The sequence below is a fragment of the Miscanthus floridulus genome, chromosome 11, assembly GCF_019320115.1.
Source record: "Miscanthus floridulus cultivar M001 chromosome 11, ASM1932011v1, whole genome shotgun sequence".
Lineage (NCBI taxonomy): Eukaryota > Viridiplantae > Streptophyta > Magnoliopsida > Poales > Poaceae > Miscanthus > Miscanthus floridulus.
Window position 1 is genome coordinate 34,341,293 of NC_089590.1, and position 72,089 is coordinate 34,413,381.

Here is a 72,089-nt window from a genome sequence, read left to right on the forward strand (position 1 = left end):
AAACCAAGAACATGTTTTCAAGTTGTTCACATGAAAATATCAACACATGGCAAGCCAGAAGGATCTGCTTAGGATGAGCCTAGAGATCCGCTTGGCTTCAACGTAGGGTTAACCGATCCTACAAATTCCTCCCAAGGCGTGCTAGTCAATTTGACCTATAATTGACAAGGAGAGAAAGTTTATTAGTAATTTAAGGTGGAACATGCCAGTCTTTGCCTAGATAGTTCCAAGTGTGCCGCTTCCGGAGTAGCCAAACGAGAAAATCGACTAAATAGCCGATATGCATAGAAATCGGCTGTTACGGACAGTAAAGCTTATGGATCAGGATTGATTTTATGTTGATAAATACAATGCCCATGGATGTAAGTGAAATCATCAGCTAGGTAGATATTACCAGTGATAATCATTGAGTCAATGAATATAATCGAGAAAGGATATAGCATGCAAACAAATCGACTGTCTAATACAAATGGACCTACAAACGCTTTGAATCTAATCTGTTACCATCAACAGTGAGGTTCGACCGGATAGATGGCAGCTATGATGATAATAACAAACTAAAACCTTAGAATCTATAAAACCATCTATACTTTGACAGACTTTCCGAAAGACATGCTATACGTGAAGGCTTAGGCGAATCGGCTAAAATAGCCGATTCGGGTGAAAAGGGACTACAACGTGTAAACAATCGACTATTTCACGCGGACAAACCTATGGACTCATCAGACTTAACCTGCTATCTCTAATAGTGGGGTTCGACCAGAACAATGGTAGCCATGATAAAGACAACAAATCAAACCCTTAAAGTACACAAATCTATTCACATTTAACAGAATCATGAGAACACACAACATGCATTAAAGCGTAGGCGATCGACTATTTAGCCAATGCAAGCATAGCAAACAGTTAAGGTCACGCCTAATCGAGAACAAATCTACTAACTAGCATCCTCCAATCTATAGTGCCATTAGTGGGGATCGACTGGATCGTTACAGCCATTATAGCGAACTATAGACCAGATTTAACTAACCAACAAACCTCTTCAAGATCATACATTACTTAACCACATACTTTGCACAATCAAGATCGAAGTAAAAATAGCCGATGAAACATAACCCGTCGCTCAAAGTAAGGAACATCGTGTTGTGACAAAGCAAACGATGGACTAAAAGGATATTAGGCCGATCTAAATCGATCTCGACCAGGCAGATTGATGTTGCTGCAAACTAATGACAATAAGAACATCAGCAAGATCGGTAATTTAATGAATCTACCTGAAGGACGCCACCCTTAGGTAGAGCCAATAACTTGACCTCAATCTAATTTGAGCAGTGGAGGTCGACCGGATTGATGCAGCCATACTTGAACTAGATAAAACTTGATAACTAGCTTATACTAGAGTTCGCAATGGAGGTCGAACTTAACTGATGCAGTCGTACAAATAGAAGTATAAGCCATGACATTACTTACAGGCAAGCCAGAGTCGGCTAGACCGATGCAGCCCTGCTTGTTGAAGAACTCACCGAGATCTACACTACTCCTACTCCTAAGGGTTGGCATAGAGCCAAAAAAAGTAAATTATATTTGATTGATTGTATGTCCTTTTACAATAGCTGGGGTCCATTATTTATACCCGGAACCTAAGCATGAATCCTACTTAATTATGATTCATTACAATCTTTGGCATCAGAGAAAACATTCCCAATTTAAGATACCTTGGACCCTAATCTTTCCCTTTTTGTAGAGTCCGACATGTTTTTCCTGATGCTAACCATAGCTTTTTGTTGTTATCCGCTGGCATCATCTAAAGAGAGCGGATTCCAGTGTTGCATTTGAATCAACTGATATCGACCTTTATGCAATCGATTCCTTGATGACACGATCTTGGGAGTTTCGAGTTCTCGCATTCTTCTTGTAAACACACGCCCCCCAATTTTGGGATAAAAGTAATTTTATTCCAAAATTACCATGACTGTGCCTTCCATAGGTCCGTAGCCACATGCAGAGAATCTTGATCTGGGGTCTACTATCTGTCATCATTTTTGCTAGCTCATGAGCCCATGCTTCAAAGCTTTACGAGAGCATCATTGCTTCGCGGGCGCTTGGATTCATCTTTCTAGACCGACTATAAATGTCTATTCGACTTCAGCGTGAGCAACTCAACAACTCAGTTATGTTTCTCTTTTGCTTGCTTCCTCAAGAGCCCTTGGCTCCGTTAGACCCTCCATGGTCTAATTCCTTGATCTTGAGTGGTTAGAAGAATTCTTGTGTATAGGGTGATTGCGTCGCTCATTTTAGCCCCTTGTCGAGCAAGAGGATCAGCTACTGCGGTTAGAAGAATTCTGGTGACATCACCTAAGTTTTCTCACGATGATCGTAGAGCTATTCTAGTGTTTGCAAGGGCTAAAATATGTGGACATATTCCCCTTGTTCGCTTCATCAAATGCCCATCGGGGAAACCATAGACTTCTTTCCCATGGTTTCCTAGCCACCAAAAAATGGGCATCTTTTAGTGGGTGGCTTTCTTTCCCATTGTTTCCTAGTCACCGAGAAATCGGTTGAGTATATGGGCATCTTTTAAGCAGGCGGCCTTTCCTCTTCCCTTGATGCAATTTTATCAGCGGGCCGATATGACTTGGTCCATGATGACCTTCAACCTTGTGGGGATCCGGACTCCCTTCAATCCAAACAAGACTTGGTGGGTTGATCGCCAGTTAATGTAAACCCTTCGTATCAATCCAACGATATTTTGTAATTATGGGAAGAAATAAGTCCGAATCTGTTGTCTCTTCATGATCCGTCCCCTGAATTTCCAGAGTGTCAATCCATTTCCATATCTGAGTTTAATTCCATGACCCCAACGAAGCCTATCTTCTCACCTCCCGGGCTATATATATAGGCCATGGCTGTGGATCGGAAAACAACCTACTTCTTCCCAAACCTTTTGTATCTTTGGTGTGATTCTGCTTTTCCATAGGTTTGAAGGTATGGAGAACAGCAAGAGGTCTGCTAAGGAGGCCTTCAATAGGTCTGTGTCACCACGCCGACATCTTCATCATCAGGAGGGTGCAACCTAGGATGCTCCCATCGTCCCAGAGAATAGGGCCGACTATGCTCAACTTTTGGGGTCGTCCTCATAAAAAATTCACCGCTAGCTCCCCTGCTACCCGAGGAAGCAGATCGACAACGATGATCTAATTGCTTCCATTGATTGGGCTGGCTAGAAGCTTGTTGACTGCCTCTCCATTGCAGAATTGGCTCTAGCCATGGTTTAGCCCCGATCACCCTCCGAGGCCGACCAGGTGGAGGAGAGATTGGTCAAGGGCGAGGCCAAAATCATGAGTGAGATGCCTACCACATTTTTTTGTCTTTTCTTAGCTTTTGTCTTTAAGATCTTGATCATCCCTTCCTCGAATCTTTACTTAGATCTATCAGCCCAGCTAGAAAGCCTCCGATTAGCTGCGGAGCATGTGGTAGGATTTGTCAACGCCAGGGGTGCCGTGCCGGTGGTTTGCTTGTACAACATTCTGAACCGTGTTAGAGAGGTCGCTCTTCATGGCGTTCATCATGGTGCTACCATGGCATTGGTTGTTGCGCAAGCTCGCTCTAGCCACGAGCTTTGGCTTCTTCCCTATGGTTTTCCAGCCACCGAACATCCTGGGGATCATGAGCGCCTAGTCGAGGATTTCTTCGACGCCGCCAACTCTGTAGCCCTTACTTCCTAGGCCAATGACATAGTGAACAAAGTGTTTTATGGCCATTAGCTTGTAATAGGTGATGCTAGCAAACAATCTCTTCGTTCTAAGTGGTTTCTCTTTTGCCCTGTACTTCATGTTCTATGCATCAATTTATTCATGTTCATTTTGCTCTTATAGGCGATACATATCATACCGGCTTTTCCCCCTTCGGGTTTATTTTTGAACTAGAGGCAACACCCTTTTGGTATCGGCTATTATAGCCAATGATCGAACAAATTGGCTATCAAGTATTAATCCGAACGCTAGGATAATATTTCTTTAAATTTTTTCCATTGATTGCTCTATCAAACTCCTCTTCTCCTCCTAGTGTTTTCAAAATATAAGCATTGCCAGGCGTACAATGTTTAATCTAATAAGGTCCTTCCCAATTAGGTGACAATTTGCCAAACTTGCTATCCTTTGACCCGATCGGCAATTTTACTTTCTAGACTAAGTCTCCTTTAGAAAATCATTTGCTCCTGACATTTTTATTGTAATACTTTACAATCTGTAGTTTATTGGCTTCGATATTCTCAGGAGCACACAGCTGATGGCAACTCAAGTCCTCTAAGTCATCTATCATAAGATTCTTGTAAACTTTGGTTGACAAATCATTTTGCAATGTGACACGCCTTGATCCTATTTGAATTTCCCAAGGAAGGACTATATTATGACCATACACAAGTTCATAAGGTGATGTTTTAATTGATCCATGACAGGCCAACCTATATGCCCATAATGCCTCATTAAGCATTGAATGCCACTTCCTTGGCTGCTCCTCAATCTTTTTCTTGATCAGCTTAATCATAATCTGATTGGACGCCTCTGCGTGGCCATTATCCTGAGCATAGTAAGGAGAAGGATTTAGTAGCTTAATTCCCATACTAGCAGCAAAATCTCTAAACTCTTCTGATGTAAACATTGTCTCTTGATCGGTGGTGACAGTTTGAGGAATCCCAAAATGATACACAATATGCTCCTTGACAAAATCAACCATGTTCTTTGAGGCTACCATCTTCAAAGGAATTGCCTCAACCCATTTAGTGAAGTAATCTGTCGCTACCAATATGAACTTATGTCCTTTACTTGAAGGCAGAAAAATCTAACCAATTAGATCAATTCCCCAAACCTTGAAATGGCTACGGTTTGATTATTGGATTCATAGCCGATGCGGGTGATTTCTGAACATTACCAAAACTTTGACAGTCTTGGTACCCCTTATAATATTCAAAACAGTCTTCCAATATTGTTGGCCAGAAATATCTAGTTCTATGAATAATCCATTTCATCTTATAAGCTGACTGATGAGCTCCACATATACCTTCATGTACTTCACCCATCAACAGCTTAGCTTCTTCTTGATTTAAGCATTTAAGCAACACCCCATCGACTGTTTTGTAATATAGCTGATCATATAGTAAAACATACTTAGTCCATTTGTACCTTAGCCTCTTAGTAACCTTCTATGATGGATTCCTAAGGTAATCGGCTATTTCAACTCTCCAATCATTATTTGAGGCTTCGCTACTTAAGACCTCTTGAAACACTCGATAACCTAACACACTTTTAGCTAAACGATTAGCTTCTTGATTTTATGCTCTTGGAATATGTTGAAGAGAGACATGAGGAAATTCCTTGAGCAACCCTTGGCACTCATCATAATATCCCCTCAGAGTATCTTCTTTACATTCATATAGGCTGATCAACTGATTAATAATTAACTGTAAATCTCCAAATACTTCAATTGCCTTGGCTTTTACTTCACAAAGAAGTTGAAGCCCCTTAATAATAGCTTCATATTCTACTTGGTTGTTGGTAATCATTGGTTCAGCTAGAAAAGCAAACTCAAAACTTGCCTCCTGAGGTGAAATAATAACAACACCAATGCCACCACCTTGCTTGCATGATGACCCATCAAAGAACAACGTCCAGGGTACCGGCTCCACATAGCCAACACTTGGCTTATGATGCTAGGTGACAAAATTGACTATTACTTGCCCTTTGACTGCTTTAGCCGATTCGTACCTCAAGTCAAATTCTAACAATGCATGAATCCACTTTCCCATTCTTCCATTTATTATTGGCATTGATAGCATGTGCTTGATCACATCAGTCTTGGAGACAACTGTACACTCAGCCGATAATAAGTAATGTTGTAACTTAGTGCAAGAGAAATATAAACATAAGCATAACTTTTTGACAGGAGAATATCTCGTCTCTAGGTCTAAAAGCCTCCTACTAAGATAGAAAACAACTCGCTCTTTCCCTTTGAACTCTTGCATCTGGGCCGATCCAATCGTTTGGTCATCGGCCGATACATACAACTTAAAAGGCTTACCTTGCTGAGGAGGATCAGCATGGGTGAACATTTCATGTATTCTTTTATCTCCTCAAACGCTTTTTGTTGTGCGTCACCCCATTTAAATTCTTGATCATTTTTCAACTTCAATAAGGGAGAAAACGGTAGAACTCTCTCTAACAAATTCAAAACAAACCTCCTGATAAAATTAATCTTACTAAGCAAAGATTGTAACTCTGTTTTAGTAGTCAGGGGCACTGCCTCATCAATTGCTTTCATGTTTTTTGACCAATTTTGATCCTCTCATGGACCATGAAACCTAAGAATTGTCCAGCTGATACTCCAAAGGCACACTTATTAGGATTCATCTTTAGACCATGTTTTCTTGTGCACTCCAAAGTATCCCACAAATCAGTTAGATGTTCTTTGTACCCTTTGGATTTTACCATACATCATCAATGTAAATTTCAACAATTCTGCCAATCAACTTATAAAAAATATAATTCATTGCTCTCTGATAAGTTACACTGGCATTTTTCAAACCAAAAGTCATCACAACCCATTCAAATAAACTGATTGTGCTAGGGCATCTAAAAGCTATTTTTGCTCTGTCTTCCTTAGCCATAAAAATTTGGTTATATCCTGCATTGCCGTCCATGAAACTAAAAACCTTGTGCCCGGCTGCCGCATCTACCAACATATCGGCTATCGGCATCAGATAACCATCCATGGGTGTAGCTTTGTTTAGATCTCTGAAATAGATGCAAACTCTTAACTTCCCATTTTTCTTATACACAGGAACAACATTCGATATCCATTCTGCATATCGGCATGGTCGAATAAATTTTGCTTCTAGCAACCTCTTGGTCTCCTTTTTGATATCATCAAGAACATTTGATATCATCAAGAACGTTTGGGTTTAAATGGTCGAATCCAGGTTTGATTAGCAACCGATGTTCAATAATCGATCGATCTAGACCAGGCATCTCATTGTATTCCCAAGCAAAACAATCTTTAAATTCCTTTAATAAACCCACTAACTCTTGCTTATACTCAGGATCCAACTTGGTACTTATATACGTTGGCCTAGGTCTATCTCCAGAACCAATATCTATCTCTTATAATTGATCGACTGACGTAAAGCCATGTCCTAGTTTACCATCTGTACCATCTATTGGATTATCCATTAAAACAAATTTTCAAAGCTAAGATCGGCTGCTGGCTTTCATTACTGATCTTAATGAAGCCTCCTTCCCACAGCTTGCCCAAAAAACACTCGAAGTCTTCTAGCTCCCAATATACTAGATCGGCTGTTGCGATACTCATAGATTCATCAGCGCGAACCAGCTCGACATCTTCTCCATGCCATTGAATCAAACATTGATGCATGGTTGATGGCACATAATAGTTTGCATGAATCTAATCATGACCAAGGAGTAAACTATATGACCCTTTTCCATCAATGACAAAGAATGTGGTGAGCAAAGTTTTACTTCTAATTGTCAATTCGACGTTCATTGCCCCCCTAGTCTTAGATGCATTATCTCCAAAATCCTTAAGCATCATATTAGTTTCAATCAAATCTCCTGGCTCCTTGCCAAGCTTGTGAAAAGTGGCATAAGGCATAAGATTGATAGAAGCACCTCCATCCACCAACATCTTGTTCATCGGCTTCCATCAACAAAACCTTGTACATATAAAGCCTTTAAGTGCCGATGCTTGACTGGCTTATCGAATATAGCCTGCTGTATAACTATCAACTTGGCAACTATTTCCTCATACTCTGATTCATCAAAATCTGAATAAACTTCTTGGTCTGCTGACGGAAATAGAAAAGCCATCTAAATATTAGTCGATGGTTGCCCCCTATTGGCTGTTTGCTTAGCACGCCACACTTGAGGTCTACTAGATGCCTGAGCCTGTTCTAGTTCTCTGTTCCTTAGGCGTTGCACTCTTATTTTCTAGCTTCTTGTTAGACCTCCTAGACACCATTGGCCTTTCTGCCAAACATATTCTTCCTCATTATTCTCTTTTTTCATAATCAGCCCAGTTTTGATCAACAATCCGCTTCCCAAGCCAATCATGAACACTTTTATTTTTTAAGCGTCGATCCATGTTATTATGATGATACTCATCTTGAGCACGGATATACTGGTGGTTGGCTTGAGATTGCCTGAACTCCCTATATTGCTCGCTGCATTCTGGACAGTTATTTCTGGTAGGCAATTTCAAACTTTCGTTCCAACAATGTCTGAAGAAAGGACAATTCTAATGTGATTTAGCTTTCTTTCTTTCATACCTCTCTTTTTCTGTTGATGTTGTTATTCTTGCTCTTCTAACCAACATTGATAATCCTTTTTCTTCTACTGCTGCCATTTATTCAACAAAATTCGAGATATAACACACGGCATTGTTGCCGCATCCTTTGATGTCTCTCTCGACTCATATCGACTGTTGGTCACGATGCTTTCTAATCTCCCTATATCAGCTCTTTTGTTGGTCACGATGCTTTCTAATCTCCCTATATTCATCAGCCGTTATTTGCATCTCAGGATCGACTGTTCCAGTTTCTCTTGATCTAGTTGACGTTAGGACTTTAGTCTTTCCTCTAAGCAATCTAGCATCAACCATGTTCTGATCTCTTGGGAAAGGATTATCATCAACTTTCATCTTTCGAGGTGTATCAAATTTGAGCCTTCCTTGCTGAATAGCCCTCTGTATATGCTGCCAGAAAACTCTACACTCATTAGTAGAATGAGAAGTGGCGTTGTAAAATTTATAGAACTTCTTATTCTTTAACTGATCGGGAGGCAACATAACATGATTATCGGGCTACTTAATTTATCTCTTCTCAAGCTAGAAATCAAAGAGCTTATCTGATTTTGTGATGTCGAAGTCATAGGTCTCTTCGACTCCTCTTCCCCAAGGATTTGACACCATTATGATCTTCTTACCCCAATTCCATTCATCCACGGCAACCTCTTCTTCTTCATCGTCCTCATAGTCATCATGGACTGAATATGGATTATAGGCTTTAGCCATTGTGGTACTCTTCTAGAATCGAGTATCTCTGCGCATATTCTAAAATTGGCTATTGAGCGTTGCCACTCATTGAGCCAACTGACCTAAATTATCAAATTCTTGCACCAGCAGCTTCTCTTTCGACGTTGGCAACATTCCTTGAATAGCCAAAGCAGCCAGCTAATCATTAGTTAAGTTCAGTGAGAAGCACAAATTTCTGGTCTCTTAGAACCTTTGAAGAAACTCGGTGCTCGATTCATTAGTTCTCTGCCTTATAGTCGTTAAATCGGTAATTTTCTTTTCTCCTGTCCTAGTATAAAAATATGTATGAAACTTTTTCTCTAGGTTAGCGCAATTGGCAATGGAGTTAACTGGCAGTGATGAAAACTAATTGAAGGCTGGCCCTAACAGAGACAAGGAGAAGAAATGAACTCGATGGGCGTCTTCAATGGATGCTTCGCCTAACTGTGTAAGATACCGACTGAGATGTTCTATTGTGCTTGTGCTATCTTGGCCAGAGAACTTAGCAAACTCTAGGAGCCTATAATTTGCAGGAAGAGTGACCAAATCATACCACTCTGGATATGGGCATTTGTATGAAAAGGTCTGCCCTTTTGGCTTCAAACCAAACTGATTCTTCATCATCTCGGTCACTCTAAGCAACAACTCAGTATTTGAATTTGGATTTCATTGCACTTGCTGACCTATCTGTGGATTAAAATTTTGGGTACCTTGATACCCTGGATTTGGAATCATGTGAAGGGTATTGTAATCTGTGCCATAATGATATCCTTGTGAAACCTCCATCTGCTAGGTCCTTTGCTGGTTTGCTTCTTGAAGTCTCTGGTTATAGACATTAGGATCTATATCTCTACGAATTCTTTGAACTGATGGTACTATCTTTTGGGCCAATGATGGTATTTGGCCTGATGTGCCAAAATTAACCATCTAGTTCTGACCTTGCCCTGTCGGCTATTGTACATGCTACACTGATGATCTAGGATTATACTGCATCTGATTAGTAGTAGCACCTTGAACTTGCTCAGATGAGCTCTGAACTACCTGGACATCATCATTACTAGCTGGTGCTGCTTCTTGATGGCTAGTATCGGCTTGATTAGTCTCTTGAGTCCACGGATGTGGAATGTTGTAATAAGCTAGCCCAACCTAATCAACTGGAAACCCATGAAACACCTCTTTCATGGTGTTGTAGAATGTGTTCAATAAAACTTCATTATGATTCGACATGGCATCATGAACAGATTTGTTTACAGCCTCTATGAAGAAATGCCTATCTTTAGCTTCATCTACATCCATCTGCCCATGCAACAGAACTCTTGGTAGTGGATATTTTTGAACAATTTTATTGTCCCGTGTCTTGGTGTAGGACAACAAACACTTGTTCTAAAATTCTTCTATAGCTTTGCTGATGACATCTTTATCTCCTTTAGGTAGGTCTTTATAGGGCACCATATGGATGTCATTGTTGTTGTGAGTTACCATGACGATTGTGGTGGTCCCACCAGGTGTGCCAAAACATGTGTCGACACAAAAATGTCAACACATGGCAAGCCGAAAGGATCTGCTTAGGATGAGCCTAGAGATCCGCTTGGCTTCAACGTAGGGTTAACCGATCCTGCGAATTCCTCCCAAGGTGTGCCAGTCAATTTGACCTGCAATTGACAAGGAGAAAAAGTTTATTAGTAATTTAAGGTGGAACATGCTGGTCTTTACCCAGACAGTTCCAAGTGTGCCGCTTCGAGAGCAGCCAAACAAGAAAATCGACTAAATAGCAAATATGAACAGAAATCGGCTGTTACAGATAGTAAAGCTTATGGATCATGATTGATTTTAAGTTGATAAATACAATGCATGTGGATGTAAGTGAAATCATCAACTAGGTAGATATTACCATTGTGAATCATTGAGCCGATGAATCTAATAGAGAAAGGATATAGCATGCAAACAAATCGACTGTCCAATACAAATGGACCTACAAATGCTCTGAATCTAATTTGTTACCATCAACAGTGAGGTTCAACCGGATCGATGGCGGCTATGATGATAATAACAAACTAAAACCTTAGAATCCATAAAACCATCTATACTTCGACAGGCTTTCTGAAAGACATGCTATACGTGAAGGCTCGGGCGAATCGGCTAAAATAGCTGATTCGGGTGAAAAGGGACTACAGCGTGTAAACAATCAACTATTTCACACAGACAAACCTATGGACTCATCAAACTTAACCTGCTATCTCTAATAGTGGGGTTCAACCCAGATGAATGATAGCCATGATAAAGACAACAAACCAAACCGTTAAAATACACAGATCTATTCACATTTAATAGAATCAAGAGAACACACTGCAGGCATTAAAGCATAGGCGATCGGCTATTTAGCTGATGCAGACATAGAAAATAGTTAAGGTCATGCCTAATCAAGAATAAATCTACTAACTAGCATCCTCCAATCTACATCGCCATTCATGGGGATCGACCGGATCGTTACAACCATAATAGCAAACCATAGACCAGATTTAACTAACCAGCAAACCTCTTCAAGATCATACATGCCTTAACCGTGTACTATGCACAATTAAGATCAAAGTAAAAATAGTCGATGAAACATTACCCATTGCTCAAAGTAAGAAACATCATGTTGTGATAAAGCAAATGATGGACTAAATGGATATGAGGCCGATCTAAATCGATCTTGACCAGATAGATTGATGTTGCTACAAACTAATGACAATAAGAACATCAACAAGATCGGTAACTTAATGAATATACTCAAAGGATGCCACCCTTAGGTAGAGCCGATAACTTGACCTTAATCTAATTTGAGCAGTGGAGGTTGACCGGATCGATGCAGCCGTACTTGAACTAGATAAAAGTCGATAACTAGCTAATACTAGAGTTCGCAGTGGAGGTCAAACTTAACCGATGCAGCCATACAAATAGAAGTATAAGCCATGACGGTACTTACAGACAAGCTAGAGGTTGGCTAGACCATTGCAGCCCTGCTTGTTGAAGAACTCACCGAGATCTGCACTACTCCTATTCCTAAGGGTTGGCACGGAGCCAAAAAAAAGTAAATTGTATTTGATTGATTGGATGTCCTTTTATAATAGATGGGGTCCTGTATTTATACCCGGAACCTAAGCATGAATCCTACTTAAGTTCGATTCATTACAATCTTTGGCATAAGATAAAACATTCCTAATTTAAGATAACTTGGACCCTAATCTTTCCCTTTTTATAGAGTCCGACATGTTTTTCCTGACGCTAACCATAGCTTTTTGTTGTTATCCGCTGGCGTCATCTGAAGAGAGCCGATTCTAGTGTTGCATTTGAATCAGTTGATATCGACATTTATGCAATCGATTCCTTGATGACACGATCTTGGGAGCTTTGAGTTCTCACATTCTTCTTCCCAAATTTTGGTGTAAACACAAGTTAGTATGCACCTTCGGGTATTCTTGGTTGCTAACCTTTTCAGGAAAAGATCAAGAAGAAGAGGTGACATACAATGCTTGAGAACATAAGCAGCTGCATCAACTATACATCATGATGCTCTTTGGTGATGGAATGTACTCAGAAAGAAATCCCGACCTTACACACTTGACTTTTACACAAAAGTCCAAATGTGGGGGTGGATCGTGAGAACATCGCTACACGTTCCACTCATACTAAGGGCTACCTAGGTTAAAAATGATGATGCTAGCTCTACCTTGCTAAAAAAGAGAGAGTAGAGAAAAAAATCTATTATAAAAAAATATATGAATGAAAAAGGGGGAAAGAAAAAAATGTAGAGAAAGAGAGAGAGAGAGAGAAGTATTCTCCTCTTTTAGACCTTTGCTATCACTAAGGCCCATGGTCCATACACACTAGTTGTGTATGTGGCCTAGCCTTGGTGATAACCTGAGATGGACCATATATAAGCCATCGCTGCAGCAACTTCAAATCTTCATCCACATATGCAGCCAGTAAAGTACACTCAGGTATGCAAAGGTAAAATGTTCACCAAACTCTTCCACTCGAATTTATCTCCATGAGGAAATAACGTGCTCATACTAGTTCATGCTTCTCCTATTTATAAACGTATGCTCTGGTTTGGATGTATTCATATACGGTATATCCATAGGCTCTTTTAAATTAAGCATGGTGCTTAGGTTAAAATAGTCTTCTGTAATCAAAATTTGACATGGTGTTGAAATTTGATTAATGAACTTTGAGTATTACTTTCATAAACAATAGAAATAATCTACTATGGAGATAAATCAAGGCTATGTTTATTTTTGTAAACTTTACCTTAGCCTTGTTTATGCTAAATGATAAAAAAGGTTGGGTGAACACATAAAATAAAATAAAATAAAATAAAATTTAGTAGTAATAATAATAATAAATAACAAAAATAAAAGTAGTAATAATTATAATAAAATTTAGGCTCTCCAATGTTTTAGCTAGAAGAGCCCCTGTTTGCTTCCTTTTTGTTTTTCTTTATTAAATAAAATAGGTACAAGAATAAGTGTGGGGGAGATCTTTCATACATAACAAACACATATTCGAGATCTCCCACCACCACGTGGCATAACCATAAGATGATTAGTCAAGCAAGAAGGATTGGATAGATGGCTCCAAAAAAGATTGGCTGAACCTCTTGTTTAGCCAAAGTCCCCATAGCTCCTTCATCTCCAACGATGGTTTGTGCAACTCAACCCTCATCTGTCCTAAATTTTGAAATTTAAAATTGAACAAGTTTAAAAAAAATATAAAACAAACGATGTTCCATCTCCATGCTATCCTTTGATAAAATTTGCATACATTTTATTCCTTGCTAATATTCCTATAACTTGTGAACAAACTTTGATAGGGACCCCATGTTTTCTAAGTGATTGGAATATGTGATATAGTAGGATGAAAATGAACCTTGATCTCTCATGCAAAGAACTTGGGATTTATTTTGCAAAATCAACATCCAAATAGCATGCTCCTCAATGGTATGCAAATTCCTACCAAAGCCATATGTAGTGATTAGAACTTAAAACCTCCATATTTATGCTACTTACTCCTGCATTGAGTTTTGTCAAGTCTTGTTGACCCTTGTTGAGAAAGTTATCATGCCCCCAAGATCAAGATCACGTACACCCACCTACACATGTTGCTCCTACACTAGGAGTATGCAAAAACATGCTTCCATCCACCAAAAACTCTGCTCCTACACTGGTAGTAGACAAAAAAAATGTTTGATAGGAAACTTACTCCAAGTTCTACAAAATAGTTATCTCTCTCAATATGTGGTTTAAGAGACATGGGCTATGCAAAAGTAAAAAAAGAAAAATATGGACACATGAAGGTCCAAGAAGAAAAAGAAAATATGTGGACACATGATGGTCCAATTATATATATGAAAACAAATGACCAGCACATGAAGGCTCATGCAAAATGATAGACATGTTCTCATAATATAAGTTTATGAGAGAGATCACTCATATCAAGGAGTATAGTATAGGTTTAAAATTGTTTTATCCACACACTTGCACTTCTTGATCTAAGGGTATGACATCTTTTCTCCTTGGATCCGAGATTTGACTTAACAATATATGCAGAGTAAGTGTGCCTTCATATCTTTCCCTACCCAAAGATCCATATAAGCTTTTTAGAAGTAGGAAAGAAAGAAGGCAACACTACAATATGCCTTGGTGAGGAACCAAACACAACTTGAGCGATCCGAGAGAATCATTCGAGGAGCAAATCTATGTTTACATTTTTAAAATAAAATGAAAACCCAAGTTTCTAAATAGACTGATGCAAGGGGATTTGGATCCATGCTGTTCCATTATTCAATCACCCAAGATAATGTGGTAGACACTCCAAAGTTCACAAGTGCAGGTGAAGCTTGGAATAACTTGTATGCAGATGTCATATCAAGGAGATAACCCATCTTAGTCCTTAACTTTACTCGAGGATGAGCAAAGGGCTAAGTGTGGGAGAGTTTGTTGGTGGTCCTTAACTCCTATTTCTAACCGCCAACTCTCACATACAATCTACACAAATGGTCACCAAACTTAGAATTAGGGCTTACAACTCACAAGTTTCACTAGTTTCGGTGAATTATCTTTTGCAAGATGACTTATATGAAAAGCATGGAAATATGACCAAGAATACGCAATCACGCAAAGCACATTTCCATCCTACACACAGCAAAAGAGAAGAGAGGCCCACAACTTGGAAAAAACAGGGCCCAAATGAGAGGAGACAAGGATACACCCAAACCAAATCACCTTATGTTCGTAGAACACCACCATGGGCCAAGTCAAGAAGCCCAAACGAGCTCGCTCACAAAAAATGGGCGTGTTTGGGCTCTATGGTGGTGCGGCTACACCCCAACCGGCCCCTTTTGGCCCCATTTTTCACAGGTCGCTTCCCACTGACATTGCAATGACGGTTACGTAGGTGCCTGACCAGGTTCAACGTATCTTGAGGTCAGTTTGCACCTTCCATGAGGGGATGAGCATTTTCCAAAGACCCCCCTCTTCTCCACCTATAAAAGGAGGCTCCCACCTCCTCATTTGAACGACACACAAGAGAGCATAAGCAAGAGAAAGGGCAAGAGTATCACCACTCCATGGGCTTAGGCCCTAGCTAGCTCTAGAAAAGTAGTAGGGAGAGATGTGAGGGAGAGTTCAGGGAAGAGTCAGGCTTGTCGGTGTCTCCCCGCCTTGTACCTCTATGAACATGAGCTTTGTACCTCGATAGGTATCTTGGTAAGTGTTCGTGATTCTTTGGTTATAAAAGTCTTTTGAATAGTTAAGCTATTCTCTTACTTATTTGTGGGTTCATTGTCCACCCCCATGGCGGATACTCTAGTAGAGGGCTCCTGATAATGATAGAACAACCCTGATCGACACTAGAGTAGTAGTCGATAGCGTAGACATGGTGTCTAGGCTAGAGGCTACCTTCATTTGCGTTGTACCCTTCGGTTGAGGGGTAGGTGGCAGGTGATGACAGCCTTGTCTGTCCCTTGTAATCCCCCCATGTTTGGGTACAACATAAAGCTACAGGCCGGCCTTGCCTGGCAGACCTGGTGTGATCCGGTGCCCAAAGTGAGCAAGTATAAGTAGAGTTTATCTATCCTTAGACCCTAAGCCATAGGAATCCTTCTCTACCCTCATCAACTATCCTTGTGTTGTCCTTAGATGAATTAGCTAGAAGAAATACCTTTGTTCCCTGTGGAAAATACAATACCCTGAATAATTCTAGGTGAAATCTACAATGGTAATTCCGTACGCTTACTTATTAATTTATGAAAACATTAAGAAATACCAATGGCCAAGACACTCCATGACTACTCCACCCCCGCTGTTGCCAATGTGCTCATTGGGCCCACTATCAACACGGGTACTAGAAACTTTGAGCTGCACACTGGCCTCATTATGATGGTATAGGCAAACCAATTCAATGGTTTGCCAAGCAAGGACGCAAGTGCACACTTGCAATACTTCCTTGAGCTATGTGACACCATCGTCATTAAAGACGTTGCACCAGCTAGCATCAGGCTTCGTCTATTTCCCTTCTCCCTCACAAGGAAGGCAAAATAATGGTTTTATAAGGAGAAGGAAGCTGTCAACACATGAGACAAATGTTCTATGGCGTTTCTCATGAAGTTTTTCCCCATGGGCAAAACCAATACCCTGAAGGGGAGAATTTCAAAATTCTAGAAAACTTCAATGGAATCCATCCCTGAGGCATGGGAGAGGCTGTAGGATTACATCCAAGCCTGCTCACACCACGGAATGGAGAACTGGCTCGTGCTCCAAAACTTCTACGAAGGGCTTACACCCATGTCGAAGGGGCACGTAGATGCCACTACGGGAGGAGCGTTTCTCTCCCTCGCCATCAACAATGCCACAACCCTTATCAAAAAGATGGTGGCCAATCAAAGCTAGGGGGAGGAATGAAAAGAACAAAAAGGCATGCATACCATGAAGGAGGCGGATATGCTTGCTGCAAAAGACTGGATGAGAGGGCCCATGAAAAAGCAATGGAGTCCACCGTTCAAGCCACAGACTCACAAATGACTTGCGAAGTCTATGGTGAGGTCAAACATTCAGGGAACAACTGCCCCAACCCATGAAGACACCGCCTACATCAACAACGGGTTCTGACAAGGTAACAATAATGGTTGGAACAATCAGTCCCGCTTGCAAGGAGGTAATTCAAACTTTACCTCAAATTACAATTTGAATCAACCATCCTTGAAAGACCTAGGATAGGTCCAGCTAAAATAAACAAAAATATCACTAAAAAGCTAACTTGTAATGACAAAATGCTAGAAAATATTAACTTTAAAATAGAAGGTTTATCTTCCTCTATTAAAAACCAATTGAGATTTAACAAAATGATAGAAACAAAGTAGCTCAAATTGTTGCCGCCATTCCTGTTAATAATGAAGGGAAGATCCTGGGGCAACCTGAGAATTCCTTTGAAAAAGTCAATGTGGTGACCACGAGGGGTGGTAAGTCCACTCGTGATCCACCAAATCCTAAGAATAAAGCAAGAAAAGCACAAGGGAAATAGGAGGATGAACCTTCGCCATCAACAAAAACACAAAAAGATCAAGAAAGAGATGAAGAAACGGCACCACAAGACTTTGTCGATACAAGCTATTTGCCATTTCCCACAAGAAAGAGGAAGCAGGCCATGGATGAGCAATTTGCTCATTTTGTGGAGATGATAGAGAAGATACATGTGAGCGTCCCATTAATGGATGTCTTACATGTACCTTCCTACGCAAACTACATCAAGGACATCATCAACAACAAATGACCCTTGCCATCCATGGAGGTCGTCAAGCTAACGGAAGAGTGTAGCATAGCTATACTCAACCGTCTACCTGAGGAAAAGAAAGACCCTGGGTGCCCCATGATCACGTGCTCCATTAGCTCCCAATAGTTTGATCATGCCTTATGCGACCTAGGGGCTAGCGTCAGTGTGATGCCCAAGGTCATGTTCGACAAGCTGAACTTCACCCACCTCGCACCTACTCCAATGATGCTCCAGTTGGTCGACTCCATGGTCCGCTATCTAGCTAGAATTGCTGAAGATATCCCAATGAAAATCTAGGGATACTTCATCCTTGTTGATTTTGTGGTGCTAGACATGGAAACTACAAAAGAATCACCCCTCATTCTTGGGCGACCTTTCCTTAACACTGTAGGAGCTCAAATTGATGTTGGAGCTAGAGAAATCCGCTTCAACATCAATGGCAAGGAAGAAAAGTTTGACTTTCAGCCTTGGTAGGAGCAATGCTCCTTGACCAGAATCAAGTACGGGCTCAATTCACAAGGCATAAAGGAGGTTGAAATACAACCTCAACTGGTGGATAGCCTAGCCAAGAAAAACAAAGAAAATAAAAAGAGGCCAAAGCCAAAGAAGAACAACCTAAAACAAAAACAAAAACACCAAAGGTTGTTCCCACACCACCAAAGAAGGAAAAGGTGTGGAAACAAAAAGAAGGAGCTCCAAAATCCACTGCCACATCACCAAAATCTAACAAAATGGTGTGGAGACCAAAGAAGGTGCAATCATCCGTGCCTACTTCTCCAGGCACGAACGTACTTTCATCAAGCAAGAAATGAAAATGGGAAGAGTCCTACTCATTGGACTGTAAAACAGTGAGCCTTTGTCGAAGATAAATCGATAGTTATCCTTTGTATTTACAATTTGATAAATAGTTACCTAACTTAGAATTATTAGTTAATAAAACTATAGTCTGTCCTTTGAATTATGATAAAATAAAAGCAATTAGTTTACCTTTCATATATCTACACTTGAATAAATTTTGGTTTTTCTTCAATGTTCTATACAAGCATGTTAGGTTTGAAGTATGATTTCTAGCGATCATACTTTCAGAGGCTTTTCAAATTAAGCATGGTGTTTTGGTTGAATTGCCTACCTTGATCAAAGTAAACATGATGTCTAATTTTGATCATTGAACCAAAACTGTTGAGTAGAAACATGGGTGGTATAAACCTATAAAAAATATATAATAAAAATAATATACCTTCTTCGTAGTCAACACCAAGCCATCTCGGACCATAGGCCTGGAGCCAGCTTGGGGGAAGACCCCCACAGAGGTACCTTGTATCTTTTTCATATTTTTAAATTTTTTCCATTTATTTTTTGCATTTATTATTTATTAGCATATAAAAATCTAAAAAATTAAAAATACCAAAAAAATAAAATATGATAAAAATACCAAATATATGAATTCCACTCTCATATGTGTTTTAAGAATGTTTAAGTTTCTCCTAAGTTGAAATGATGAATAGTTGCTCTGTCTATAATTCATCTATGCCTAGGCTATAACTTAGTATTCTCTAAGATTCACTACTAGGGATGTGTACATCAATGATGCTCTTCTTTCGTCACTAAAGACTCCAAAATCGTCACATATATTATTTTATGACGAATTTGTGACGATATGGTATTCGTCATTGAATGCGCATCATATTTTACCTACCGTGACAAAACGTCTATTTTCGTCATAGATGTGCATTTGTTCTATGACGAAATGGCCGTCGTCATAGAAGTGTATTCTTTCTATGACGATCTATTTTCGTCATTGATATAGCCCCTTTTTTGTCATGACTTGCCGTCTGTTAGGCGGCCAAACGACGTCTGCCACGCTAGCAGCTGACGTGCCTTGTCCACGTGGCACATCCACATTGTAGGTGACGTGTCTAACCACGTGGCAGCTGACATGGCCAGTGATGTGGATGGTCCACGTGTCCACTTTTTATTGGGCCACAAGGCTTGTGTGATAGGTTCTCATTTTCATCACTGAAGTAAATAGAAATTCATCACAGAATTAATTACCAAATCGTCACAGAAAGGTCAGATAATTCATCACAAGTGCACATACTGATTTCATTACAGAATGCAAATAATACTGGAATGACCAAAAGCTTCCATAAATTAACAGATCCAGTATTCCAATGACCAACAACTTAATCAACAATTCTAAACTCGGTTCATATAACTCACTAGACATCACATTTGAACTACTAGTTTCATCTCAGTTCACATTAACATCATAGGAAATAATAAAAAGTTGCCAACCACCAGCAACATAAGTTACTACATAAACAAAATCACCAGCAGACCCCTTGCTTAATGAACCAGTAGCTATGAGCAGCGCTCATGTCGAAGAAGCATTGTTGATGGCCAAGATACGCTTGAGCAGCGCATTGTTCTCCTCCACTGCCTTGTTGTTTATCTCTGTCAGCTTCTTGTACTCCTCCATCTCCTTTTGTGTCATCGCTAGCTTTTCCTCAGCTTCTTCACTTCTCTTCCTGAGTTCATCGATTTCACCTTGTACAATAGCCGTAGCTTGAGCTGCTAGTTGCTCCTGAAGCTCGCTTTCATTTGATGATGATGATTTGGAGGATGGCACTGGTTTGATGTCAACACTCTTCAGGAAAAGGTTTGAGCTATTCTGGGAGAGCACTTGGGACACAACCTGCACACTGGACACTGCTGTCTCACCTAGGCAGGACAGGAACAAGCTATGTAGCTCGATTACCTGAGTTGAGGCTCAAGATGCGCTGAAGGATCAGATCATTAGCTTTTTGTTTCTTCTTGAACTCCTCCATCGCTTGCTAGGTCCTGAGCACAACTGGCCATTGATTCTTCTGTGTAAGACATAAAAAAATAAGATATTATAAAAAAGTACTTGTGCTGAATGCTTTTTTGAACCAAAAAAGGCAAAGCATCTAAATAAATTCCTTTCGGTCCAAAGCCCAAGATGTTACAGATGGTGCCTGAGTATCCCTATGTGTATTTAGTTAATATAAAAACAGAACATATGGATCTGATATAAATTCAACATGTTAAACAAGCTGAGCTATCATTACAAGAAGAAAGCATTTTCCAAACAATATCCAAAACTATAGTCCAAATTGCTTGAATGTTCAGATTTACATTTCGAATAACTAAGTCAAGTTTAAATATCTATTTACAAGGTTAAATCATGTTGTCTTGATGGAGAACTACAAAATAAACCTAGCTCTTGAATCATATTAGATCTAGGATCTTATATTAGTGCCAGTAACTTTACAAGATTCAAATTTTTGTATCGGATGCACAACCAAGCATAAGGAACTTGTACCGAACTTCAACAAGAGGTATGGATAAAATGATAATATTTACTTTATCTAACTAAATCGATAAGAGTACAGTAGTCCAAAAAAACTGTAAATAATTAATTTGGTACCACAACAGCATTGTCCAGTTCTTATAGCTATAACTAAATACTTCTTTAACATGTAAAACCCAACATAAACGAGGGTAGCATCTTTCATCTTGTATGGATGATGGTAATGGGGAGCTTTGAAAAATAGACACGCAACTTCCCCTGATAATTAACCTGAGAAGAATTATAGTGGTACTGAGTATTGACTCCCAAGAGAGAAAATTTACAGCAAGAAAGAAAGCAAGTCCTTGTCCACGACAATTACAGCAAGAAAGAAACCAAGTAGCCGTACACAGCCATTATACTATTGAAATTTGTACAGCCAATGAGCTCATAATCTTGCCTAATTCCTAACGAGGTTTTGACTTATACAAAGTCTCCAATTGTTGCAGCCACTGCAAGATCAAATAGGAAAGCAAGCCTCTTTTGTCCGCTTACTTGAAATAAGTAACCAATATATCTGATGTTCCTAATTGATTGTCTAAATCTGTATCTACAAAAACAAGTCTTTAGTATTATTTGATTGCACGGTGTGTTCATCTTGGATCTCACGCATCACGAAATCTCACATCTCCATCAAGTTATTCTGATGTTGGAGAACAGCCTAGTCCTCAGAAATCGGCATCCGAAATCACACCCAAACTAGCACTAGTGAATCGATAGATACCATGCTTGCAGTACGATTTACACCACGCGTCTCAGATACGAAATAGCTTCGATCCAAATAAAAGGCCGATCGGGGAATCAACGAGCAAGCGGGCAGGGATTTGCTTACTTGAAGCGGACGTCGGGGAGGCTATGCAGGAGGCAGAGGATCTGCCCAAACTCGGCGTGTGGGGCGCTAAGGAAGACGCAGAAGATCCCGGCGGCGAAGAGCGCGAGCATGGCCGCAAACGCGAACGCCTCAGATCTCGTCAAAGCCGGGCGCACCCCTACGAGCTCCGGCTTGCCCTTATTAGCGGCAGGAGAGTCGTCACTGCCGGGGCCTACGGCCTCCTCTGTGCTGCCACCAGATCGAGGCTGGGAGCCTCCCTCGCACCGCCCTTGGCCGGATCGACACTGGGGAGCCTCCCTGCGCCTCCCATGGCCTCCTCTACCACCACGAGAGGATGATGTGCGGGATCTGAGTCTTCACGAGAGGAGGAGGCACTACGGGCTGCTGGCTACATGGATCCAGGTGCAGGCGTGCGGAGGTAGGCTGCGTGGAGGAGAAGAACAAATGGGTAGAGTTAGGGACTTAGGGTTTCAACCAGGCAATGGAAGGAGTGAGGCGAGAGGGAAATTTTTGGCTAGGGTTCGGTGAAGGGTGCAGGCAGCCGAGTTTTATTGTGAGGGCGCACATTGTAGGCCGTCCGATCATGTATCATACGGTTGGGCTACATAGAAACAGACCATAAAATTTGAAATGTTTATTGTGAGGGCGCACATTGTTGGGCTGAGTAGATTGCTTTTGACATCAAACTTGATGTGACAATGTTTTACACATTTTAAAATTTGAAATTTGAAATTTGACAAGTTCAAACTAAATTTTAAAACTCTAAATGATTTCAGATGTAAAAGTGATGAATATAAAAGTTGTTCAACTCATCAATATCTACAACTTTTATTTTGGTCATCTTGTCATTTCACAAAATTTGAACCTTTCAAATTTGAAATTTTGAAAAACGACAAGTTCGAACCAAAATTTGAGACCCAAATTGATTTCAACATAAAAAGTGATGAATACCAAAGTTGTTCAACTCATTAATATCTACAACTTTTATTTTAGTCATCTTGTCATTTGACAAAATTTGAACCTTTCAAATTTGAAATTTTGAAAAACGACAAGTTCAAACCAAAATTTGAGACCCAAATTGATTTCAACATAAAAAGCAATGAATACCAAAGTTGTTCAAGTCATGAATACTACAACTTTTATTTTGGTCATTTCTTCATTTGACAAATTATTAGCACACATTGTTCACTAATCTTACACATGTCTCATATAGTTTATAAAACCTTATGAGAGATGTGTCACATTTGTGAACAATGTCGTTACCACTTTGTCATATGAAGAAATGACCAATATAAAAGTTGTAGATATTGATGAGTTATTCAACTTTGGTATTTATCACTTTTCAGCTGAAATCATTTGGGGAACCAAAATCTTGTCTGAAGTTGCATTTTTTTTGAAATTCAAAATTGAAATTGCTCAAACTTTTCATATGTATATATTGACAAAACCAACAAAATAAATTGATAGAGAATGATTTTAGAAAATTTTAGGAAAAAAATCATCAATTATCATGTTATATGTTTATAAATAGAAAAACATGCATGCCTTTATCACAAAACGGCGAGTGCTCCAGTGGTAACGCACCAACATGTCTAGCAGCAGGTCGTAGGTTCGAATCTCCCTGCGTGCGCTATTTTTTGGCAAAAAAAGGGAGGCGGAAGGATGCAGGTCCACCTGGACCGTGTGGGCCACGCTGCCCCACTTGTTTGCCGCCACATCCTCAGGCTGAGACCCGCTGGTGGGACCGCATCGCCATGTCTTCAAGGTTGGGACCCAATGGTGGGACCACATCGCCACATCCTCGAGGTGGGACCTGCTGGTGGGACCACGACACCATGTCCTCGAGGTGGTACACGAGCCAAACGATCTATGACGATTTAGTTTTGTTGTTTTATGACGATTCTTTTGTTTTCGTCATTATTCTTCGTGCCAAAGCTCCGTCACTTGTTACTTATGACGAAGCTAGAAATTTCGTCATAGAAAACGCTTGTTCTATGACGAAATTTGTAAGCGTCATGACTGAATCGTCATTGATGAACACATTTCTAGTAGTGATTTAAATTTGTTGGTTAAAAATGTCTCATCCTAAAAACTTAAAAACTTGTGGGATTGCAAATGCCTGCTCCTTTTTCTAAGTTGTTGCGAGTTATGATATGTTACAAATAGAATTTGCTATGACTTTGTTCTAAGAGAGAATTGAAATCAAAAGTTTTCACTTTCAAAAATGCTAAAATCCAAAGTTCCTCAATGATTATGAATACCAACCAAGGTCATATGACATGATTCAAAATTCAAACCTTAGTCATATGCTACTTGTTTAAGCATTGAGCTTTGTCAAATTGTTGTGACCCTTGTTGAGATTCTCGTCATGCACCCATGATCTAACACATGTACACCCACAAATAAACTACTAACTCTTACACTAAGAGTTATGCAAAAACATGCTTTTTCAGTCCACCAAATAATTACTCCATTCATTTATTATGTGTCTCTCTCAAAAATTTTCATGTGCTAAAATGAATGGTATGGGCTATTCTAAAAAAAGGAGAAAGAAAAGAAAAATGTCCATGCCAAAAGGCATGAGAGAAAAAATGCATGCCAAAGAGCATGAAAGAAAAAAAAAGAAAAAGAAAAGAAAGAAATAAACATAGCCCATACTTTCAAATAAAAGGCATTCATCCAAAAGAGAGAGATTCATGATTCAAAAGAGTACCAAAAATATTTAGAATTAGGAAGATATACAAATTCCACACACTTGCACGTCTTGATCAAAGTCTATGACTTGCATCTCCTTGAGGTCTAGTTTTTGACTTAGCAAAATATGTGATGCTAGTATGCCTCAATTTCATACCTACCCAAAACTCCACTCAAAAAGCCATTAGTGGTAGCATATGAAAAAGAAGGCAAAAATACCAAATGCCTTGGTGAGGTTTCATACACATTGAGCGATCGAGAGAATCATTTGAGGAACTTACATTTATTTTGCAAAACTCATAAAACCTCTGGATAGATGGTTGATCAAAGAATGAATGATTGGTGATTCTATTATAACCGTTCTATCTTGCAATCGCCCAAGAACTTGGAAAAGCTACACACCCCACAGGGATCAAGGTAAAGGGTGCATAAAAATACCAACTTATTTAAATTGTGGAAGAATACTTTGTTATAGGCATGGCACTTATGAATTGTATTGGCATAGTAGCAACTCCGGATCAACAACCAAGTACTTAGCTATTTGCTCGGGACAAGCAAAGGTTAAGCTTGGGGGATTTGTTGGCGGTCACTAATGATCAAATCCAAGCACCAATTAATATCTAAAATAGGAAAAATAAACAATCTATTGACACATATGCCTTTACTATTAACCTCGTTCCCCTTGAATTGGAGAAAACATGTTTTCCAGGACACACATTCAAATACAAGTGGCAAACAAAGCAAAAGGCAGAAACTAGAAAGCGTAATGCAGATACTACACCAAAGAGCCAAGTAAAGGCCCACTCCAATGAAGAATCTGGGCCAAGCACTGACATGGGAAGGGTCTAGGCTCATCTAGAAACCAACCACGTGAAGGCGGTTGTGGGGTGGCCCCACCTAGGTGCGGGCGCACTAGAGGTGTGGCTGCACCCCTGCTGCTGCCTCCTAGGCCCGACTTCCTCTAGCAGTTGCATGCTGCCATGTAATGTCGGTTTCTAGTGGTTTCCTATTTTACCAAGGCCAAACCGACCATCTCACTAGTATAAGAAGAGGGGTAGTCTCACCTTTCAACACACACATCATTTGGAGCTACACACCTCACCTGTCCACTTGTACTCTTTAACTTTTAGTAGTAGTTTTTTGAGCTAGGAAGAGCTATCAAGGAGGGCTTGGCTCCTTGGAAGAAGAGCAACTTTGGTATGAATATGAAGAGTTCTTTAGTAGCCTTGTTCTCATCTCTTTAATATAGTAATGCATTTGAGCTAGAGTATAGTTGTCATGTTATAATCATGATATATGAACTAGCATATAGTTTGTGTGTTATGATCTTAACATATCCATCTTTATGCTTAACCATTCATATGACTTGTATGAGTAGAAGTAGAGCTAGGTTGAGGTGGTGGTTCATCGTTCCTTCGGGTTTGCCCATGTCCTATGCTTGTCGATCCATAGGGTCTGAGTCTCGGGGGATATGGGTAGTTTCCTTGTACATGGGCATGGTGCTTGGGTGCATGGGAACCTTTGGATCTGATGGTGCCCCCCGGTTGAAGGGTAGGCGGCAGGTGGTGATAGCCTTGCCCGTCCCTTGTAATCCCCATGTTCGGGGTACTATGTAGGAGTTTTAAAGTCTTCCATGCTTGTTGGCAGACCAGTGCTCAAAGATCTCCCTATCCATCTTACACTTAGTTCTAACTCTAGTCATATAACTTGTATGATCATTAACTGTTCTTTGCATGGCTATATTAGAACATGCCGGCTCCACATAGGAACATTGTTTTATTCTTTGTTTTCCTTTTATCCTTGAGGTTGGCCCTGATGTGTGTCCACTATCCTAAAAATACCATTTTTACCTCTATCATGAACTATTGGTTTACTAGTGCAAGTATGTAATCTTATTCATGCTCATGCTAGACTCTTATACCTTGCCCTCCTTTTGGAAAATATAAATAATGATATCCTAAATACTTCCAGGTGATGCTACAACGATAGATCCGTACGCTTGCGGATATTTTCTATAATCATTAAGAACTATTGTAGTTGGTGTTTCTTGGCGACGTCGCTAAGGTTAACTCAATCTTAGTGATGGTGTTAAGAAATACCAATAGACATTTATGGCGACGTTACGAGGGTGGACTTAAAATCTCCACACTTGGTGATTGCGCTAAGAAATGCCAACAGTACTGTCATGACTTATATTATTACTTGTAAGGCTACATCGGTTCGGCCAACCTCTTACTAGTCTTAGTATAAGTTAGTTATCGACTTTTACCTATATTTGTAAGGCTACATCGATCCGGCCGACCTCTTACAAATCTTGGTTTGAGTTCATTATCAATTTTGCTATAGTCAACATTCTCAATATTTGTAGCAAAAATCACCCTTTATATATGATTAAGATTTGAAGTAGATTGGTCTTATATCATATTAATCCATCGTTTTATTGATATACCACACTTAAATCTTACTTTGACGATGGTTTTGGTTAGATCGACTGTTTTGTTTCAATCTTGATCGTGCATAGCATGGGCTCAAAAGTATGTTTGAGCTTAAGTAGGTCAACTAGTTAACAAGGTCTGGTCTATAGTTCGCTGTTATGGCTGCCTCGATCTGGTCGATCCCCACTGATAGCACTATACATTAGAAATTGTTAATTAGTAGGTTTGGTTACGGTCAAATATGACTTTTGACTACTTGCTTTGTTTGCATCGGCTATTTAGCCGATTGCCTGTGCCTTCATGTTCATAATGCGTATGCATGATGCCGTTGAAGTATAGGTAGATCCGTTTGCTCTGAGAGTTTAATCTGTTATCATTATTATGGCTGCCATCGATCCGGTTGAACCCCACTGTTAATGGTGATAGGCTAGGTTTGATAGTTAATTGTTTACGTGCTATGAGTCTATTTTCATGTAATTCGGCTATCTAGCTGATAGTTTGAGCTTTTATGCGTGTAATATGCTTTCATGATTCCATTGAGTATGAGTGGATCTATTTACTTTAGGGGTTTAATTTGTCATTATCATCATAGCTGCCATCGATTCGGTCAAACCTCACTGTTGATGGTGATAGATTAGATTTGATAAGTTTGTGGATTCGATTACATTTGATGGATGAGTGTTTGCGCATTACATGACAAAATTACTAGAATCGGCTATTTAGCTGATAGCCTACGTATTGCATGTATACTGGCCCATGTGATGTATTGTACTTGTTCTTGTCTTGGTTAATGAGCCAGTATGATGTCAACCAATGCCTTCACTTATAAAATTATCCATCATGTCTCTACATGCTTTCATGATTGTTGGCTATTAGATTTATGTGATTAACACTTAATAATTACCGATAGCATCTATTTTGGATTATTTTATCATGAGCATGCTGGATATCGACTCCTTAGTCAATAGCCTTATTTCATTGGCTACTTAGCCGCAAATATCGAACTGTTTGGAGCAACACCGACATGTTCTGCCTTCAATTACTGATCATATTTCTCCTTGTCAATTGCAGGGTCAAATTGACTGGCACGCCCTTCGTCCTGGATCCAACTGATTCTTTGTTCGAAGCTGCGAAGATCTCAGAATCTGCTCTGCGTAGTTTCTCTCGACTTGCCGCATGTTGGATGCGATCATCACATTTTTGCGTCGACACATAAGAAGCTTTCCTAGACGGTCATTAGCTTCCTCTATGGCAGCTGATGGAAGGGCAATCGCCACTTCACCAGCATCACTGGTGAAAGGCCATCCTTGTCCTTCTTGCCATTCCCCCTTCAAAAAGTCATAGTCTCATATTGCTGCAGTGGCCTCGTCCTTTGCTGGTGTGCTGGGCCTGATGGATTATGTCACTATGTTGTCTGCAATCCAGTGACCCACAAATGGCATTTACTACTGCGTAGCATCCATTCTGTTGGTCAGGCTCGCATAGGTTTCAAACCAATGTCCTCGCACTTCCATGTGATTGAATTTGTTGAGATGGAGGGTGCATGCGTAGGTGTGGAGATCTACTCATCTAAAACTACAGCATGGATCTTTAAGGAATCTAAATGGGGCAAGGGTATTGTACTACGTTCAAAATCAAGAAGTGTTTTTCTTGATGGTTTTATGCACATGCTTGACTACTCTATGATAGTTGCTATGGATATGGAGGGAAAGACATGGAGGAAAATGCTTAAACCACGTAGTGCTAAAATGTCCATCCATCAAGCTTAGGGTGACCTATGTGTGTTGTGCTGATTTTCATAATATGTCTTGGCTTTTAGTGTGGATACTTGAAGACTATGGTACTGATAAATGGAGATTGAAGCATGTTGTGGACACGGAGGAACTGTTTGGACACATGAATATTAAAATTGGTTCTGAGCTTTGTGATGTAGAGTACATATTGATTATAGTTCACCCAGAATGGAATTTCATTTTCCTTATTGAGAAGGATAGAACACTAATTGCATATGATATGGACTACAGAAAGGTTCATGGTATCCATGCCTTTGTCATCTGCTTTTGTATTCCAAGAGGGCATTTCAATATGAATAGGCCATACTATCTTCCTTATGTTCCAATGTTCATGGAGTCATTAGCAGAGTAGTAAAGGTGCATTTGATGCATTTCATCATCATGACATGCTTTGTTCAGGTAGGGAGTTGTTTTCATTCTATATATGTATAGGACAATTTTGGCTTGTTAACTAAAGTAATAGTATGTTCAATATTATTAGTACTACTGCTTTGTTTAGGTTGTCGATCAGAGATGAAGAAGAGGGGTTCCATGGTGCATTGGCTACCAATGCAAAGGATGCACTAATTATATTCATTTTGCCTTGCAAGCAGGAGTGCCACATAGGAGGAGCACAACTATTTTGTTTCATTATGTAAGTCTATAGAGATCAGTAACTTTAGTATGCAATCTATGTACCACTTGTGTTAGGCCATCAGTTGAGAAAGATGTTATGGTAGCATCCATTGTTATTGTAAAAAGTACTCTTGTTTGTGAACATGATTTATGGATGTAATGATTATATATCTGTATGCTTTGTGTACAGTAAGCTATTAAGGGCCCAGTTGAATAAGTAAATATTGTGAAACCAAATGAAATTCTATCACTGTCGATGTAAGCGTCGTCCATTGTTTTGTTATCACCACCACCGGTGGTGGTGCAAACGTTCAACACCATCGCTATACGTATGATGCGGCAGGGATCAAAAGTATATCACCATCGAATCGTTTAGTAGCCCAACACCGACTAAACAATCATCAAAGGCGGATCATGGTACAAGGCGATGGTGATGTTACCTCTACACAGACGTCTCGGCTATCGAAGTGACAGTGAACCCGCATTGTAGACAGTCGGGTCAAAGTACAAGGCGACGGTGCTGGTGACCACTACACAGGCGGTTGATGTGCCCTCATGACGGTGATCATATCCTCGACATAGGTGGATAATTTGCTAATGTGGTGGTGTTAGTGTATACCCATAGCTAGGTCATGCTCCAATGCAACGGAAGTAAAGACCTTATTATGGACGGATCATAAGCCAACACAACAGTGTTAGTGTACACCACAGCCGGCCTTAGATACTGACGGTGAAGGTTATGACCTTCACTATCGACAACTTACTGTCGAGTCCAAAATTAGACTACGATGGAGGTTACGATGTGGTTGTGAAAGGTTTGAATGTAGTAGTGCAACCTTGGTTAATGCAACATGTTTTCTTCTTTTTTGTTCATAGCCTTTTGCACCCCTTTCTTGATCTCCTAAAACTTGACCAAATGATCTAAAACTCTACAAAACTTGTCTTTGCATGACGTATGACATGGTCATGTAAAGATTGACACATTTTGTCATAAGAGATAAGTTGGGCAACCCCTCCGTAGGTTGAGCAGCTAAACCCTTTGGCCAAATGTTTCCAAATTTCACATGCATGACAATCTCTTCCTTCTTATTTTGTCACCCATGTTACCAAAGTAAAGAAGGTGCATAAAGTATATACCTCTTTTCCTCAAATCATGCAATGTGCCTATTTTACCTTCAATTTGAATAAAATTTGACTCTCTTGTGTCACCCAACAGTAGGGCCCCTATGCATTTCACCTTTTTGTTTCTGAATAAAAGACAAGTATATTTTGGAAGAAGTGTGGAGGTTGGGTGACCCCTCAATTTCCACATTTGTAGGATTGCACTAAGCCATGATGATCTACACAGGAAAAGATGTTGACATGCTAAATTGAAGCTAAATCTGCCACAAAATAGACATCAGCCGATGTGTCAAATTTTGCAAAACAGAAAATGAAAAACACATGAAGACATCTTTTGGAGAGGAGACACACCTAGGAGGATCAGATGCCTCTAGGTGGGGTCGGCCGACCCCACCCTAGGCCCTAGGCCCACCTACCAGCCTCCATTGCCACCACTTCACTCCTAAATGTTGGTTTGATCTTTCCTCTCACCTTTTTTATACGTGTGCAACACTTTAACATGCTTTCCATGCAACTAAAATGAGCCAAGACCACACTTGAATTAAAATTTTGAAAAGTGACATGTTTATGACATTTTGAGAAAGAAGCTTGCATAAATGTTTGTTCCTTATACATATACTTATGCTTGTGGGGAAATATCTTTATAGGACAATTATATTAACTAGGTTGTTGTGAAGTGTAATATAGGTCTGGCTTAGAAATCCTACCTTTTATATTCAAAATACTTGGAGATTTTATTTCCTAATAAAAATATCATAAAACCATAGTGTCACATACTCCTCAATGGTGAAAAAATTCCTACCAAAGCAAAATGCTATGCTCATAAATGTTTAAACCTTCTACATATGTTGCTTTCTATTGTGTTGAGTTTGGTCAAACCATGTTGACCCTTGTTGAGAATTTTGTCATGTTCGTAAGATCAATATCACGTACACACCACTCAAATTTGACAGGCCCTCCACTCATCTCTAGTCCCACGTGTTGGCCATCCGTGTGGCCTCCCATGGCCCGCGCTGTCAGCCTCGCCCTGATGGCTTGCGTGGCCTCCCACGGCTCTTGCGCGTCGGACCCCCAGATCCGGTGGCCTCATCCGCACCTTCGTCCATACCATCTGCATCACTCCTTTGCCCAAATCGCGCCACCATCATCGTGCCTGCCCTTGTGTCACATCTCTGGACCATTGCGGATCCACTGGCCACTCATGCGCCTTGTGCTCCCCACAACCGATCCCATGTCCACACAACCTATCGTCGTCCATGTCATGCATCGACCATGCTTCTCCACACATCGTCTTGGACCTATCTGGCTAGCTGTTTGTGCAGAGTTTTTTGCCTGCTATCTACCAAATGGGGTCCCTCATGTGAGTGGTTTAGTGGTTCCTCTGATTCAACTTTACATCAGTGGTGGATTTCTCTCTCCCATCTTCTTAAAATATTATTCTTGTGATCAAGTTGCCACTGGATCCTACACGAGATGTTGTTGTTGTATCATTTTTTTGGTTTGCCTGATCACTGATCGGGATTGAGTCACCCACCGCCTATTAACTTCGCGCGTACATCCTTCAGCATAGACATCAACTATACTAACATCTACATCTTTGACAATGCGGCCTAGCTGGGCTTGTGATGTAGAGGGGACGTGTAATGACCTGAGACTCGTCACCACCAAGGCGATTGTTTTTGGATAACAAGAGTAGCCAACAACCGAGATTTCTATAGAAAGCCATATCGTGCGACGCACGGTGAAGCACCAAGGATCCATTCATATGCCCAGCGTAGAGGAAGAGAACTCGACTTGGACAGGTGGTTGTCCTATTGACGTCATCACGGACCATCCATCAATTAGATAACTGAACCCTGAAGAACTGCAAAAACCCTTGAGTATACCGGACTACCTGCAAAGTAGGTTGGATAGACCGCCAGAAGGTAGAAAGCACCTAAAATTTTCATTTCCTGAGATCCAAGATAACGATAAAAAATCTAACCTTAGAAATGTGCTGAGGAAGAATACAGAAACCCTAGAGAACAGAAAGACATCACAACCTAAGGTTCGAGAAGAACAACCCTCTCTCCTTTTGCGTCCCTAGAAGGGAAGAAGTCGTTACACAAAAGGGAACACCAGTGGTAATATGCATGAGGCAATACATGCATGTAACCCCGAACCTTTCTCTAGTGCAGTGCCTAATAATACCGCGGGAAAGCTCGAGGACGAGCTTTTTCTAAGGAGGGGAGAGTTGTAACGATCCAAGACCTATTACTGCCAAGGCTATCATTTTTGGATAATGAGAGTAGCCAACTACCGAGATTTCTATGGAAAGCCATATCGTGCGACACACGGTGAAGCACCAAGGATCCGTTAATACGCCCGGCTTAGAGGAAGAGAACCTGACCTAGACTAGTGTTTGTCCTATTGACCTCATCAACGCCAATTACATCTCAAGAACACATGTGGGGGTGATACATTAACCATCAGCATCCACGGTTCAATGACCCAATCAACTCAGCACAAGACAGACACTATCGGACGGCCCGCCATTTTACCGAACTATCCAATGAACATAGAGCAGCAGTAGAAAATGAGAAATGAGTTGTTTGCCACTTAAGTGGGTGGGACCCACATGTCAGCTCGAACTAAAAGAGATATTTCTTAGTTGAAGCCTCACCCCATCCCTCATCCATTCATTTGCAACACTCTCCCTCTCTCTCTCTCTAACTCTCATGAGCAAGGGAAGAACCCTAGAACTAGAGAGAGAAATGTTGAGAGAAGGGATTGTGGGAGGAAGAGAAGAAGGAGAGCATCAGCACCTCTCCATGGACCTCATCAACATCCTCAGCTCACTCATGCTTGGGTTGTGTTGCTAGTAGACAATCCACCATGGATGGAAGAGTTGATGGATGTAAGGATTTGCATGATGGAATCAGAGGAAACTTGAATAGAAGAAAGGCTGGAACTTCAACCTCCGATATGGAAGCTCTCAAATCATAGAGCTAAGGATTTACATCTTGATCTTAAGGTTTATCTCTTTTCTCATGAGTTTTGGTTTGAATCCTAAGCCATAGCCACACTTAGTAAAACTAGCTTAAAGCCTAGCTATCTTGAGTCTAGTAAACCACCTAAACTATCCTAAAGATATCTTGCACATGCATAGATCACAGCTGAGTACATATAGGCTTGAACCCTAGGATCACCCAAGAGCATTGGTTCTGTCAGCCATTTGGCGGAGTGTTCGACAACTCGACGGAGTGTCCGTCAAAACCTTAGAAAGCACTAGAAAGCCTTACCCATAGTCAACTTGGACTACTAGAAGTGTCCGTGGTACCCCACGGAGTGTCCGTTGAATTATAAAGACAGCAACTCAGCAGCTTGAGGGCACCCAGTTCCTACCGGTGCATCCGTCACTTATGGCAGAGCATCCGATGATTTATAAAGAGCAATATCCCAACAACCCGAGAATACCCATACTCTACCGGAGTATCCGTGACCTCCATGGAGAATCCACAAACCTGAACAGGACCAACCCACCTTAGTACCTCATACAACAGAGTGACCGTCAGTTGGGCGGAGTGTCTGATAGTACATAGAGAGTATGAGATTATTTAGCAAACCTACCCAACAGATCAATAGCACTAGCTTACACCTTTTTCCAAGTAACACAATGATAGGGCCACAGTTAGACATTTCTCCCCAAGTTCCCAGCGTTAACCTATGCACTAATATTCCTTTCTCGCTATCTCAATCATCGATGTATCTCCTCAGATGCGTCTCTCATATTCCTTCAGGAACGTCTCAAGTGAAGATCATGTGGTTGTATGAGTCATCATTGTCAGCTTCTAGATGTCTAAATGGCAACACCATCAGGCAGGCACCCCACTATTATGAACCCTACTTTGGATACTTATCGAGTTGCATTATGAGTTATGCAAGGCATGTAGAGTCGGATAATGATCTCTTACACCTTACACCTAGAGTAGCTCAATAATTTGTTAGAATCCTCTCATCTTAATAATGGGAATGGAAACGCTTAATGCTTATTGCTTAGTTGCTTGGGCAACGGTAGAAGTTGAGCATGAGAAGGAAACTCATACTCACGTGTGTAGGATGCTACACCTAGATAATTAACTACTTAAACCAACGAGGGTACACCTTACTATTCTAATTAAGGAATAATATCCCTAATGTGATAATCTTGATGATAACTTGGATATCTTGCTCATGTGATGGGTAGGTCATCGTGAGTGTGGAATCTCAGATGATATAGCTCATGGAGCAGTAAGGACCGTGTATTGGGATACATAAGTTTGAGTGACCACCCATATAGACCACATGTTGTGGATGGGGTCAACCAGCCAAGTAACTAGTTGTGACCTGTTTATCCGTGAAACTGGCAAGGGGGTTGGCATCGGTCGGGAATGTTCGGGACATTGACAGGGCAACCGCTTGAACCTTTCGTCGGACACTCGGGCCGGATTAGGGAAAGGTTGGAAGGCGTGAGGCAACCCTTACCCTCATGCAAGGGTATGGTAGTTAGCCTGTGCTTCCGTGTGGGTATAGTTGTACACCTCTGCAGAGTCCTAAAAGCCTGGAGTCCCTTGGGATGGAACTAGTCGGTTGTTTTTTCTTTATATACCCATGGTAGCATGAATGATGAACTATGAGCACCTCTGTTATAACAATAAATGCTTTAATTCTAATGTTGAGCATAGCATGTCATACTCTTAATGAATATCATTTATTTTTGCACTTATACAAATGCCTGATAATCACTCCGTGCATCCACCAAATATTATATGTTGGAATTAAGCCTTGCGAGTATGAATTGTACTCACGGCGCTGCCATTAATTAGGTGTTTTGCATGTAGACAAGACATTATCTCCGAGATTAACTCTGATAATGCCAAGCTAGCAGACCTTGGATCGAGCATTTTCCAAGATGAGCTGTGTGTAATCCGATGTATAGTTGAGCAACCAGAGGCATAACCCAGAGTAGAGGTGAATCTAATTAGACCATTGAAGTCAGCAGTAGCCTTTGTTCTCAAGTATATTTTACCTTTACATTGTTTGGCTTGATATTGGAGTGTATATGTGATTGAGTTATCTGGTACATCTTGTATTGGGTATGTGTGTGTAACTCAACGTATAGATCCTAAAGAGGAGTTGCCACGTTCACTCCTAGGGGCCTCGCGGTGTTGGTTTGCGTAAATTGAGCCGATCAAGTGGATGACACTCGATTTAGGTGACTTAACGCGTCGGGATCCCCCACAGACGAGTATCAGAGCAGTTGATTAACTTACACCTACACTCCTTATGCAGACATTGTCCAGCTTACTCGATATTCACTTAAGTCCTCAAACTCTTAAAATGTTGTTCTATGCTATAGGTTAAAACACTAAGTCATTATAACTCTTTCCTTTAGGTTACCTAGCCTCCTTTCCCAAATACTCTAAATTACAAGAAATGTGTTTAATAAGTTCTTGCTTTCAAAGGAAGGTTTAAGGGAGTCCTATAGTGTTGGTCATAGAACTAGGGTTGATAGTCGTAGTTCACCAAAGAGAGGAGTATTATTTTTAGGTAAAGATGCTCCAAGTGTTGGATACGTTACGTTAGGATGTTCGATGAGAGCGATTCTAGTCTCCTCGTTAGTTTTTCTAATCTTTCGAATCCTTATCCCTCTTATCCTTGGAGGCACATATCGTCCATGCTCTCCAATTTCTCTAGAAATTCAAGAGCAGCCCCTTATCCCTTATCTCGCTTTAGCAAGTCTCGATAGAACCTCCTTTGTATCCTAGCCTTATCCCCCCAGCCTCAGAAATAGGGAAATGCAAAGGAATTGGTACCAGATTACAGTAAAACAAGAACACTGGAGGAAATGTAACATGCATCAAGTTAATTTGGTACAATTAGCCAACTGGCTAACTCAAGGTATACCCTCACCCATCTCAAAGGATAGGCCACATACAACTTAATTGTTCAAGCTCTAGCACGACAACCATGACACAAGTTTGGCATCTTTGCGACCGACCAACGACCAGTTCTGAACAAAGACCCAATAACAGCAAGAAGAGACCACCTAGATCCATGGAGTGATAGGAGAAGGGTCAGCCCTAAGATCCATGATGGCATATGGTGCCACGTCCACGTCCATGGCCTCAACCATGACCCCGATGAGCAGAAGGTCCTGACAAGGAAGCACCTACAAGGGCTAAATGAGAAAATAGGATTTGAGGAACCGAGAATCACCACTGCAGACGCCCTCTTTGCCGAGTGTTGGGGGCACTCAACAAAGCCAGCCAAGCACTCGGCAAAGGCTTTGCCGAGTGCCGCACTCGGCAAAGGTCTCTCGGTAAAGATTTTATTGGCAAAAATTTCTTTGCCGAGTGCCAAAAATCGACACTCGGCAAAGTCTTTGCCGAGTGCCAAGCCCGCACTCGGCAAAAAAATAACTGCCGTCAACATTTGACGCTGGCTTTGCCGAGTGCCTAGGGACTGGCACTCGGCAAAGAAACCATTTTTTTTTTAAAAAAATCTTTTTAAAAATAGTCTTTGCCGAGTGGTACCACCTGGCACTCGGCAAAATTGACCTCTTTGCCGAGTGCCAGGCTGTGGCACTCGACAAAACTAGGGAAGTGGCTGTTTTTGCAGCATTTTTTCTAGCTTTGCCGAGTGCCACACCCCTGGCACTCGGCAAAGACTTCTTTGCCTAGTGTTGGCACTCGGCAAAGCTGGGAAATTTGCTATTTTTTTTGTTTGTTGCTTTCCTTCGAAAGCAAACACGCAAAACTCATATATAATACATGAGACAGCACACATGCATTTAGCATCACACAAAACACATACATAATCCATCACATACATCCATAATACAGCACAAGCACATCCAACATCCATCACAAGCACATCCTCCTGCATAATCCATCACACGCACATCCAATGTGCAAATCTATGACAACATCTAAGAAGTCTTCATCCAACACAAGTCCTAGATCAAGAGAAGTCAATGAAACATGAAGGGGCACCACCTACTGCCACTGATCCCAATGGGAGCCTGAAGGGGCACCTCCGTGCGGTGGTGGACCTGTCCAGCCGGGGTGTGTGTGCTGAGGCGAAGGAGTCAGGTTCGAACCCAATGACTGTTGCTGCACAAAGGAGAATTGAATTCATTAGTATCTACACAAGCTAAAGGACTTGATCAACCATATATATACTCACCGGAGTGCCTAGAGCTAGAGGAGTAGGAGGCACAACTGGAGCGAGCAGCGATTGGGGCACCACCACACCCGGGAGAGTGGTGCCGAGGCTCGACATGAATGAGAACATGTCCTGCATCCTCTGTGCCTCGACCGCCCTTTGGGCCCTCAGGACCTCCCACTCGGCCCTCTTGGCCTCCCTCTGGGCCCTCTCCCTCTCCCTCTCGACCCTCTCGGCCTCCCTCTCGGCCTCCATCCTCTCCATAGTGGCCTGCAATATTCAATCACCAACGTTTAAACAATGCAAATGCAAGGTACATGTGTAAAAGTAATGAATGACGAATGAAATAGAACTAACCTGGAGTGCCGCCATCTGCTACAGTGTGCTCGCCTGCCGAGGTCGAATGGGGACGGAGGAGCTCATGCTCTGTGCTCAGATCTAGGCGAGGTTGGGCACAGAGGTCGAGTCGACCATGTTGGAGGCCATCTAGTACCAGCCGTGCTGCTTCCCTCCTTCGAGCCTCATCACGAGGTCGGTATCAAGGGGCTGGGTGGTGGGGTCAAAGTCCTCCCCATGCCACTCGCGGGCCGCCGAGGCGTAGTCGGTGAGCTTGCTGTGGACGCTCGTGTTGCTGTACGCCTTGGGCCCGTCCTCTGGGTTGTAGACGGTGTCCGGGGCTATCGCCTTGCCCTTGTGTGCCATGGCATACGCCATGAACTCATTGCATTCCTGGCCATCATGCGACTAGGACTACGAGGAAAATACAAAGACGATTAGAAGTAATGAGAATTGAGCGTTAGAACAAATAAATAAATAAGTGCGTAGCGTGTACCTAGGCCTGGGCGTACGAACTGAGGGGCCAGTTGCCTTGGTGGTGCACCAGCCCACCCATCTGTAGGCGGCACTCCCGATGGAGGGCGTGCCTCTCCCTCCACTCATCGGAGACCCACTTGTCCATGATGGCCGCCCAACAGTCTCTGTGGGTGGCACACCAAGAAGGACACATCTGCATGCCATCAAGTATTAGAAATGTTAGAATATAAAATGAAGGCTACCTATTCTTCATGGAATGAGTCAGTAACGATGTTTTATAACTTACTGTGAGGTACTGCTCCCTGGTGAGTGTCATGGTCCTAGCCTCGCTCTTCCTCGGGTACCGACCAAGGACGTCGCACGAGTGGTTGATGTGGCACTACAGCCTCGCCTCGTAGTACAGGTCCATGACTCAGCCCCTACATGCCCTGTCCTGCACCTTCGTCACCCAGGTGGGGTCATGCCCCTCCTCCAACGTGAAGAAGTCCTGCATACAGACATCATGTGTCCTTTCATTATTTCAAGAACGTCTAATGAATTCATAGTATTGAGCAATGTAGTGTGATGTAGACTCACCCAGAACTCACGCCTGATCCACTCCTATACGGTGCCATACATGGCGTCCATGGCGGAGTTGAAGTGGTCCCACGTCCAGGGAGGTGACTCAACCTGGGCATGGGTGTCCAAACCAGGGTAGTGCAGGCGGATCAGGCCATCGAGGATCCCATTGCACTGCCGATGATCACCCCCGGACACAAGTTCCCAGTTCCTACAGGAGCCAGTAAGAAGAATTGTTAGTCCGCAGTTCGGTTTTCAGCATATGAACAAGAAGAGATGCAAAATGAACGGATACTTACTTGTCGCCCTTGGGACGAATCACCGGCCTCCTCTGAAACAAGATCGGCCGCGCTGGGAGCTACGAGGACCCATGCAAGTACGGTACCAATGAGGTGCTCGAAGTGGAACCCCCCGCCACCCCCTAGAGGAAGTGTCACCCCTCCTGTCTAGGGGGCCAGCTGCTGGTCCTCGTCGTCAGTGGTCGTCGTCCGGTCCTCCTCGAGTGGGGGGATGGCAGATGACTGCACCGCCCTCCTCGGATGGCCACGGGGGCGGCGGGCCAAATGGCTCCTCGCCGACGCCTCCGCCTCCGCCTCCGCCTCTGCCTCCTGAGTCGTCCTCGCGTAGAGCGAGTTGCAGGTCTGGGTCCGCCTTCCGCCCAGCATTTTGTCGATTGCCTACAAATACAAAGAGTAAACCAGTTAGCACAATATAGACAAATATAGAGATGCAAAATGAACGAAACATAACTAGAAAATAATAATAATATAGTATTACATGAATTAGAAATAATCTTCAGGATCGGCAGCGGCCGGATCATAAGTGTCATCATCACTATCAATATTGTCTAACATTTCTACCTCATCTCCATCGTTGTCATCAATGGCAACGCCAAACCGTAATCGCTCAAGAAGTGCTAAGTCTTTGGCATTTTGCACCTCTTCTCCATCGTCCTCATCTCCATCATCCTCATCAATGTTATTGTCTACTTCCATGCCCATCAGCGAAAACATGTCTATGTCAAACGTGCCATCTAGCCCCTCGGGTTGATAGAACTCCCCTGTATATGTGTTTGGGTCAAAGTTGTAATCCTCATCGTTTGGGACAGGCACTTTGCCATGTGGTGATACCAACTGCGCAAGGTACCAACCCTCAAGAGTGGGATCTTTTTGGCATGCCCATGGAAGATAATAAACTTGCATGGCCTGTTGAGCCACAATATAAACATCATCTCCTTGATAGAGGGAATCTTGTCGAATTTCAACTTGTCCAATCTCAGGGGCTCTTCTCGTGACATTGGGATCGAACCAATGGCATTTGAATATGACTGGCTTATGACCTCCGCGAAGCTCAAAGTTGAGCTCGTATATTTCTTCGACTATGCTGTAGTAGTCGCGGTCATCGGTGCCGGGCGTACGAACTCCAGTATTCGTGGTTTTTCGATTGGGCCGACTGAGCTCGTGGCTTCTTGTGTGGAAGCGATAGCCATTCACATCATATACAGTGAATGACTTGACCCTATAGGGGAAGCCTTTGACAACCTATTTCAACTCTTTATCCATTTCCGCATCCATGCGTGCCTGTAAGGTGAAGGCGGATAGATCATTACTCGCTCGTAGGAGCAAAGTGGGATGTCACAGATGGAACGATGTAAATTGGATGGTACCTTCTTTTCGAACCATGAAATGAAATTGGGCACACCATCTTTGAGAAGACTATCTTGTTCTTGAGGGGAAGGATCCCTATTTCCTATCCAGTATGTATTCAGAAATTCCCTGAAAAAGCAAGAGACAAGGGGGTTGGATAGATAGACAATAGTGACGGTGTATGTAACAAGCTCATTGAGAACTTACTGCACATAAGGGTTCACTTCATCAAGGTTCAACAACACATACAACATGATAGTGCGCCACTCATCATTCCGCAAGGTCTTAGTGCTCGAAGCGCTTGCCCTGCCAAGTTGACCTTTGAAAAGGCTAAGATTTGATGACCTCTCGTCGGTGTTGTAACGAGGGATTGGATTGTGCACGCTGGGAAGGCTATCCTTATAGTATGATGTTATGAAGTTTGACACCTCCTCAAGAATGAATGCCTCTGCCATGGATGCCTCAATTCTTGCTTTATTTCTACACTTTTTCTGAAGAACCTTTAGACATCTCTCGATTGGATAGCACCAACGGGCTTGCACGGGCCCCCCCATTCGTGCCTCATGAGGCAAGTGCAAAATCAGATGCTGCATTGAGAGGGGAGAAGTCGGGTGGGAAGATCTTCTCCATCTTATAGAGCAACACAGGTGCCACTTTCTCTAAGTCATCAATCACGGCCCAAGATAGCTCCTTGGCACAAAGCTGGCAGAAGAAATAGCTCAACTCTGCCAGGACACGCCACACATGCTCGGGGATGAAACCTCTGGTCATCACTGGAAGGAGCCGCTCAATCCATATGTGGAAGTCATGACTCTTCATCCCTAACACTCGGCAAGTGGACACGTTCACTCCCCTCCTCAGATTCGCCGCATACCCATCAGGGAACATTAATGACTGAACCCACTGACATACTTCCCTCCTTTGGTCCTTCTTCAAAACGAAATCAACCAAAGTCCTTTTCCATTTCTTGCCAGGCGCGGGAGTCTTCATCACTTGCTTTGGTCTATCGCATAGTGCTGCCAGGTCCACTCTTGCCTTAACATTGTCCTTTGACTTTTCTGTGTCCATGAGTGTTCCCCAAAGCGCCTCGGCGATATTCTTCTCTGTGTGCATTAAATCAATGTTGTGTAGAAGAAGAAGATTGTTGAAATAGGGAAGCCTAGTCAAGCCCGATTTATGAGTCCACATGTGGTACTGACCATATCCATCAAAACGACCTTTCTCTTTATCAACTTTGAGAGCCTCTATCTCAGTGCGGATCTCGGCAGCGGTCATCATCTGAGGTGCAGGATCGATGACTTCAACACCTTTCATGAAGTTCTTGATGTCTCGTCTGAATGGATGGTCAAGGGGGAGGAACTGACAATGTTGGTCAAATGAAGAAAACTTGCCACCACTCTTCAGCCAAGTGAACCTCACACCTACCTTGCATATTAGGCATGGGAACTTCCCATGAACACACCACCCGTAGAATAGGCCATACGCCAGGAAGTCATGTAGGGAGTAGTGGTACCACACATGCATTATGAAGTTTCTCTTTGTAGCTCGGTCGTATGTCAGTACCCCCTTTTCCCAAGCATCGATCAATTCATCGAACACAGGCTCCATGAACACACCCATATTGTTCCCCAGATGTCCAGGAATTATCAGCGACAAAAATACGTTCTTGGGTTGAAAGATGACACCGGGGGGGGGGGGGGGGGGAGATTCAGGGGTATCACGAACACGGGCCAACAAGTGTATGGGGCCGCGGACAATCCATACGGGTTGAACCCATCTGTTGCCAACGCTACATGTACATTGCGAGCCTCCTCAGCTTTAACACAATGTATGCCATCGAAATGGGTCCAGGCGTCGCCATCCGATGGGTGTACCATCTTGTCCGAATTGTACCTTTTGCCATTTTTGTGCCATGTCATCTGTTTCTTGGACTCCTCTATCATGTACAGCCATTGGATCCTCGGTATGAAAGGAAGGTACCATAGGACCTTCGTAGGGATACTCAGCTGTTCCTTCTTGCCATCACTAGTGTCAACCTCTAGGTACCTAGAGGATTTGCACTTTGGATAGTGCGTTGCTCCCTCGTGATCTTTCCTAAAAAGGACGCATCCATGCAGACAAGCATGGATCTACTCATACGACATCTTAAGTGCATGAAGAAGTTTCTATGACTCGTACAAGTTCTTTGGCAGGATGTGATCCTCTGGAAGCAGGGATCCAAAAACTGCCAACATACCATCGAAGTTGTCCTGACTCATGCTAAACTGCGACTTCAACCCCATGATGCGTCCAATTGCATCCAGCTACGATACCATTGTCTTTTTGTGCAAGGGCTTCTGCGCTGAAGACAACATATCATAGAATGCCTTTGCGCTTTCCTCTAGCTTCTCCTCCAATCCTTCACTGAACCGTGCCTGCTGAATGTCATCCATCCAGTCTGCTACCCCACCATCTCCATCATAATCCTCGAGACGCTGTCTCACCACCTCCTCTCTAATACGATCGGCTTCACCATGGTGGATCCAGCGGGTATAGTTTGCCGTGAATCCATACTTGATAAGATCTTCCCCCATGAGCCTCTTAATTTTTCTTTTCTTGTTGCCACATCTGCTGCACGGACACGGCATCCGGGCTGACCCTTTAGCAGCCTCGCCAAATGCATGCTCCAGGAAAGCATTGGTCTTGGTCATCCATTCTGGGGTCATACTTGCGTGGCCCGTGTACATCCACTCACGGTTATCCATCCTCTGGCACATGCATATGTAAGCGAGTAATAAAAACTGTAGGTAAATCCACAAGGCGTTCCTACTATACATCTAATAGGTGAAGGATAGGTCCTAATCCCACCCGAGGATGCGTAGATGAGGTTGGCTTCCATGGTCCGCTCCTATCCAAGATAGAATTTTGGTAGCACCTCCCCGCTGTTCTCCCGATACATGTCCTGGTAGGGAGATTGTGTATCAGGAGAACAACGAGGAGGTGGTGCCAAAACTTCGGATAGGAGCGGGCCATGGAAACCAACCCATCTACGCATCCGCGGGCTGTCCAAAAAATGTGGACAATCCGAAATAGGTACGGAATTTGGTATGCAAAGATCTGCATACCAACGACCGTATCTCTTTCGGACGGGAGACGCCTAACTGGGGTTACACGAGATACAAGTATGGAAGATGGGTTATACCTAGGGTGTCGGTGAGGTCAGGCTAGTGGGGCGGTGGCGAGTCACTGCAATGGTGAGGTGACACGGTGCAGGCAAAACTGCAATGCCGATGAAGACGATCGGGGTCGCCGAGTGCCTCCCAACGGTCCTCGTCCTGCAAAGAAAAGGCAAATGGTTAGACTCCATTGAAAATTTCGGCAGCACCTCCCCTGCACGGAGAGGTTCCCAAAACCTGTAGAAAACATTGGCACGAAGGCCAACAACCACATGTATACCAAACATAGGCACGAAGGCCATCAACCACATACATACAACAATAACTACTACTAACACTAAAACTATGAACAACAACTACAACTACTACTGTCACTATGACTTACTAACTAATACTAACACTACTAATTAACTACTACTACTAACACTACTACTTACTAACTAATACTAACATTAGGGCATACCTTGCCAGCGAGAATGCGAAGACCGAGGGCCGGCGACGACAATGGGGACGATCGCTACGGCATGAGGGTCAACGAACCGAGGCGGCACCTTTCTTCTCCTCTCTTCTCCTCTTCTCCTCTTCTCCCCTTCTCCTTCTCTCCTCCCCTCCTCCTCTCTTCTCCCCTGCCTCCTTCTCCTCCCTTCTCCTTCCTCTCCTCCTCCTCCTCCTCCCTTCTCTTTCTTCTTCTTCCTCCTCCCCTTCTTCTCCTTCCTCCTTTCCTTCCTCCTCTTCCTCCTACCTCCTCCTCCTTCCTACTGCGGGTGCGCGGGCGCGGCGGGCATGGGGCCATGGCGCACGGGCGCGCGGGCCGGGGAGCCGGCGGGGCGGGCGTGCGGGGAGCCGACGGCGGCGGCGCAGCGGCTCCGGCGGCGGCGGCGCAGCGGCTACGGCGCAGTGGCGGGGCGGGCGCGTGCGCGTGTGTGTGCGTGTGTGGTGTGTGCGTGGTGTGTGCGTGGTGTGTGTGCGTGTGTCCGGTTTTTTTATATTTCAAACCTCTTTGCTGAGTGCCAGATCCGGGGCACTCGACAAAGAAAGTATTTTGCCGAGTGCCCCCGATCTGGCACTCGGCGAAATAAAAAATTAAAAAAAATCCTGTCCTAGCTTTGCCGAGTGCCTAGGGCTAGCACTCGGCAAAATATTCACTTTGCCGAGTGCCAAACCTTGGCACTCGGCAAAGTAATTTTTTTTTTGTTTTTTGCCACCAACTTTTTTTCTTAGATTTGTATTTGTACCATGAACAACATGTTCAAATTTGGCACAATTTCATTGTTGTTTGCTATATTTCTTCGCTTTATTTCGTTTTCTTGCAATTTTCCGAAAAATGTAGGTTTGAACTGCAGGTGCATCGAATAATAGTTTTGATCCATTCCAAAAATGTTATTCTTGTTTGTTAGTGTCACTTTATGCTAAATCTAGGAACTGTCTCAAATTTTGATCAACGTGCTCACGGGGCAATGTCGTGAACTTGCGTGCGAGTGGTTATTTAATTCTATAAAATTCAAACGAATCCCGAAAATCATGAAACTTGGCGAGATGTCATGATATCACATGCATATGCGGTGGTAAAAATTTGAAAACGTTTGGAGGATGTCATCACGTATGGTGTTCACAAACCAGGACATCATCACACGTCCTGGTTTGTGAACACCATACGTGATGACGTTCTCCAAACATTTTTAAATTTTTACCACTGCATATGCATGTGATATCACGACATCTCGCCAAGTTTCATGATTTTCGGGATTCGTTTGAATTTTATAGAATTAAATAACCACTCGCACGCAAGTTCGCAATGTTGCCCCGTGAGCACGTTGATCGAAATTTGGAGACAGTTCCTAGATTTAGCATAAAGTGACACTAACAAACAAGAATAACATTTTTGGAATGGATCAAAACTATTATTCGATGCACCTGCAGTTCAAACCTACATTTTCCAGAAAATTGCAAGAAAACGAAATAAAGTGAAGAAATATAGCAAACAGCAATGAAATTGTGCCAAATTTGAACATGTTGTTCATGGTACAAATACAAATCTAAGAAAAAAAGTTGGTGGCAAAAAACAAAAAAAAATTATTTTGCCGAGTGCCAAGGTTTGGCACTCGGCAAAGTGAATATTTTGCTGAGTGCTAACCCTAGGCACTCGGCAAAGCCAATATTTTGCCGAGTGCCAAACAGAAGGCACTCGGCAAAGAGGACGGCGTTGGGTACCGTTATCCCCGGGCGCCTCTTTGCCGGTGCCCAACTTTGCCGAGTGTCTGGCACTGGGCAAAGTTTGGCTTTGCCGAATGCCTTATTTTGCCGAGTGCCACACACTCGGCAAAACCCTATTTGCCGAGTGCCAAGTTTCGCCGAGTGCGGCACTCGGCAAAGGTGGCCTTTGCTGAGTGCCCGATATTTGGCACTCGGCAAAGATTTGAGCACTGGGCAAAGTCCCGGTTTCCTGTAGTGAATGAAATTAAAGTTCGAGTCTTGGAACTCGGAAGCATGACAAATGGTATTAAATGGAAGGACACAAGAGACGTAAATGAAAGTAAGGGGGTCACCTGCAACATTGGAGCTAGAAGCAAAAGAAGGACCATGATGCCACCTCGGTGAGGGCCTCGAGTGGCACCGGACTGTCAGGAGGGACAATTTCCAAAGGAATAGGCTCTACGCGATTAAAGGTGCACTTGGTTAAGAATAAGAGCTACAGAGTTCTATAGTGAATAAAACCCCAAATTGGAGTTAGCAAGGAAAAATGGAGGAAAATTCTAGAACATGCCTGGAGAGTTCAGCCCTGGAACCCTGCAAGCCATTGGAGATGACGCCCGTGCAAGGTAAGCCTCGTTGTCAATAAAGGGCCAATAGACCTAATGACTGACCTCACAACTGCCCTTGAAACCCTTGATAGTATGATGCACTAACGCCATGATGTATGGTTGAAGAATCAGAGGACATTTACATTCTACTTGCACTCCAACATCTGACGCACCATCCAATCTTGCAAGTTAATGGGATCTCTAGATAGCACAACATTGACAATCTCAAAGAAGGGCCAACCTACAGCATCATCATCACCTCCAAGTGAAGGAATCATAGTGCTCCTCAAAGCTTTAAGGATTACCATGGGAAGTTTTCTCAAGCCTCCCTATGGACCATAGGCAGATGTCTCTTGGTAGTGGAAACCAAATGCCCTATCTGTCCCTAACACTGGAAGGTCAGAGACCAACTTGCCTCTCTTCATGACATGGTAACCCAGCTTCATAGTAGCTGCAAGGTCCTTGAAGGTAGCATTGAACTTGCGTGTACCACTCATCCAGATCAGCTTCTCATCCTGAGCATGAACCTCTAAAGTGGCATAGAACTATTGAATGACAACCTCATTCCAATCTGCTTGAACTCAAGAATCCTCCTCTAGCCCATGATTCCAAGGGAGTCGACTAAACTGCTCATGTACATGAAGGACGCCAATTGAGACCAACTGAGCCACTGTTGTTCTGCATGCATTGGCCTGACATCTAAACCTCCCCGGTATAGCATGTATTGACCCCTAGTGAAGAAGAAGGGAGTCGAAGAATCCCTAGCTTGTCCAAAGTGTCTGGACAGAGCCATCTTACTAAACTCAGTCAGAACCCAACGGAAGCGTTCCTTGGGGATGGCAGACGTATCCATTAGAAAAACATCATCATCGTCATCCTCATCCAAACAAGATGCTAGAACAGCCTTCACTGGCCGGTGACTGGGACCCGCACCAGACCTGCGATACCACAAGGATGGCTGAGGATTACAACTCTTGGATGTACAAGTATAGCACAAGGTTTATAAATGATGTGATGAAAACTAGTATAGCACAACCGTCATGCAAGATATATATGCCCTCTAAGTAAGTTCTACGAGGATTGGACATCAATCAAAGGTAGACAGAGCACCAAGCAGCAAGCGTCAGGCGTTGACAGAGTATCCGCTCAGTCCTCAGTCCGTTCGATAGATCTTAGACTGACAACACCTATGTAGACCAAGGATAGCGAGCAACCACCAAAGTAATACGACAGAGGAACCGGAGCGTTCTGCCAGTATGAACGTTTATACAGAGATGAAGCAAAGCATGCAAATTGGATTTGTGAAGCGTTCACGGCCTTCTGTGGACCACCCATTGAAGCTTGCCAACGACATTTGTAAGAACAGACCTCTACCAAACAAATGCATATACAGCGGAACCTTCCGCCAACCGAACGGACCATCCATCACCATCGAGACCAGCATCACTAAGAACCAAGAACCGCAAAGAAAACTTGGAACCCTTGAATCTCTGTACTCACCCCGTACTACTCCACCAACTCGTACCCAAGATGCTATATCAAATTCCTAAGATGGTTTACCCCTAACACTAACTGACCACAAATCGGCACAACCCTAGGTGCAACCAAGTGAAGGGGAATGGAGTAAAGAAAGGAGATGAGAATCAAAGGTACCCTCTTTTCATGATGAAGAGCACGTGGAAGCCCTGGACCACCAGAAGAGCCGCACGGAGCATGTGCATGGCAAGGGAGATGTTGCAGGCGATGACGACGCGGGCGACAGCGGCGTGGTCGGGAGGATAAGATAAGGGAAAACAAAGTGCCCCCCACGGACCCTGTTGACCTATTTATAGTTCAAAGACTGACGAAGGATCCGACAGAGTCATGGACCGTCCGTCAATTGGATAACTCAACCCTGAAGAACTGCTGAAACCCTCAAGTATACTGGACTACCCGCCAAGTAGGTTGGACTGACCGCCAGAAGGCAGAAAATGCCCAAAAATTTCATTTCCTGAGATCCAAGATAACGATAAAAAATCTAACCTTGGAAATGTGCCGAGGAAGAATATAGAAACCCCGGAGAACAGAAAGTCATCACAACCTAAGGTTCAAGAAGAACAACCCTCTCTCCTTTTGCGACCCTAGAAGGGAAGAATACGTTACACAAAAGGGAAATCAGTGGTAATACGCATGAAGCAATACATGCATGGAACCCCAAACGTTTCTCTAGTGCAGTGCCTAATAATACCCCGGGAAAGCTTGAGGATGAGCTTTTTCTAAGGGGGGAGAGTTGTTACGACCCAAGACCTATCACTGCCAAGGCTATCGTTTTTGGATAACAAGAGTAGCCAACTACCGAGGTTTCTATGGAAGCCATATCGTGCGACGCACGATGAAGCACCAAGGATCCTTTAATACGCCTGGCATAGAGGAAGAGAACCCCACCTGGACTAGTGTTTGTCCTATTGACCTCATCAACACCAATTACATCTCAAGAACAAATGTGGGGGTGATATATTAACCATCAGCATCCATGGTTCAACGACCCAATCAACTCATCACAAGATAGATACTACCGGACGGCCCGCCATTTTACCATACCATCCGACGAACACAGAGCAGCAGCAGAAAATGAGAAAAGAGTTGTTCGCCACTTAAGTGGGTGGGACCCACATGTTAGCTCGAACTGGAAGAGATATTTCTCAGTTGAAGCCTCACCCCATCCCTCATCCATTCATTTGCAACACTCTCCCTCTCTCTCTAACTCTCATGAGCAAGGGAAGAACCCTAGAACTAGAGAGAGAAAGGTTAAGAGAAGGGATTGAGGGAGGAAGAGAAGAAGAAGAAGGAGAGCATCAGCACCTCTCCATGGACCTCGTCAACATCTTCAGCTCACTCATGCTTGGGTTCTGTTGCTAGTAGAGAATCCACCATGGATGGAAGAGTTGATGGATGGAAGGATTTGCATGATGGAATTAGAGGAAGCTTGAATAGAAGAAAGGCTGGATATTCAACCTCCTGATACGAAAGCTCTCAAATCACAGAGCTAAGGATTTACATCTTGATCTTAAGGTTTATCTCTTTTCTCATGAGTTTTGGTTTGAATCCTAAGCCATAGCCACACTTAGTAAAACTAGCTTAAAGCCTAGCTATCTTGAGCCTAGTAAACCACCTAAACTATCCTAAAGATATCTTGCACATGCATAGATCACAGCTGAGTACATCTAGGCTTGAACCCCAAGATCACCCAAGAGCATAGGTTCCATCACCCATTTGGCAGAGTGCCTGACAACTCAACGGAGTGTCCGTCAAAACCTCAGAAACCACTAGAAAGCCTTTCCTGTAGTCAACTTGGACTACCGGATTGTCCGCGGTACCCCACGGAGTGTCTGTTGAATTATAAAGACAGCAACCCAGGAGCCCGAGAGCACCCAGTTCCTACCAGAGCATCTGTCACTTATGGCAGAGCATCCGATGATTTAGAAAGAGCAATATCCCAACAACCCAAGAATACCCAGACTCTACCGGAGTATCCATGACCTCAATGGAGAATCCGCCAACCTGAACAAGACCAACCCACCTTAGTACCTGGTATAGCGGAGCATCCGTCAGTAGGGCGGAGTGTCCGACAGTACACAGAGAGTATGAAATTGTTTAGCAAACCTACCCAACAGATCAATAGCAATAGCTTATACACTTTTCGAAGTAATACAATGATAGGACCATAGTTAGACATTTCTCCCCAAGTTCCCAGCGTGAACCTATGCACTAATATTCCTTTCTTGCTATCTCAATCACCAATGTATCTCCTCAGACTCGTCTCTCATATTCCTTTAGGAACGTCTCAAGTGACGATCGCACGGTTGTATGAGTCATCATCATCAGCTTCTAGATGTCTGAACGACAACACCATCAGGCAGGCACCCTACTATTATGAACCCTACTTTGGATACTTATCGAGTTGCATTATGAGTTATGCATGGCATGTAGAGTTGGATAATGATCTCTTACACCTTACACCTAGAGTAGCTCAATAATCTGTTAGAAGCCTCTCATCTTAATAATGGGAATCGGAATGCTTAATGCTTATTGCTTAGTTGCTTGGGCAATGGTAGAAGTTGAGCATGAGAATGAAACTCATACTCACGCGTGTAGGATGCTACACCTAGATAATTAACTACTAAAACCAATGAGGGTACAACCTGACTCACCTTACTATTCTAATTAAGGAATAGTATCCCTAATGTGATAATCTTGATGATAACTTGGATATCTTGCTCATGCAAGGGGTAGGTCGTCATGAGTGTGGAATCTCAGATGACATAGCTCATGGAGCAGTAAGGACTGTGTATTGGGATACATAAGTTTTAGTGATCACCCTTACAGACCACATGTCGCGGATAGGGTCGACAAGCCAAGTAACTAGTTGTGACCTGTTTATCCATGAAACTGGCAAGGGGGTTGGCATCGGTCGGGAATGTTTGGGACATTGACAGGGCAACCGCTTGAACCTTTCGTCGGACACTCGGGCCAGATTAGGGAAAGGTTGGAAGGTGTGAGGCAACCCTTACCCTCACGCAAGGGTATGGTGGTTATTCCCATCCTTCCGTGTGGGTATAGTTGTACACCTCTGCAGAGTCCTGAAAGCCTAGAGTCCCTTGGGACGGAACTAGTTTGTTGTTCTTTCTTTATATACCCATGGTATCATGAATGATGAGCTATGAGCACGTTTGTTATAACAATAAATGCTTCATTTCTAATGTTGAGCATAACATGTCATACTCTTAATGAATATCATTGCTTTCCGCACTTATACAAATGCCTGATAATCACTCCGTGCATCCACCAAATATTATATGTTGGAATTAAGCCTTGCGAGTACGAAATGTACTCACGGCGCTGCCGTTAAGGTGTTTTGCATGCAGACAAGACATTATCTCCAAGATTAACTCTGATAATGCCAAGCTAGCAGACCTTGGATCGGGCGTTTTCCACTATGAGCTGCGTGTAATTTGATGTATAGTTGAGCGACCAGAGGTGTAACCTAGAGTAGCGGTGAATCTAATTAGACCATTGAAGTCAGCAGCATCCTTTGTTCTCAAGTATATTTTACCTTTACATTGTTTCAACTATGGCTTGAGACTGGAGCGTATATGTGATTGAGTTATCTGGTATGTCTTGTATTGAGTATGTGTGTGTAACTCAACGTAAAGATCCTAAAGAGGAGTTGCCACGTTTGCTCCTGGGGGCCTCACGATGTTGGTTTGCCTAAATTGAGCCGGTCAAGTGGACCACACTCGATTTAGGTGAGTTAACGCGGCGGGATCCCCCATAGGACGCCTTCCCGAATTGCTTCTTGGTCACCTTGTGTGCATGTCTACATCGTTGCTTCATCATAAGACAGGCAAGGCACCAAGGTCCAGGTGTTATTAGCCTGCAGTGCATTGAACTCGGCCTACATAACGATGCGCCAGTTCAGAATAGAGAGGATGGTGGCACCAGCGAGAGGACCGCCATGCTGAGGTTGAGGTGGTTCATGGGCTGGCGGATGCCAGCTTTGTCGGGAGTGCACATGTTTTGTGCATTCGTCACTGGCACGATGGCATGCGAGGCCGTGGAGAGTGTCCGACTGGTAGTGCACCTTGCATCGTTGGCAACAACCTAGGATGACAAGTCCGTAGGGGCAGCGACACTAGGCATAGCAGGCGATGGCTGCAGTACTCCAGGCATAGCAGTCAGTGGTGGTACTCTAGGCATAGCAGTCAGTGGTGGTGGTGATCGAGCTGGTGGGGAGGATGGCCCCATGCCTAGACCAGCCGGTGCCAGGTCAGGCGAGGCATGTAGCCGCACCAAGGTGGCAGCAGGCGCACGCATAGGATTGGGACCGGCATCCACGCTACTCGAAAGACGAGTACCTGCATCCACAACCCTTGGCCCAACGGGCAAAGTGGAACAATCATCATCACTCAAAAAATCTAGTGTGGTGGAATCTAGAGGGGAGGTGGGCATCTCAGATGATGATCCGATTAGAATGAAGATCGAGAAACCGGTATCCTTGTGATCTGTAGAGTACATGTTGTTGGTCACTAACACCAAATTTTATACCATCAACTTTGCCTTAATTGGTGATATCACTACTAGAAATATCCACTTCTATGACAAAAATATTTCATCACTGAAGGAGCCAAATTCATCATAATTTAAGTTTTATGACGAATTTATGATGAAAACGGTTGGTCATAGAAGTCGCGTCACACTTGCATATCTATGATGAATATGACAAAATCGTTGATGAGGACATCCCAATGGTACATGCTAGTTCAAGTATCAATCATCCACCATCCAACATAAAAGATGCAAATCAAGGGCCACTTACAAGAAGCCGCGCCAAGAAACTACAAGAGTAGGTAAATTCATTCCTAACTGATTATAATTTAAACACTTCTAAGAATGTTATACTACCTAAATGTTCGACCTTGATGTTGCTTAGGTATGCACATGAAGACATGGAAGACACGGTGCTACAAAATGGCTCCATCAGAAAAGTAGCACGGATGGACGACCGGACCCAGGAAAAAGTAACGCAAGCGGATGACCGGACCTCAGAAGGAAAAGTAGCATGGATGGATGACCAGACCCTGGAAAGAAACAGCCATAACTTTTGATCCCCAAAAATTATGAAGGTCCATGAGGTCACTTTGGAAATCTTATCAAGTCTAGTTTCTAATGCTACTAGTTTCAAGTATTTTGGACCTCCAAGTATTGATATACGTGCAGATTAGTCAAGACTGCTAAAAAGGTCAACAAGTCTTCCCAGGACAGAATGGTGGTGCAACTTCCTGTGCAAAACTGTACCATTCTATAATGTTTTGCAATGCATGCTGCACATGGATGGAAAGCTTATTGAGTCTACTTTCACACCCAACAAATGGCTCATCATTTTGACTTCCCACTAGGGAGTTACAACTCTTTTAGTGGAGACTACTCAAGAAACTGACAGCCGCATGAAGACCCTTAGAAATCCATTTCATGGAATCCTTTTCACATACTCAGTCTTTTCAATTCCATCTCGTGTTCATACCTATCTACGAGGGTTGTTCTTAGTATAAATATGCATGTGCTCCCAAGCAAACAAAGATTGAGACTTTTGATAATCATAATACAAACCCCTTTGTTTAGCTATGTGCTAACAAAACCAGAGAGAGATCCCTACCCCTTTGCTCTTGTGTTTTCCTCCACGGAGATTACAGAACCGACCACATCATCAGCACCCAATCCGTGCTCCTGGCCCATTGATTCTAGGTTGTGTAGGTTGGTTTCTTTGAGAGTGTGGTTGGGCAAATCCTTGGTTCAGGCTACCATATAGAGACGGTGGTTGGCTCCTTGTGCATGTCGTCAGGTTGCACTAGTTATCGCTGCTCGCAACGAAGTTATAGGTTGTTCTTCAGCTAGTTATCAAGATCAAGATCCTACGTCGCTGTTGATGGTCATTAACATCAATCATAAACCATCAATATAACTTATATAAATGTATAAAAAGGATCATCGACATAGGTTTAGGGTTTAAACTGATAAATTCCACTAGTTTTGGTGAATCTATGTTTTCAGCAGGGTTTATCTAGAAAACTAGCAAGGAGGACCTATTTGTCAAAGGAAATCACGTTTATCCATAGCAAAACCGACGTGGGAAGACTCTTGAAGATTCTAGAAGGCAAACCATCGAAGCGGAGGGTAGGTGGCTACCATATGGGGCCGTCCAGCCCCATCTACAAGCCTCCCGGCCCCTTGGTCCCACCTGTCAGCCCCTCCTTCAAATGTCGATTCTCCACTGCCTCCTAGATTGGATCTAGACATTCTTTCAAGTCGGTTTGATCCGAGGGTCTAGAATTGATGATCCGGCCTATATATACCAGCCCCTACCTCCCTCCCTAGAGCTATCCTGAAACCCTAATTCAAATTCTCCTCGTTAGGATCAGAGTCAGCTATCAAGAGAAGATTAGTCCTCCATAGGATCTAGTCTTATAAATAGAAATAGTGAGATAGAGAGTGAGGGAAGAGTTTGGAGGAGGTGCCGGCCTGTCGGTTCTCTCTGTACAACTTGTACCTTGGCAGATCCAAGTTCTATCTGAGCTTGCCTCTGAGATTTCACTGGTAATCAACTTCTGATTCAAGTAAGCTTCTTATTTATATTATTCATCAAGTTCACAACTCGTTTGAGTGCTTTATTCTATATCTAGGAAGAGTAAAGTAGTAATTGTAGTGTAAGCGTGGTGCTTAGACTCTGGTTACTTGTGGATGCATCCTGCATTATTGATCCGTGGTAGCTCGCGAGGGTGACTCTTATAGCCTTGTTGAATCCTCTGTAGTCCACCTCCCGTTTGTTAGGGCATTTAGGATGTGGTTGCGAAGGAAAGCATCCTCTGCTGGTGTCTTTCCCTAGTAATGTCCCTAGTTGAATAGTAGATGACATAGCTTACCCAAGTTAGAATTAGAGAACCTTAATTTTCCTCTCTACGCTCCTATTTATCCTAACCTTGTTGCTACCCTTAGTTAAGTTAGACCGTAGTTAGTCTCACATGTTTCCTTGTGGATACAATACTTGAAATACTTCCGGGTGAAAGCTATAGCGGTATCCGTGTGCTTGCGGATTTATCTGTGTGTGTTAAAATATACCAACAAGCTTTCTAGCGCCATTGCCGGGGAAACGGTTGTTGAATTAGCTACAAGCCTAGCTTAACTTTTTTTTATCTTTTATTCTTTCTTTTGTTTTACTTTTTCTTTTAGCATGGATTCCACTCCTATCTATCAATATGCTAAACCCACAAGCGCAAGCCTAAAACCACCAGAATCTTCAGAGCCTATCATAACACCTGGTTATGAGCTGCGTCTAAGTTTAATAAAATTGATTCGGGATCAATCCTTCTTGGGAGAAGGCAACGAAAACCATACTCACACCTACGAGAGTTTAAACGGACTTGTGCATGCTTGTGTATCACTGGCATGCCTGACAAGACCTTAAGATGGAAGTTGTTTCCATTCTCTTTGATGGGAAGAGCTAAACAATGGTATAGTCTAACTGTAGGAAGTATGCAAGGAGATTGGGAAACGTTATGCTCTAAATTTTGTTTATGTTTCTTTCTCATCTCTAAAGTGGTTAGCCTTTGAAAAGAGGTTCAAAATTTTAGACAACTACAAGAAGAATCTCTTGGCACATCGTGGGATCATTTTAATGACCTCATCATCCCTGGCCCGGACCTTGCCATTCAAGACCATGTACTTCTTCAACATTTTTACAAGGGTCTTAGCAAGGATTCCAGGGAATCCCTTGATGCAGCCTCTAGAGGAGCTTTCCTTCATTTGTCTACTAGTGAAGTAAGGGCTATGCTTGATAGAATTATTAGAAAGACTCCCTACACTAGCATTCCTAATAAACTCCCCAAGGAATAGAAGGAATCCTCTCCGAAACAAGAAGAGAAAGTTTTGATAGCCAAATCACAATCACTCCAATCCCAAGATGTAGCTATCAATCCTGAACCACTAATACCCCAAATCCCCAAAAGAAGAAGGAATTCCACCTTTGGAAATCCCTGTTGAGATTAAGGATGACCTCTTTGGTGTTGATTTTGGGAGAGCATTAAATTCTCATAAGAGACCCTCAAGCGAATATAATTCAAATCCTCTCAAGAAGGGATCTCTTAAAAAGCGTCCTTATTCCCATGTGGGAGAGCCTAGCCATTTAGAAGCCACTCCTATCCTCTCCCCTTCTATGCCCACATTAGATGTCTTATTTGCTCTCAACCCATCCTTGACCCAGATGATACCTCTTATGCTCTTTCTCCCAAGTCTCATGATGACCCTAGAAATCCATTAAGACAACCCAAGTATAAGAATCATGAAGACCGCAAGGATGACAAAGAAGAGCAATGACAATGGCTGGAATGTATTAAGAATTGGGTGGAATGTATTAAGAATTCATATGCTATTGCTAAAGATTGGATGGACAAGGACAAAGCCTTATGGGTAGAATCCAAATTTGGTCTAGATTCAAATAGTGAGCTTAAGTCAATCTCTTTTACAAACATGACTCATCCAAGTTTGGAAGAGTCCTTAGACAAGATCAACCCGAGAGCCACCAATCCATGGGAAATCTTGGACAATAAAACATCCAATGAATGTCATAGGCATGGAATGATGGCGACAATATTTCCGCCTATAGACATTCATGAAGAAACACCCTTGGAGCTTGAAAAGGAAGATGACATCGATGTGCATGGAAGTTATTTCATGAAAACCACATTAAATCCATGCTCACCGGAGAAATCTCCTAAATTAATTAGTCTCTCCAACATTACCACACACGAGATCTTCAACCCCCTTGTGCTCTCTATTCATAAAGACTTTGAAAGGGTGGTTGTAGATGCATATGTTTATCATAAATATTGCAAATCTTGTTGGCATGAGTCTTGAGACAGGTATACGAAGATTGGTGTTGGAGGGGAAACCACTTCACCAATTAGAAGCACAATTAGAAGGTTTCCCGAGGATGAGCTTTTGTCTTTAAGCAAGCACTTTCGGAAGATAATATGAGTTTTCACCTTCTGCTATGATACCCTTGTGAAATGAGCATAGAATATAATTATGAAAATATTCCTTTGGGTATTTTTGTCACTAACTATTCTAGGTTTGAAGCAAAAAGAATGAAGGATGATGACGTAAGGTACGTCCAACCAACTATCATGCAACATTGAATCACATTCACACATGAGAGTTCTATCCATCCAAACTTGATTCTGCCTTGCAAAATTCAAGTGTGGGGGATGAACTTCTCTAAAAAATCTTATGCCATACTGCTAATTTTGGTTGTCTCTACCTTTAAGACATGATCAACTTGATAAATAGCAATTATGCTCTTTTATCTCCACTTAAATAAATCTCTATAATGCTTTCATGCTACCTTTATCTGTTATAGTATATGTGTAGGTTTTGAATTATTTTCATACACCTTTTTAAATTAGGCATGGTGCTTAGTTTAAACTGTCTTCCTGAATCAAATTAGACGAGGTGTTTAGTTTGATTTTTGAACCAAGAGGTGTGTTCATCTTACTTCTAAAGGCTTTTTAAATTAAGCATGGTGCTTAGGTTAAAATGCCTTCCTAAATCAAATTAGACGTGGTGTTTAGGTTGATCTTTGAGCTGATAGTATGTTGTATTAGATACTTGATATTTTGTTAGACTAACCCCTATAGGAAACTCTCAAATCAATTTGGGTAAGTCACAAGATGAATTTAAATCGGAGATGAAGCAAGGCACATGATAAACAAAAACTATGCTAAAATAATTCTAACACCATCTTTTCATTAGCATAGATGAAAACTACAAAATTCTAGACCAACAACCCATGTTTTAAAATTGTATCATCCTTCGGGTATATGTTGTCCACTAATCCTTTGCAGGCATAAAACAATGAGTGAGGCGGAAGGTCTAACAGGGTGTCAAAAGATTGAAGAGCAGAAAGATGGCATGACAAAAGGATAAGAAAGGAGTGCAACCTAGGAGACAAGAAGCTCATGAACAGCTCAAGGTGCGAGGCTAGCCGAACAAGGAAAACCTCAAGCGAAAAGGAAAGGACCATCACGAGTCATCTACCCTTCATCATATGGTGCTACCACACCCCAATGACAAAGGTAACATCAAAAGGTAAATGACCATTATTTACAAAAAAATCCCTTGATTCTAGTAGGCACATAAATAATAAACAAACATGTTTGAGTCACAACTTACTTGATCCAATTTGACTAACTCAACATGTTTAGTTCTTCGAGCTTGTTCCTAGCACCATTTTCTTGATCTCATAGCCTTAACCAAATGATCTAAAACTTTGCACCTCTTATCTCTTTAAGATGATAGTCATAATCATGTAAAGATTTATAGATAGACAATCCTTCCAAGGTTAAGAAACTCAACCCTTTTTGCCAAATGTACTTAAATGCTACACTCATGCTCAATCTTTTGATCTTATCACCCATGACATAATTGAACAAAACACATAACATCAACTTCATCTTGTTCAATGTGCCTAAGGTTAGAGAAGAATAAGTAAAGTTTTGGTTGTTCAATGTGCCTAAGGTTAGAGAAGAATAAGTAAAGTTTTGGTTCTGTTGGTGTTTTCCCACCAACAGAGCCCATGCACTTGATCTCTACCTTGTTTTATTAGTAGGACACACTTCAAGAAAAGTGTGGGGGAAGACAGTCGACTCCCCAATTTCTACAAGTGAAGGTCCTGAACCTATCAAACCAAAATCAAACTCAAAACCAAGATGGGATTGGCAGAAGAAGGTGACATCACCATTACAGGCGTCATCACAAGAATCCTCATCTTCAGAGCGAACTGAGGTACTTGATTAATGAACTTCACAATGAGAAGTCTAGTTCAAAGGACTTACAACACCGAACCCTCACCGAAAGAACTAGCTTTGGGGAGAAGCACCTCTGTGTATCCAGGTAAGAATTCTTATCTAGGTAAGTATTCTTTCACTTTTTAGTTTTAGTTTCTTTTTAATAGTTAATAAAATGATTAATGAAACAAAATAAAAAGTTATCTTTATAATAAATATATAGCTATAGTAATAATGTGTGATCTAGTAAAATTAAAAACAAAATAAAAGGTGTGTTTATGAGTCAAATAAATAAAGAGGACTCAGAATAATCTCTTGAATGGAAATGATGAATAGTTGCTATATTGTAATTCCTTTCAAGTACCTAGCTTTCAGCCTTAAATTCTCCTGAGTTTTGGATAGATTGTTTTAACATAAGGGTTTACTCTGAACTTGAAACTCGTGGGTAGCATATGCTTGATCTAAGTCTAGGTAATTGATGGATATGATATGAGAAGGTCTAAGCTGCTATTTATCTTGTTCCAAGTGATAAGTTCCAGAGATTTATCTTTTGAAAAACACAAAAATACTACATGATGAGTTCCTGTATGACAAAGCTTGAATTCCTACCAGGGCCATACATGTTTTTTAGGATAGGAAAACTTCCACATAGATGTTGCTTGCTTTTGCATTGAGTTTTGTCAAGCTTTGTTGACCCTTATGAGAGGTTTGTCATGCTCTTAAAAATCAAGATCACGTACACACCACCCACATATGCACTACTCCTACACTGGGGGTAGGCGCAAAAACATGCTTTCCATCTAGATCCACCCAAAAATATTCTACTCCTACACTGGGAGTGAACACAAAAACATGCTTGATAGGCTTTTCATCCACCAAATAAATGCTCCAAGTTCTTGTTGCTATCTCTCCAAAGTTTTGTTGTAGAAAAAAGTCATGGGGCCATGCAAAAGTTATTCATAAAAAAGGGAAGATAAAGAAAAAACATTGAGAAAAAATGGACAAGTGTCCGAGATATTTAAAACAGTGGGTACCTAGATGCATGCCTGAAAAAAAGAGATGAATAAGATAGCCCCTGCTCTCTAGCAATTGTTTCCATGTTTCAAAAGAGAGATAAGCTTTTAAGGAGCAAAGTAGAATTAGGTTAGCCACCATATATATCCACCATATACTCCACACACATGCACATCTTGATTTGATTATATGACTTAACTCTCTTTGGATCCAAGGTTTGACTTTACAATATATGCATTGCCAGTATGCCCTAGCTTTCTCCCTACCTATGAACTCCACATAAGCCTTAGTGGTAGGAAGATAAAAAGGCATAACATCTTTGTTGCCTTGGTGAGGATCCTTTTGTAACACCCTCGGTGTTATGCCCTAAACAAATTACCAAACCATGTCATGAGCAACATGTTTATGTGATAATGCATGTGATGGAAGGTGTAGATAACATTTTTGTAACTTCAGATGATCAATAAAAATGTTAAATGATACGCTATTCCATAACTCATATGTATCAAGTAGGGTTCAAAACTAATTTTTATTGAACAAAAATACTATAGAACATATATGTGGCGCTTAAATAAAGTTTAGAATATGAACTTTGTAGATGACAATGAAATACTTGCTGTAAAAAATAACATTGCTAGCCAACATTTCAAATAGCCTAGAAATGCAAATTGGAATCAAATTCATCTCATAGATTTTTAAGTATATAGATAGCTAGACTATGCCATGTTTGATAATTTATTTTGTGAAATCAGGTTAAAAAAGGTGTTATGTTTTAGCTTGGTTTGGTAGTCTCATATGCCATCTTGAGCATGGTGAAGATGGTTTAGGTCTAGAAGCAACCATTTCGTTGTTATAGGTGCTTTAAAATGTGTGCACAACACGTTCTTGGGTTTGTTGGGTGGACGCAGTCACCATGCTCGGGCGCATGCCATCGCCGTGCTAGTCGCTCATGCATGCGCGCGCTGTCGTGCATGGCTAGCCACGGCTGCCTCTAGCCTGGTCGCCACTGGCCTCTACCGTGCGGAGCCACTGCTGCTGTTTGCGTGGTCATGCGGCACTGCTGGCTGTCCCACCGTGCTACTGCACTACCAACCTGCCTCGTGCCACAACACAGTCGCCACCGGTGCCGTAGCCTCATAGTCACGTCCGCACTTCTCTCTACACCTCTGCGCCACTACTGGCCTCGTTCGAGGCCACCACTGTCGTGCACACGTGGTCGTGCTCGTCGTCGCCTTGCCATTTATGGTGCTACGTTGTGCAGGCCATGGCCGGTCGGGGACGCACGCACTTGTCCTTTGTATCTATGCGCATGCCTTCTCGGTCGCACCGAGCATGTCCTGCCAAGATGAGGCCATGTTGTGCCACCAATCGGCCCGTCTCTCTCTCTACTGCCACCGTCGGAGTCGTGCCCCATGCAATTGACCAGCGAGTGGTTATCTCCTTTCAATTCCGTGTGCCTGTGTCTCTGCCATCAAGTCCTCTTGCTGCTAGACCCCACCCTACCTTGAATGGCGCCCGATCGAGCTCCAATTTGGTAATTTTTAGGCCGCCATGCCAATAAGGCCGTATTCGGCCGTGGACGAGGGCAACACTCCTACCGTCCCTCCCGAGCCAATTCTCCTGCACAACTAGTTTCTCCTTGCCTCCCTCTCCACCTTGCGCATGCCAGTGGAACCGCTACCGCCTCCCCGTCGCCAATGACGTGACTGTGGCATCGTGGTGCACCGCCGCATGGCTCGGCCGCATGTGGCCACACCTCCTTCGCCATCCTCCACCCCAACCATCACCTTAGCTAGGTCCACGGTAGTCTATTGATGCTCCCTCCATTTAGGTTCTTAGGTGCCCTAGATCTCTAGGGCAGCTGTGCCACCACCACAGACGCTTGTGCTTCGCTGTAGCTCGCTCCAGTGCGTCCCACCACCCCGTGTTGCTGCTTGGTGTAGGCAGTTGGACCATAGTTGAAGGTCGGCCCAACCAATGGGCCAATGCAAGCCTATAGTGGCCGACACGGTCGTGCCGTGTCATCGCCTGCTGTGCCGCCATGCACTGAGTCACTGGGGTGCATGCGGGTGAATTAGGGAAAAGTCAGGGGGTTAAGTGAGAAGGTCTGAGAGAGGAGAAAATAGTGTTAGTACTTAGTTGTAAATTGGGAGGAGTTCGAGGTCTTTTCTGCAAAATCACCATCACACGCAAGACTCCCACGCCTCGAGCCGCCTCATGAGCAGGCTGGCCTCGCATGGGCCATGCCAATGGGCCGTCCGGAAGATTTAGTTTTCTTTTTCATAAGGCATTAGCAATGGTTTTCTAATTTAATTTTTGAGCTGATCTTTGGTAAATCATGTAGGTGTCCCAAAAATTGTGAAACAAATTTTGTTAGGTTCCTAAAATTGTGCTCTATTGGTTGGTGTATTTAGTTCAAGTTTATACATGTTGACATTAGGAGCTATTAAATCGTTTGAGGATTCTTAATAATATTAAGTTAATTATTATAGGAATTTTTCTGGTAAATTGGTGATAGCTTTAGTCCTAAAAATTTTATAGTAGCTTCATTGTATTATTATGTGCTCACTGTAATTTTTGTAGCCTAGAATAGACTAAGCATTAGGGTAGTTAAATGCTCTTTGTTTCAATATACATTAAAACATTAGTAGAAATAAAGATATACCCTTAAATTGCAAAACTGAGTGTTTGTTAGTTGAATCCAACACCTTGCTTGATGAAGATTATAGTTAGCTTAGTATCTTAGTCATTAGACCTAGTTTAGTAGCTTGGTATGCGCATTCTTAGTTTAAGAGTTGTTGTTGCCTGAATGCTAAGTGTTGCATCATCATCGCATGCATGTAGAGAATGAGTTGGCGAAGATCGTGACCACCGGCGATCACGAGTTCGAGGAGATCATTGAGGAGTACGAGGAGGATATTCTCGTGTAGGAGGAGGTCTCAGAGCCGCCTCTAATTGACTCAGTTGACACCATGCCTGCCCAAGGCAAGCCCCGGTGCATAACCTCTATTTTATAATTTACCTTATATATATGCATTGTTCATTTATGTTGTAGCAATTTTATGGAAACCACATGCATAGATACAACTGTCCTAAGAGTCTTACTAGTGTAGGTTCGAGTAGATGCTATGCTTAGGTCATCGGTAGCATGAGTAACATGTAGTTGCTCATAATAGGGGATTATTACTACTCTCATAATAAAATGATGAAAGGAAAAATGGAGATAGGGTAGGGATATGTATGGGTATTGGTGGGTGTAACAAGTTGTGTCCCGTGGCTAATGGGGATTAGCTTGGTTACACTATTTTCCCTATTCATATCAATTAAGGACCATCCACTGCTATGGATGATAGTTAGGTCACAGACTTATTATCCTGAGCACATACTTGCTTATGGGAGCGGGAAGGCTCGTTACGCTGTTGTCGTGGGTTTTGGCTCTTTCTGAACTAACTGATTAGAGGCGAGGAAAGGTGGAGGTCTAAGCACCATAGTAAGACCGGGTCTCAAGTGTGGGGGCTTGGAGTCTAAGTTTGGATGGGGACCTAGACCCCGTGATAGAAGTGGAATGGGTTGGTCTTGTTTGTGCCTGGGGTACAAATAGGGCATGTGTTTTGGGGGTACCCAGCTAGGATACATTAGTTTGTGAATCACCATTTCTGTGAGATGGTATGACTTGGCTATGGTCTAGCACCATAGTAAGAACTAAAAGATGAAAGATGGTGAACTGGTTCTGATTGCTTAACCCTTGCTTGAAAGTAGAACAGATGCTTGCCTAGAATGGTTAGCTAATGAAGTAATCATGACTACTAATTAAACTTGATCTTAAGGACATACTTCTAGTAATGCTTTTCGCAAACAAAAAGAAAACAACAAATCCATATTGCCTATCATATCCTTGAGAGTTGGGAAACTATTCCCACTAGTCGGGTAAGTCTTGCGAGTACATTGTGTACTCAAGGCTTATTTTACCCCTATTGTAGGTGCAGCTTGAGGAGTAACTTTTGTGTGGAGGATGCTTTTGGTGGGCACAGACGGATCCCTGTATCATTTCTGCTAGATGTTTGTTTTCATTCCGCTATTTAATTATCGCACTCTGAACTCTGGTATTGTAATGAATAATTTCCAAGAACTCTTGTTGTATGAAATAGAATAAGTATTGTAAGCTCGTACTCATTATTGGATTTCTGGATGTAAAATGTGGATTGTTTTGAGTTCACCCTTGGGGTCTGCTCGATGGAACTGTCCGATATAGCTCACTTTCGAGGTGCTTAGTATCTAGTGGAAGACGTGCACCTCCAAAAGCGTGTTATTTCAGGCGGTTCTGCCATAAAAATACCACATATATTGAGAGACTTAAGAGTGTCATACAATGGAATCTCTGAGTTTTATTTTAAAAACTTATAAAAACTCTGGAACAATGGTGGAACAAAGAACTTGAGACAAAGTGCTTGACTTGATTGTTCTATCTTTCAATTGCTCAAGACCGAAGTGAAGGCTAAGAAGTCCCATGATTGAAGGTAATATGGGTAAGTTTGAAAGTCAGATCGGTTTATTCTAATCTAGTGGAGAATTCTTGTTTGAACGCATGTGTACTTTTGATGAGTGAAAACATTGATGCAACTCCTGATCCATTGCTGAGTTTGGCTTTGCTCAGGGACTAGCAAAGGTTAGGTGTGGGGGAGCTTGTTGATGGTCATTAACATCAATCATAAACCGTCGACATAACTTTTATAAATGTATAAAAAGAATCACCAACATAGGTTTAGTGGTTTAAATTGACAAATTCCACGAGTTTTGGTGAATCTATGTTTTCACCAGGGTTTATCCAGAAAACTGGCAAGGAGGACCTATTCGTCAAAGTAAATCACGTTTATCCGCAGTGAAACCAGCGTGGGAAGACTCTAGAAGACTCCAGAAGGCAAACCACCAAAGCGGTGGGCAGGTGGCTCCCATGTGGGGCTGGTCGGCCCACCTATAGGCCTCCTAGCCCCCTAGGCCCACCGTCAGCCCCTCCATCAAAAGTTGGTTCTCCACCTCCTCCTAGATTGTATCTATGCTATTTTTTCATGTCGGTTTGATCCGAGGGTCCAGAATTGATGCTCTGGCCTATATATACTAGCCCCTATCCCCTCCCTAGAGCTATCCTGAAACCCTAATTCATATTCTCCTCATCAGGATCAGAGCCAGCTATCAAGAGAAGATTAGTCCTCTATAGAATCTAGTCTTATAAATAGAAATAGTGAGATAGAGAGTGAGGGAAGAGTTTGGAGGAGGCGCTGACCTGTCGGTGCTCTCACTACGGCTTGTACCTTGGCAGATCTAAGTTATATCTGATCTTGCCTCTAAGATTTCTTTGGTAATCAACTTCTGATTCAAGTAAGCTTCTTGTTTATATTATTCATTAGGTTCACAACTCGTTGGATTGCTTTATTCTTTATCCGGGAAGAGTAAAGTAGTAATTGTAGTGTAAGCGTGGTGCTTGGACTCTAGTGACTTGTCGATGCATCCTGCATTCCAGATCAGTGGTAGCTCATGAGGGTGACTCTTATAGCCTCATTGAATCCTCTATAGTCCACCTCCCATTTGTAAGGGCACGTAGGATGAGGTAGCGAAGGAAAGCATTTTCTGTTGTTGTTTTTCCCTAGTAATGTCCCCAGTTAAATAGTAGAAGACATAGCTTACCCAAGTTACAATTAGAGAACCTTAGTTTTCCTCTCTATGCTCCTATTTATCCTAACCTTGCTGCTACCCTTAGTTAAGTTAGACCGTAGTTAGTCTCACACATTTCCCTGTGGATACGATACTTGGAATACTTCCGGGTGGAAGCTACAACGGTATCCGTGCGTTAAAATATACCATCAGTCATGAAGATTGGGACCAAGGAACCTCATCATCTGGTATCAAAGCTTTCATTACCACTGTAGGATTCTTACCCTTAGCTACATATATTTAGTATTTGTCCTATCCACCAAAAAGCCATAAAAATATTTTGCCATAGCCCTTTGTTTCAATCTGTTATTCAAGTGAGTTTTGTTATGTTTTGGTCCATTAGAGTCTTTGTTTAGTTGCTGATCATATTATCCTTCGTGTGTCCTTTGAGCTTCTTATATATATTTATATATATTTATATATATATATATCCCCACAAAAAAAATCTAAAACCGTTATCCTTCGCAGAAACTTTATCCTATCAAGTTATAGCCACTGGTTGTGTCTCATTTTTGTTATAAAGTGTGCAAGTGTTATATTTGATCATTGGTCTTAGTTCTATAAAAAAAAGCGTGTCACAAAAATAAGAAAGAAAACTTGTAAAAAAGAGAGTTGAGAAAAGTTGTAAAAGAAGAGTTGAAAGATCAATTTGTTTATGTGCACAAGTGCTGAAATTTTTATCTGTTGCATAACCAGATTGCTATCCTTCTTTTGGTGCAAAATTTTGCTTGGGTTTGATTGCAACACTTGCATCCTAAGCATACTCCTTTTTTGCATCAAATCTGAAATTTCTTTGCCCGTGTGTTTGATCAATTTACATCACTCATATCTTGTGCTCAACACTAGGCATTGAACTTTTAGTTTGGACTGTGAGTTAGCTTTATAATATCTAGAATTCAGATTGCATTCCTTGTGAATCATTCCCCACCAAGCTCCATATAAAAGCCACCATCATAGGAACGCTGATCTTGTATTTGCTTAACCATAATTTTCTTGTTACCACCACACATTGCCCTTCTGTAATCTGCAGGAATTCATAAGAGATTCGGTTGGTAAGATAGGTGAGGTTGTGAGATTTCACATATATTTTCCTTTTCCACAAATACAAATTGTTCGTATTTAGCTAACCTTACAAGAAGATGGGTGGAGTTGAGATAGAAGATTGTGTCACTATGGCACAATTTAATGAACTAAAGCCAAACATGGAAGACAAGCAAGATCGGTTGTCACAAGATCTTCAAGCCCTTATGGCTGAAATTAGAGAACATCGCCAACCTCGTGATAATGCAAATGCAAGTCATCATGAAGATGAAGTTGATGAAACTGAAGAAGAAGCTGCTGCTCGACTTGCAAGAGAATAGCGAAGACGTAAAGAGTGAGCAGCTGCACATGCGAGAAGGCCTCCACCTACAGGGCATGGAGAAGGTGGTAGAGGTGCTGATCGTGATCGTGGAAGAGGTCTTGGACTAGAGGAAAGTGGGATTGAAGAAGAGGTTGAACAGAGCCCCATCATGGTGATCGTTGTCACCAAGGGAATCATGGGCGTAATCAGCTCAATGAGGAGAGGTTTGGCAAGCTAAAATTCAATATGCCCAAGTTTGATGGAGGGTCTGATCCTAAAGCATATCTTACATGGGAATTGAAGGTTGATAAAAATTTTCGCGTGCATAATTATTTTGAGCAGAAGAAGATGGCCATGGATGCTCTTGAGTTTGATGGTTATGCTCGAATCTGGTGGAAACAAATGCTCAATGATAGAGAAGAAGCTGGGCAAGGTGAAGTCCGTTCGTGGCTGAAATGAAGAGAGAAATGAGACCAAGGTTTGTCCCAAAACATTACCGTCGTGATCTATTTGACAAACTACAAAATTTGAAGCATGGAAGCCTTAATGTTGATGAGTATTATAGGTTAATGTAGAAGGCGATGATTAGAGCCAATGTATATGAAGATGAAGAGCAATCTATTGCACGTTTTATGTCAGGGCTGCATCGCAATATTCAGCGCATTGTTAAATTTCAGCAGTACCGCAATCTTATTGAATTGGTACATCAAGCTAGTAAAGCTAAGCATCAGTTGCAGCAAGACATGAAGTCCAATAGAGGAGTATCATTCAGCACAAGAAGTACACCAAGTGGAAACAAATTCACACCAAGAGGTAGTGCAAGCAAAGGTACAATTTCCAACTCAAGCGGTGGTGCACTATCAAGCAATTTTGGTGCTTCTAGTGGCAAAGAGCTGGCTGCTCCAAGTGAGAGGAACAAATCAGCAAACTCATCATCTACTTCAATGGGTTCTTCAACCAAGAATAGTGGAATTCAATGCTTCAAGTGTGGAGGTCGTGGACATGTTATAAAGGAGTGTCCAAATAATCAAACCATCATTGTGAATGATCAAGGAGAGTATGAATCTGCTAGTGACGAAGAACATGGAGATATTGAAGAAGAAGATAATCATGGGAAGGAAATCTATGCATTTGAAACTGGTGCTACTCTTGTTGTAACTCAGATTTTGAGTGTGCAAATGAGTGAAGCTGAAAGTGGACAACAACATAATCTTTTTCAAACTAGAGCCAAGGTTGAAGACATGGTGTGCAAGGTAATCATTGATGGAGGAAGTTGCCACAATCTTGCTAGCAAAGAAATGGTTGACAAGCTTGGTTTAAAGCTGCTGAAACATCCTCATCCAAATCATATGCAATGGTTAAATAATTCAGGTTCCATCAAGATTGCACAAAGAGTTAAAGTTCCTTTCAAGATTGGTGAATATGTTGACACCGTGGAGTGTGATGTGGCACCCATGACAGTGTGCCATATGCTGTTGGGAAGACCATGGCAATATGATCGTTCATCTCTACATTGTCGTCGAACCAATCAATACACCATCAAGTGGAAGGGCAAGGAGTTGATACTTAAACACGTGACACCACAACAAATCCTTGTCGAGCACTTGCAAAAGAGCTCCAATGTGAGGAATGAGAGTGGAAAAGGAGAGAAAAAGAATTTGAGTGCCTTCCACAAATCGGAGAGTGAGAGCCACAAGCTAAACATGAGAGATAACAAAAAAAGAGAGGGAGAGAACTTAGTGATGATAGCCACCAAATCTGAATTGAGAGATGTGAGGAAAAACCCAGATCAAGTATTAATCATACTTGTGTGAAAGGACACATTGCTTTCAGCTAGCGACTTAACATCTGTCCCTAGTGTTGTTGCACATGTTTTGTAGGAATACGAAGTCATTTTTCTAGAGGAAACACCTGCTGGACTTCCTCCTTTGCGTGGCATTGAACATCAAATTGATTTCATCCCTAGAGCTGCACTTCCAAACCGTCCAGCATACCGCACCAACCCAGAGGAAACCAAGGAAATTCAAAAGCAAGTACAAGAACTTTTAGATAAAGGTTATGTGCGTGAAAGTTTAAGTCCTTGTGTTGTCCCTGTGATTTTGGTGCCAAAAAAAGATGGTTCATGGAGGATGTGTGTAGATTGTAGAGCCATAAATAACATTACTATTCGATATCATGATCCTATTCCTAGGCTAGATAATATGCTAGATGAATTGAGTGGATCTGTGATATTTTCTAAAATTGATTTGAGAAGTGGTTACCATCAAATTAGAATGAAAACTGAAGATGAATGGAAAACTACTTTTAAAACAAAGTTCGGGCTGTATGAATGGTTAGTTATGCCTTTTGGATTGACCAACGCACCTAGTACATTCATGAGATTGATGAATCATGTCTTGCGATCATTCATTAGAAAATTTGTTGTTTACTTTGACGATATCCTAATTTATAGTAAGACATTGGAGGATCATGTTGATCATATTCAGCAAGTTTTAGATGTGCTTAGGAAGGAAAAATTATTTGCTAACCTTGAGAAGTGAACATTTTGTACACATCAGGTTGTGTTTCTTGGTTGTGTTGTTTCGGGTTTAGGAATTTTGGTTGATGAATCAAAGGTGAAAGCAATCAAAGATTGGCCAACTCCTAAAAATGTAAGCCAGGTGAGAAGTTTTCATGGACTTGCTGGTTTTTATAGGAGATTTGAGAGAGATTTCAGCACCATAGCTAATCTGTTGAATGAGTTAACAAAGAAAGGTGTTGCCTTCCAATGGGGTGAGCTAGAAGAGAAAGCTTTCCAAGAATTGAAGAAAAGGTTATCCAAAGCTCCCTTGATTGTGTTGTTGGATTTCACTAAAACCTTTGAGGTTGAATGTGATGCAAGTGGGATTGGGATTGGAGGTGTTCTCATGCAAAATGGACAGCCCGTTGCATACTTTAGGGAGAAGTCAGGAGGAGCACAACTAAACTATTCGGTGTATGACAAAGAGTTGTTTGCTTTGGTAAGAGAACTTGAGACTTGGCAACACTACTTATGGCCAAAAGAACTTGTTATTCATTCAGATCATGAGGCTTTGAAGTATTTAAAAGGCCAAGCAAAATAGAACCGAAGACATGCCAAATGGGTTGAATTCATTGAAACTTTTCCATATGTTGTGAAATACAAGAAAGGTAAGGAAAACATTGTTGCGGATGCTTTATCCCAAAAAAATGTTTTCTTAAATCAACTCGATGTAAAGGTTCTAGTACTTGAAAACATAAAAGAATTGTACCCTACTGATCATGATTTTTTAGAACCTTATGCAAAATGTACAACTAAAAAAGGATGGGGAAAGTATCATATATATGATGGATTTTTGTTTAGAGCTAACAAGTTGTGTGTTCCAAATTGCTCTATTACACTCTTGTTGTTACAGGAAACACATGCAGGTGGATTGATGTGTCACTTTGGATGGAAAAAGACATATGAGATGTTGGCTGATCATTTCTATTGGCCAAAGATGAGAAGGGATGTTGAAAGATTTGTGCAAAGATGCATTGCTTGTCACAAAGCTAAGTCAAAACTAAACCCCCATGGTTTATATACTCCCTTGCCTATTCCTAGTGCTCCTTGGGAAGACATTAGCATGGATTTGTTTTGGGTTTACAAAGGACAAAGAGGGGGAGGGATTCAATTTTTGTTGTTGTTGATCGATTCTCTAAAATGGCACTTTTTATACCATGTCATAAAAGCGATGATGCTTCCCACATAGCAACTCTATTTTTCAGGGAAATTGTTAGATTACATGGCATGCCCAAAACAATTGTTTTAGAACATGACACAAAGTTTTTGAGCTACTTTTGGAAGATGTTGTGGGCAAAACTCGGTACAAGGCTACTATTTTCCACCACTTGCCACCCTCAAACGGATGGGCAAACTGAAGTTGTGAATAGAACACTTTCTATGCTGCTGCAGCCTTGATAAAGAAGAACTTGAAGGAATGGGAAGAGTGCTTGCCACATGTGGAATTCACTTACAACAGGGCAGTACACTCTACAACTAATTTGTGTCCTTTTGAGGTTGTATATGGTTTCACACCACTTGCTCCGATCGATTTGTTGCCTCTACCATTGCAGGAAAGGAGTAACATGGAAGCCTCCAAGTGAGCATCTTATGTTAAGAACATTCATGAGAAGACAAAAGAAGCAATTGAGAAAAGGTCCAAGTACTATGCTGAATGGGCAAACAAGCATTGCAAGAAGGTGACATTTGGGCCTAGAGATTTGGTTTGGGTACATCTTTGCAAAGACCGCTTTCTAGAGAAGCGCAAATCCATGTTGATGCCACAAGGAGATGGTCCATTCAGAGTGTTGTCCAAGATCAATGATAATGCTTACAAGATTGAGTTCCCTGAATATTATGGTGTTAGCACATCCTTCAATGTCGCTGATTTAACACCGTTCTTTGGGCTAGAAGAATTAGAGTCGAGGATGAATCCTTTTCAAGAGGGGGAGGATGATGAGGACATCCCAATGGTACATGCTAGTTCAAGTATCAATCATCCACCATCCAACATAAAAGATGCAAATCAAGGGCCACTTAGAAGAAGCCATGCCAAGAAACTACAAGAGCAGGTGAATTCATTCCTGACTGATTATAATTTAAACACTTCTAAGAATGTTATACTACCTAAATGTTCTACCTTGATGTTGCTTAGGGATGCACATGAAGACATGGAAGACACGGTGCAAAAAAATGGCTCTGT